Source organism: Camellia sinensis, chromosome 6, assembly GCF_055761805.1.
Source record: "Camellia sinensis isolate YWXY chromosome 6, ASM5576180v1, whole genome shotgun sequence".
NCBI lineage: Eukaryota > Viridiplantae > Streptophyta > Magnoliopsida > Ericales > Theaceae > Camellia > Camellia sinensis.
In genome coordinates, this window is record NC_138966.1 from 161,137,297 (window position 1) to 161,209,385 (window position 72,089).

Below are 72,089 nucleotides of genomic sequence, written 5' to 3' on the forward strand. Positions count from 1 at the left end.
GGCGAATGACAGCTCGCCACGTGTCCTCGGAATGGGAAGCGATTCAGTTTTAGTACGATTGAAGAGACATTTTGATCGGACAGATTGGTAGCACTGTGTGAATTTAGCTCGGTTGGAAGGCTAAAGTTTTTTAGCTTGGTTGGAAGACTAAAGCTGAAGTTTTTAGCTCGGCTGGTAAAAGATAATCCCTATCATGCTGCGTAGATGGAATTAAGGGGCAATTGAGAGGGTAATTTATGTGTAAATTGGGCCGAGCTGGGTAAAGGGCCATTCTGTGGGCCACAGTAAGGACTGAGTAAAAGGGCCTTGAAGTTAGCCCGGTCCAAAAGAGTCTTGTAGTTAGCTCGATCCAAGAGAGCCTTGCAGATAGCCCGGTCCGAAAGGGCTTGGTGGTTAGCTCGGTCACCACGGTCGGCGCGATGACAGTTAGCTCGGTCAAACCATCTTGAGCCGAGGTATTTTTGGCTTCTACTCAGGACCAAATACGTTATGGTTAGCACGGTCTATAGGCGAAGCCGAGATACATGTTACACATAAAGCGCCGGGATAAATGTAACATGAGTATTGTTAGCTTGGTTACATTGTCATTGTGCCATGGCAGTGCTAGCTCGGTCGTTTGGACATACCACTAAGCTAGGACCATCTCACTTGGTTTAAGCAGTGAGGAGGGTGTTGAAGGATAAGCATTATCTTTCAAGAGTGTGATTCCTAAGAGGACTCTGCATTGAGGAATAAGAGTCCTACTAGGATTGTGTCACGCAAAACCTATAAAAGCTCATAGCATCACCTATGGAGAGGTAACACAACTTTGATTCTTGAATACACAGAGCTTTTGTCTATTTGTCTATTTTGCTGACTTAGGCATCGGAGATGTATCCGGCACACACCCGCCGGCTAGCTCACGTTTGTGTTTTCAAGGAGTAAAGCGACGACGTTTGGAGGAGCGCGGACTTGATCAACAGGATTATACGAGAAGATTATTTCTTACTCGCACACGTGTCATGCCAACATGTCAACTACAACTCAAGTTGGTAGCTCGAGCTTCACATTGTTCTTCCAACTTTCCAACCATAAAAACAGAGCACTCGAACGTTTACCTTTGGAAGTAATAATAAAAGAAATCAGTAGTATAAAGCTCCACAGAAGTCCTGATATCTAAGCTGAAATAGCAGAACCATTCAGTGCAAATCATGTTGGTACTGAGATGCATGAAAAAATCTAAGAAGTGAAGTCATTATTCTCAAGTCTACACTACAAAAAATTAAAGTTTTAGGAACTAAAATTTAGGAATAAAATTATTGTTTAGGGACTAAATATTTTTTTTACAAAAAGTGTCCTTATTATATTTTTAACAACAAAAATTGGACATTAGTGATGCATTATTATCTTTTTGAGACCAAATTTTTTATCTCAAAAAATAAATCCTTACCAAATTTTTTGTCCATAAAAGTATATTTACTAGTGACACTTTTAAATTTTGTCGCTAAAAGCCTTATTTTTGACTTTTTGAACAACCTTTTAGCAACTATCTCCGTGACAATAAAAATTAATTGTTAAATGTCTTTTATAACAAAATTTTTATTTTTAAAGACCAAAAAATTTGATCTCTAAAACTCCTATATATTGTAGTGCTAAGAAATGATCATATATTCCATTTCAATCCACTTTTCAATCGACGAAACACTACATCAGAAGCTGTATTGGAATAGAATGACTATTCTTTAACATCTTTATTGAATGTCCATTACTTCACAATTAATGTTCCACCCATGTTATGCATAGATTGTATTTATAATTATTTGTATATCTATAAATTGTGATTGTTTAAATTTTTTTGGCACACAAAAAAAGGAATATAAAAGATGTAGATCTTCAATCAATTATTTATGTTTGCTTTTATTCAAAATTTAAAAATAATGTATGGGTAAAATTTATAACTAAATTAAGAAAAATTTTATTCCTAACGACATTTTTTTACTTCTATATAAATACTTAAAAAAAATAAACCTGAAAAAGGTAGTCAATATAAATATTATACATTAAGTAAAAAAATGTGATTAGCAATTATGCTTACATATATTTACTTTAGTTTTAATTTCAAAGTTAAAATATATATATTTTTTTTAAAAGCATTTTATTTAGCTAAATAGAATTTTCTTAGCAAAAGGAAAGTTATAAAATTTTGTTGCAAATTTTCAAATGTCTATTGTTAAACATTCTATTCTACTTCCTTGTTTATTTGCTTGCTTACTTTGAGAGTTTTGATATTTAATTTTTGCTCCACATTCATCATATTGTTTTATTTTATTTTTTTTCTTCTTGCTTGTTTTTCGCATGATACTTCTTTCATAGTGCATCTCCAAGTGTATTAGTGAAAATATCATAAATTTAAAATGCACAAAATTACAATATATAGAAGGAAAAAAAAAGGGTAAATTATTTATAAGTCCTATTTGAAAGACTTATACAAGATATGGTCCTATGCAAAAACTTATAACCCAATAGGCCTTGTGATTTTTTTGTGGACACATTTATCCCCAATCTTAATTAATTAATAACCTGATTAATGATAATACCATATATGGAAAATCCAATGTTACTATAGATTGTGATCATAATTATATGGTTATAAATTTAAAATTTAAAATAACCTCATTAATGGCAATACCATATATGAAAAATCCAATGTTATCATCGATTGTAATCATATATATATATATATAGTTGAAAATTTGAAATTAAAAACAACCTAATTAATGGCAATACCATATATGGGAAATTCATTGATTACCATAGATCGTGATCATATCTATATGGTAAGAAATTTAAGATTCAAATTTAACATATAACATCACAAACCCAACGTGACATTCCCAAACCCAACGTGACATCGTCATATACTTCTCATGCCAAACCTAACGTAAGTGTAACATGTAACTCCTAAACTCACCGTGACATTCCCATATGCTTCTCATCTCAAACCCAACGTGATATTCCTATACTCCACCGTTGAATTATGAATAATATAACCTCCTAAATCTAACATGTAACATTCTAACTTAACCCATGTATTGAACCACCATCACCCCCAACCCAACGTAACTTCAACATCAAGCGATGGGACTCAATCCACGTTTGAAAAATCTAGAAATCCCCTAGATGTTGATTTGTGATTATGTATCAATTTTAAGCAGAATATAACAATCCCAATCAAACAATCAAGACAAATAGACACAACAATTTTACCGTGAAAAAAACCACAATTGGACACCTCCAACTGTGATCAAAAAACCACGGGCAACAGCCACAAGAACAATCCACTAAGAAGATTTAAAGGAATTACACAGGTATACTCTCAATTACCTAGCGAATCCACAACGCCTAATTGAACCAACCTTTATGTGCCTCTTCCAACCCCATCTTCACCACGGAATTGTCTTTCTAATGAGCCACTCCGGATTCCACCAAAGCTTCAGGCTCGAATTCTTCAGAATCCACAACTGAAGAATAACTCTCTCTTTTGTGTATAACAAACAAACCTTTGATGTACTCTCTTTAAATCATGAGTTGAAGACTCAATAAAAACATCAAAGAAAACAAACAAAATATCCCCAGATATAAACCTTAAGAACCAAAAAGAAGATCTGGAGGACTTCAATCAATCCCTTAGTTTTGGGAGAAAACCAAGTATTTATAGAGAACCAAAAGTAATCCTAGATTGGGAAGAAACAAACTCCTTGAGAAATCCGGATTCTGAGGCTCGCTCGAGCGAAGCTTTTCTGGCTCGAGCGAGGAGTGTATTTTTCATGATTTCTACTAGTGCCTTGGCTCGAGCGAGGAATACACTCTTTCAGGTTTTTGTATGGACGCAATCCTTGGCTCGAACGCGCATTCCTTCGCTCGAGCGAGAATTCCTTGGCTCGAGCGAGCAACGACGGACATGCAATTTTGAATGCAATTTTACATTTTGCTTCGGCCGCGAGCTGACCGAGCAGCTCGACCCCCGTAATAATCAGCGAAGTGGCAATCTTGAAAGCATTAACATCACAAACTTCTCTGAAAGGCACAATTTGGGTTGGATTCGCATTTAATAAACTCATAGCCTCACTGAAATAAAAAAGAGCGAATAAAATTACAACTCAAAGGAGTTTTGTCAAACGGGATTGCCAAGAAATAAAACCTAACAATCTCCCCCTTTGGCAATGCCGTGACAAAACACACCTAACAAATAAAAATCCTAAACACCCCAACCCAATACAGCCAACAAAAGCCAACTTCTTTCTCAAGGTCATGATCTGCAAAACAGTTATTAGTGCCACAATCTCCAGAACAACTATTAGTCCCACAAGAGTATATGAAAAAGCAATAGACATATGACACGATTATCTTGAAACCTGAGATGGAAAACATGAATAGATGAAAACTAAGACTCATGAAAAACAACTCTCAAACAACAAAAGCAAGATCATAAACCACACAAGCAATGATATGACGATGTAAATAACATGAACATACAAGAAGGGCAAATAGTGCAAAGCAACATGCAAAACATATAGCCAATCTCCCTTACCAAACATATCAAAGTGTTCATGCTAAACTACTCTTGCAATGAGAAACCAAACTCCCTTACCAACCCAAATCAAGATGAACCAAACTCCCCCTCACTAAAAGCAACCACAAACACTGAAAACAGTGAACAAGAAGAAAACGACAAAAAATAATATGGTGGAGCAAGCAAGAAATTTCATATTTGTACCTTAAAACACACAAGACTATCCAAGAAGCACCATTACAAGAAAACACAATGTGCACAGTCTGTAGAAGATTCCTCATGAAAGAAAGTGATGCATTATGTGAAAAGCATAGATCCCATGATAAAAAGTGTGTGTGTGACTCTTGGAGTTCGACAAACACTAGATTCAATCCTAGTAGTGATATGAAAGTTGGACCTCCGACAAGAGAATCTTAAGCACTACAAAGGAAAGTCAAACCACTAGGAATCAAGGGGTATTTGGTGAGTAAAGGCGGAGGCTCTCCCTCAATCAATGAATCTTTTCTTTTTTTTTCTTTCTTTTGCACATTTTTTTTTTCTTTTGCATATTTTGTCTTCTTCTCTTTTTTTTTGCTTTTGCTTTTTCTTTTTCTTTTTCTTTTTCTTTTTCTTTTGCACAATCATTGGTGGCTGACACGTTCAAGAGTATGGAAACCGAACCAGAGAAGTATGGATATAATAAGGATGGCCTGGTTGGTGACTCTGAGGTAGCCTTTTCCTCATGGCTAGACTGCAAAGAATTAAGGGGAAAGCCGTGGAGATGCAAAAGGATGGTAGGTGGTTAAGAGACTCAACATCACCCAAGATATGCTAGTATAGGTCAATTCCTCTAGAAACGCAAAAGATTCAATGTCAGAAGTCCATAAAAAAGTAATCACTAAGGCGGAAGACTCCAAAATTTGCTAATCCAAGAGTGTGTACAGAATGAGACATACTAATCAAAAAACATACACTCCAAAATGAGTAATGACCACAGAAAGCACACACATATTAACATGTGATGGATATTCTTATCAAATCCAATATGCACCAAGGACCACTCAAAAATTTCAAGCTTGCAAAACCATACTAAGAAAATCTTTTTGGTTTTTTTTTTTTTCTAAAATAAAGCAAGACAAAAAAATGAACAAGCACACATTTTTTCATTAAAAACAAGACACAAAAAACCCAAAAGCTAAAACAAATAAACAAATTAACACAAGTCAAGTTTCCTCACCCAAATCTTTTTGATCTTAACAAAATTAGGTCTAGCGGTCTTGGTAAATGTCGTGGCATTGTGAACACCCTCATGAACCTTGGTATTCTGCCTGGACATGTAAGGTTGTCTCCTAATCCAAAAAGTATTCGAATTCCTACCCTTTTGAGACACTCTCCCATGCAACTTATAACAATAAGGGCGAATATGACCATGCATACCACAATGATGACAAATAAAAACAGGGTGTCCAGGGTGTACCTTCTTTTCTTTTACCTTACCAACTCTAGGAAGTTTGAGAAGTCCATCCTTATGTTGAATTTTTTGTTCTCCCTTTCCTTGAGTTCTTGTATCATGAGATGTTGAAGCACTCTGTTTTTGATCTTTCTTACCACTAAAGCCAATGCCACTCTTGTCACAACTCATTTGTTAAGACCCAATGATATCCTCCAAAGTCTTTGATCCTTTGTTCCAAAGACCAATGGTAGCCATAGCACACTTGAGTTCTTCCTCTTTCTTGATCATTAGTTCTTCCAAAGCAACTTGTGACATCTCGAGAGATTCAATCTTTTGCAGTAGCTCATTCCTCTCCGTCTCACAAGTCAACAGTTTTGCACAAAGAACTTGTCGATCATCAGCTACCTTGATGGCATCAATCCTGGCCTCGGAAATCTCCTCCTTAAGTTTGACATTCTCACTTTCACATGCTTTGAGTTTCTTTGTGAGTTTGTCATTCAATTTGAATAAGTTAAGAGACTCCTTATACAACTTTTCATAAGCTTGCTCAAGCTCTTCATGATCACTCTCCGAGGATTCATCATCAGTGATATTCTCAACTAACATCTTCAGAGAATCTGTTTGTCCTTCAGCTTCGGAAGTCGCCATGAAAGCAAGGAATTGTTTATGTCCCTCTTCGCCTTGCTCTTCATTGTCACTTTCATCTTCATCAGATTCAGATTCATCATCCCAAGTGATGGCAAGGGCTTTCTTCTTCTTCAAACGAGTGGGGCATTCTTGAGCAAAATGGCCAAATCCTTGGCATTCATAGCATTGGAGTCTTTCAGAGTTCCCTTGTATCTTTCCTTTCTCCTTCTTGGCTATAGAATTAATTTTGAATTTATCTTTGCCTTTAGATTTATGAGAATGAGTAGATTCCAAAAGATTAGGATTCTTTTTCAAAAAAGATTTTTTAAATTGTTTAACAAAAGCAGCCGTAATCTTGGAATCTATCTCATAGTCCTCATCAGAATCCTCTCCAACTTTATAAGCACTACTAAAAGCAATATCTTTTTGTTTCTTTTTGAAATTCCTATGTGCCTCATAAGTTTGGAGATTTCCAACCAACTGATCCAGCTTGAGGTTGTCAACATCTTGAGCCTCCTCAATAGCTGTAACTTTTGGTTGGAACCGATCGGGCAAGGATCTCAAAATTTTTCCCACAACTTTGGATTCTGGAATTTTTTCACCTAAATTGAAGCTGGAATTTACAATGTCACTCAACTTCGCATAAAATTCATCAAAGGTCTCACTATCTTTCATTGAAAGGTTTTCGAAACTAGATGTGAGCCTTTGAAGTTTTGAGCGTTTAACAGAAGGAGTGCCCTCATGAATAGTTTGTAAGATATCCCAAGCCTCTTTTGCGACTTCACAATTACAAATACAACTAAATTCTTCAGGTGTGACAGCGCAAAAGAGAGAATTGATGGCTTTACTATTCCAGCTACTATTTTGGTAATCAATTGTGTCCCACTTATCAATTGGTTTGGGGATTGTAACTCCATCGACGGTAATTGTTGGTTCAGTCCACCCATTCATGACGGATTGCCAAACTTTTTCATCAATAGATTTTAAAAAGGATCTCATCCGAGCTTTCCAAAAAGAATAATTGGATCCGTCAAGTAGGGGTGGTCGAACCATAGAATTTCCTTCACGAATTGTATCCATTATCACAAATCAAACAAGATCTCGTTCTAAAAGAAAAAAAAAATTTAAAAAAATAGAACGACCTGCTCTGATACCAATTGAAAAATCTAGAAATCCCCTAGATGTTGATTTGTGATTATGTATCAATTTTAAGCAGAATATAACAATCCCAATCAAGCAATCAAGACAAATAGACACAACGATTTTACCGTGAAAAAAACCACAATTGGACACCTCCAACTGTGATCAAAAAACCACGGGCAACAGCTACAAGAACAATCCACTAAGAAGATTTAAAGGAATTACACAGGTATACTCTCAATTACCTAGCGAATCCACAACGCCTAATTGAACCAACCTTTATGTGCCTCTTCCAACCCCATCTTCACCACGGAATTGTCTTTCTGATGAGCCACTCCGAATTCCACCAAAGCTTCAGGCTCGAATTCTTCAGAATCCACAACTGAAGAATAACTCTCTCTTTTGTGTATAACAAACAAACCTTTGATGTACTCTCTTTAAATCATGAGTTGAAGACTCAATAAAAACATCAAAGAAAACAAACAAAATATCCCCAAATATAAACCTTAAGAACCAAAAAGAAGATCTGGAGGACTTCAATCAATCCCTTAGTTTTGGGAGAAAACCAAGTATTTATAGAGAACCAAAAGTAATCCTAGATTGGGAAGAAAACAAACTCCTTGAGAAATCCGAATTCTGAGGCTCGCTCGAGCGAAGCTTTTCTGGCTCGAGCGACAGCTCCTTGGCTCGAGCGAGGAATACACTCTTTCAGGTTTTTGTATGGACGCAATCCTTGGCTCAAGCGCGCATTCCTTTGCTCGAGCGAGAATTCCTTGGCTCGAGCGAGCAACGACGGACATGCAATTTTGAATGCAATTTTACATTTTGCTTCGGCCGCGAGCTGACCGGGCAGCTCGACCCCCGTAATAATCAGCGAAGTGGCAATCTTGAAAGCATTAACATCACAAACTTCTCTGAACGGCACAATTCGGGTTGGATTCGCATTTAATAAACTCATAGCCTCACTGAAATAAAAAAGAGCGAATAAAATTACAACTCAAAGGAGTTTTGTCAAACGGGATTGCCAAGAAATAAAACCTAACAACGTTAAATTATAAACCCAAATCCCCAATAATTTTGCGTAACGTACTATGATATGTATGTAAACACTGATTAAAAAAAGACACAATACACATTCAAATACATATACAACCGAACAAACACACAAATGTCATCTACTACATAGTGTATGTGGATTAACGTTACATACTAAATGTAGCATGCATCGTAACACAATCATTTAGGTCCCAATGTACAATTGCCATCCTACAACATGGTTCACATTCGACATCTAATTAATAACCAAAACCAAATACCCCCAACCCAACCCTCGAACCCATACATACCACCCCACACATCAAACATATTAAAACGCATCAACCATCACAATGCCAAATACATACATTCAATCAGAACATTGGTCAAAGTGTACCTATTAATGAGTGTAATAGATTGTCAATGCCCTATTAAAGATGAACAATCCACACTTCAACAAATAACAACACAATTCAACCAAACAAAAAAAAAACATACATCTTCCTCTCAACCTTGGAGTCGAAATCTGTCAAAGGAATCAACACACAACCCTCAAATTTCATCATATCATTAACCATATCTACATCCATTTAAGCAACATTTTGAAAATGCACTAGAATCCCGCGATTAAGGCGAAAAAAAGTCGCACAATCGTTGTCCGTAGACTTGTCTTTCCTAAAAAATTTTCCAAACATGATATGATGAATGAGAAAATAAGATACAATATGGAAACAAATTAGGGGTATAATAGTACACTAATATCATTCATTTCCAACTCATAGGACCTTACGGAACACATATCTATTTAAATAAGACTTCAAACTCTGGAAGAATATTCATAGGACTTCACATTAAATAAGTCCTTCAAATAGGACTTATAACTAATTTCCCCAAAAAAAAAAAAAAAAGTAATTGCCCAAAACTAAAACTACTTTAAGAAAAAATAAAAACAAAAATGAAATTGTTTGAAATAGAAAATGATTTATTTATTAATTGATTAATTTTTAAAAATAAAATTTTAAAGAAAACAAAGAAAACTATATAAAAAAAAGTACAAAAACTAAACATATAATACAAAAAAATAAATTAATTATAAGATTTTCAAGAAGTGAGGCTCACAAATAAATTTTGTAAAATTTTGTCTATTCATATACTTTTTGTGTATGTTTTTTGTACTTCTAATCCTAAGAATGACATTGAAATAATTTGCATTTCTTGCATTAGGTCCATATAATAGTTTTAGCAAATAGATGTAATAAATTTCATAACATAAAACACAAACAAATTGTGAGACAAAATATCTATAAAAAAAAATGAAAGCAACGTTCAATGATGATGTAAAAGCACACTTAACGTTTTAATTGGAGAAATAACCAGATATATCGTCATAGAAAAGAAGACAATCTTTATTTTTATCACAACAATTACATAACTCAATATATAATTTTAATGTCTGTCACTCTTCCACACGTCCAATTCTCTATCAATATTAGAATGAATGCATGAACCAAAAAAAAGGAACATTTGAGAAGACAAAGAGATGTGGTTTGAGACATTTCAATTGTTGAATTCTATTAATTAATAGATATTAGGTTTCAATGGTCGGGTTTCTAATATTTGTTAGGCATTAAAGCTGAGTTCTTTGGTTTCATCTATATTTACTTGATAATTTGAGAGTGGATACGTGTCAAGCTTTTACATAAATACTTGGCACATTTTTTAGCATTATTAATGAAATGCACAGTATAATTATTTTTTCTTTTTTTTTTCCGCAATTGCAACCTATTATTTTTTTTAATAAGAATTTATATTTGTTTTAGATTTTTTTTAATATAATTTTTTTTTTTTACAGTGTAATTTTTTTTCGCAATTGTAATATGTTTTTTTTTAATAAGAATTTATATTTATTTTAGATATTATTATAGCGGAGCTAGAGGCCTCGAATTTGCCTTGACAACAACTTTTTTTTTTTTTTTTTTTGGTGGTTGTGTTAGTTAGTTAGTTATTTTTTTTAAGGGTGGTTTATGTGTAGGAATATATCAAAAAATTAGACATTCCACACCAGCTCATCATTTAAAATTATATGAAATTAACAAAATTTAACCACCTACGTAACTGATTAGTCAATTTTATCACTCAATCAGTCCAACCTAATTGACTGATCAATTAAGTTACTGGTTAAATTTTGTTAATTTCATATAATTTTGTACGATGAGTTGATGTGGAATGTTTAGTTTTTTGGCACACCCCTACACATAACCACCTTTAAAATAAAAAATAAAAAAAAACCAAACCAACATAGCCCAACAAATAAAATTAAATTAAATGAAGAAAAAAAAAACCAACATAGCCCAACAACTAGAAGAAAAAAAAATAACTAAGCCTATATGGTTTGATAAGATGAGTGAGTTGGGTTAGACTTCATCAAACTATACAGGCTGAGTTAGTGCAAGATGTCTAAGACACATAACCATCCTTGCAAAAAAAGAAAGAAAAAGAAAAGAGAAAAAAAAAAATTAAAAAAAAACCAAAAACACAGCAAAAAAAAATTGAATTTCGAGGCCTCGAGCATTAATCTTTTTTTAATATAGGATTTTTTTTTAAAAGATTTTAATGAAATGCACAATGTAATGTTTTTCTCTTTTTTTGCAATTGCAACCTATTAGTTTTGAATAAAAATTTATATTTGTTTTAGATATTTTTTAATATACAAATTATTTTTTACAGTGTAATTTTTTTTCTCTTTTTTTCCTCAATTGTAACCTATTATTTTTTTAATAAGAATTTACATTTGTTTGATATATTTTTTTAATATACAAATTATTTTTTTAGATTTTTTATAAAAATAATTTAACAATCTCATCACTAACCATAGTGTATGAAAGAAGTTGAAAATGATGCGGCAATAGGTATGGAGTAAGGGTGGGCGCGAGTCGGTTGCGGTCACAGAACCTGCAATCCGCCATCCGTTCTCCAAATTGGCGGATTGGAGAAAATCAATCCACATCCGTCCTCCTATCCGGCGGATGTAGGTTGAGCGGATTGGCGAATAGATGCGAATCGGTTTGGCGGTTTAAAATTTTACAAATTTTCAACATAATTCAACTTGTGTACTTCCTCAAAAAAAAAAAAAAAAGTATTACAATCAATAACTTTAAAAAAATATTATAATCATTACATGCCTCATTCAAAGAAAGAAAGTTTGAAATTTTAAAATATTACAATCACTGCATGCCTCATCCACATATTATAATCACAGCATGCCTCATCCACATAAAGTATTACAATCTGTGATTCTTAAAATATAAAAACATTTCAAACCACCAAAACCATGAATAGATCAGTAGTAGAGATTGTATACTTCTGTATTATTACATCTATATCTTTTTTTGAAATAAAAATTAACCAGCATATATCATTTTTTTATTTATTATTTTTAGAGTTAGATTTAAAAACTAAAAAATATAGATAAATAATACATTTATTTTTTTAATTCAAAAAATATATTCAAGTTGAAAACTCTTTTTCAACAGAACATATTCAATAGAATATTTAAACTTTTTTTTATTAAAAACACAAACAAAATATCTAAATAAATTGAAAATACAAAGTCTTACAAATTACTAGAGGTGCTCGCGGTTTAGCGGTTCGGTTGCAGCCAAAGGAACCTCAAATCCACCATCCGTCCAAAACTAGGCAGATTGGAAAAAAAATCAATCCATAATTATCCGCTCGTCATCACGCATCTGTTCAAAATGCGACGGATTGGTTCGGTTCGGTCAGTTTGGGTGGATCAGTATATCTACTGCTCAGCTCTAGTGTGGAAGAAGTCAAAACAACTCGTAGGTTGGGAGAAGTCAATAAATATTGAGGTTTTTTTTAAATAAAAAAATAAGAAAATTAAGATTGGGATATTGGGGTTCTCACAAGACTTGTGAGTTAGAAACTCTCTTTTCCTTAAAAATTAAAAAACTAAGATTGGGATATTAGAGTTTTTACAAGGCTTATGGGTTAGAAACCTTTTTTTCTTTATATTTGTTGTTGAATTCTATTAATTAATAGTTATTAAGTTTCAATGGTCGGGTTTCTGTTATTTGTTAGCTATCAAAGCTGAGTTCTTTGGTTTTATCTATATTTACTAATAATTTGATATTGGCTGCGTGTCAAGCCTTTACAGAAATACTTTGCACATTTTTTGAGCATTATTAATGAAATGTACAGTGTAATTTTTTTCTCTTTTTTTTTCCGCAATTGCAACCTGTTATTTTTTTTAATAAGAATTCATATTTGTTTTAGATTTTTTTAATATGCAAATTATTTTTTACACTGTAATCTTTTTTCTCTTTTTTTTCTTAATTGCAACATGTTATTTTTTAATAAGAATTTATATTTGTTTTAGATATTTTTTTAATATAGATTTTTTTTTTTTAAGATTTTAATGAAATGCACAGTGTATTTTTTTTTTTTGACAATTGCAACCTGTTATTTTTTAATAAAAATTTATATTTGTTTTAGATTTTTTTTAATATACAAATTATTTTTTACAGTATATTTTTTTTTTCTTTTTTTTTTTTGGCATTTACAACCTGTTATTTTTTTAATAAGATTTTATATTTATTTTAGATATTTTTTTTAGATTTTTTATAAAAATATTTTAACAATTCCATCACTAATAGTAATGCATGGGAGAAGTTGAAAATGGTGCAGCAATATGTATGGGAAAGTCAAAAAGAGTGAGTAACCCAAATCAGAGGCTAGAAGGGTCTGTTTCTTTCCATTTGCAAGTAGTACTTTCGAAAGGTTCTTTCTTTACTTGCATTTTGCAATCTTTGGTACATACATACATGGACAACTAGATGATTGAGTGTTCAAACTTCATTCTATTTCTCGTGGTTGTGCTGTTGTTTTTTTGTTGGTGTAGATGGAAGGAGGAAAATGGGAGGATTTGAATATGGATTGCTTGCTGAATGTGTTTGGGAGAGTTGGAATTGAATCACTGCTTTTAGTCATTCCCTTTGTGTGTAAGTCATGGCACAGAGCCACTCAGTCCTCCATGCTGGAAGCAACTTGATTTTTCTCAAATCCCACTTGATGATGTTGAGTTTCCATCAAGATTAATGGATGTATAAGAATTTAATGATAAGCTGGCTGTCAATGCTTTTATAAAGTTTGTAATTAAGCGCAGTGCTCGATCTGTTACTTTTCTATCAATTCCGGACTGTTGTACAGAAGAAGCATTTCTTTATGTTGCAGATGAGTAAGTGATCTACAAACTGTCACTTTGTTTTGTAAGAAAAATCAGTTTCTATTTTTTTCTTATGTTTAGGGAGGGATGACTTTTTGTTCAAGTTTTTGGTAACCTTTGCTCTGTTTTTTATTCACCAGGTGTCCTGACCTGAGGGTTTTGCTGCTGCCTCTTACACCAGATCATGATTATAGGCATCGTCATCAACCTTATGATTATTTGCTCAATATACCATATCTTATGACTAAGTGGAAAAATTTGGAGTTTTTAAGGCTTGGAGGATCCTTTCAAATGGAAGAAGTGCTTGCCCAAATCAACATTCACTGCAAAAACTTTATTGGATTGGATATTACAAAAGCTGATATTGGGGATTTTGAAGCATTAGCTATTGTCACCCTACTCCCAAACATAAAGCAATTGTATCCGAGGAATGCAACCATGGAAAAGGAGCACCTAGTGATGATTTTGAAGGACTGCAAAGAACTAGAGTATGTTGATGTTAGCAAGTGCATGGGCTTTGATGTATGATGATGAGATATTAAAGCTTGCTTCTCAAATCCCAGCATTCATTATTGGGGGTTTGATGTTTAATTATTATGATGTCTACATCCCTCCTTATCATTATGGTTATTATGATGACAACCCTATCATTGTGATTACTATGAAGTCCACGACTGCCTTTCTTATTGTTCCGATGGCTTCTATGATGGAAACTACTCTGACTAATTTTTTTTGTTTTAGAAACTCCTTGTCGTTTTGTTTTGTTTTACAGCTTTATTAATTTTAAATATCCACCACAGTTTGGCATGGTTTATTGTTATTGGATCTTATTAATTTTTTGTTTTCATTTACTAATGTATGCATCTCACCAGTTCTTTCTTTTTTATGTTTTATATTTTGTATCTTACAATTTTTGACTTGCAAACGGGATTTTGAAATCTTTGGGCCCGTTTGTTTTTGGTTAAGTAGATAGGAGGGGATTAGGATGGTGGATGTGTTATTTAATGTTGTGTTTATTTGTAAAGTTGGGGAGAGGATTAGGATGGTGAAGATGATATAGATGAAAGTTGGAGAGGGGATTGAGATGGAGGTTGGGGAGATGATATTAGAAAAATAGTGAGGAGATTAGAAATTTTTTTATTTTTTTTATTTGTTATATATTGGAAATTTTTTATAAATATTAATGTTTAATTTTTTATATTTTTTTATTTGTTTTATTATTTTATATGAAAATAATTTAACAATTCCTACACTAACAACTATCATCAAAACAAACACAATTTTACTTAATTTTCTCACTATTAATCCCCTCACTAACAATCCCCTCACTATTAATCCCCTCCATTCTACCTCTGAAAACAAACGGGCCTATGGCTTTTTTTTATGATGCTGTGAAATTATGATGCCCATTAACTGATTTCCATCACAGTTAAATGTTGATACCATTTTCCACAATTTTCCACTAAACTACTCAAAAAGAGGTTGACAAAACAGTACCAAAATGCCAAGCAAGTACCAGTAGGTAAAGGAGAATAAATAGATCTTTTGTGCTTCTTGTATTATCCCAGTCATGCCGACATGTCAAATTCAATTCAAACTGCCAATTGAAGCTGGTAGCTTGAGAATCACATTTGTTCTTTCAACTGTTACCATTAAAATGCAGTGACATTTTATGTAAGCATCCACCTTGATTGCATTTCCAACATTTAGCTTTCTAAGTAATAACAATAGAAATCAGCATAAAGATCTGCACAAGCCCTGTTATCTGAGCTGAAATAGCAGATCCATTCAGTGCAATTCATCTTGGCATTGAGATGTGTAACAATCTACAAAAAAGTGTTTGCACATGTGTTGAGCGTGTAGACCTATTCACATTTGCAATACAAAATAATAGGTCATCATCCGCAAAAAACTAATGGAAAATTCCTGGGTAGCACACTCAAGCCAATTTCTAGACGGTATACATATGGTCAAATTGTCAATAATTATTTGATTCTTAAGCAAAATAGATTAATTACTGTTGCTATTAAAAGCATAATAGATGAAATCAAAAGGCTGTCAAGCAATCTAGAGTAAATTACGATTAACTGTTTAAAACATAAGTGAAGAAAACAAAAAGCCTTTATATACCCAACGTTGGTTCATATTGGGAAACATGCTAGACCACTTACTATATCATCCATTACCTAACAATAAACCAGAGTTTTTAATACTGGAACTAGTTGACAATCACTAAACAGACATTAAACAACCCTTAGCCAGAGCAGTAACCTTCACCATGGCAGTAATCATGATCCAAGTCCTCATAATAATCATCTTCATAGGGACCATTGTCCATGTAATAACCATCATAGTGGCAGTAATCAATATCATTGTCCTCATAGTGGCAGAAATCAAGATCCACATTGTCCTCATAGTGGCAGTAATCAACATCATCAAACAAGCATGAACCCTTATGCTTGAATGTGCGGATATGAGCAGCAAACTTCAATATCTCATCATCACCCTCATTAAAACCTATGCAATCCCTAACATCCACATACTCGAGTTCTTTGCAGCCTTGCAAAATCATCACTAGGTTCTCCTTTTTCATGGATGCATACCTTAGGCTCAAATAATTTATGTTTGGGAGTAGGGTCACAATAGCTGATGCTTCATCTTTCCAAATATAGGCACTTACAACACTCAATCCAACAAAGTTGTTGCAGTGAATGCTGATTTCAGTAATGAATTCTTGCATTTGATTGCTGTTTCCAAGTCTTAAGAACTCCAAACTTTTCCAGTTGCTTATAAGCTTTGGGATCTTCAACATATGATCATGAGGCAGAGGCAACATCAAAGTCTTTAAGCCAGGACACCTGTTGAACAAAATCTGAGTTATCATATATTTAACATAAGGGAATGCTTGTCTGCAGTTGAAATTTTAACTGGACCAGACAGTTAAGGTTTCTTAACTCTTACCGGTAAGAAACAGTTAAGAAACCTTAACTATCTAATCCAGTTGAAAGTTCAACAAGAGACAAGCCAAATCCTTGATGTAAAGCCATTTTTCCTCTCCTTTCAATATATTTTGCAACCTAAATCTCATATCTAGATAGAAACAAATGACATGGTTCCAAATAATGATGCTTTTTTTTAGGATGCAACTTCTCTACAAAGTGAAACTGGAGTGTTCAATTGAGCCTGTGGAATTCAACATGGGTCCTACATTCAATCCATTCATTTTGTAAGTTTTTTTATGTAGATGGTTAAAACATCCCACTCAAAACCAATTGGCAATGTGTTGAGGGGCTTCTAGAGTATATTAACTAAGCTTGAGTGTCTTAGAGTAACACTCCATAGTGTAACACTCCCCCGCACATGCAACAAATGACAAATAGACTTGCCCGAAAATTTGACCCCCTAAAGACCACCCAAAACCAACTCCGATACCATGTTAAAACATCCACCTCAAAACCAAGTGTGAATAAGGTGACCAAGGGTTGGCCTAGTGAATGTCGTAAACCCTTTCCATGTGTGATATTTGGATTTAAGTTTTACCTGCTACATGCTGAAATTTTTCTCTTCCCTATTCCCTTCTGAAAATAATGGAAAAAAAAATTAAAATTACAATACCCAAGACCATGTAACATGGTATCAAAAAGCCGGAGTACTTGGGGATAGGTAGTGTGCATGTCTCTAGCGTGCACATGACAAGTGCTATTGATTTAGCACGTGTGAGGAAGGGTGTGAAAAGAAGTCTCAGTATATAAGTGTAAGGTACCCTCATGGCCTCGATAACCAAGACCATGTAACATAGATCATCGATGAAATAAATCAATCCGTATTAATCATAACCATTTAAACAGTTTACTTTGTAAATCATACTTAGAATGAACAAATTAAAATATTTACTACTAAAATCAAGCTAATATAGTTTGTGTAGTGAACTTACTCATCTGCAATGTAAATCAAAGCTTCCTCTGTACAACAGCCTGGAAGAGATATAAAAGTGGCAGATCTTTTGCTACGTTTGATTACATACTTGATGAATTCAGTAACAGCCCAGTTGTCCTTCAATTGATATTTATCAACCAATCTACTTGACTTGGAGCCATCATAATAAAACCATGGACCAATTGATATTTGAGAAAAATCAAGTTTATGCCAACTTTGACGACTGAGTGTGGCTTTGAACCATGATTTGCACACAAAGGGTATGTCTAAAAGAAGTGATTCAATTCCAACTCTCCCAAACACATTCACCAAGCAATCCATATTCAATTCCTCCCATTTTCCTTCTTCCATCTACACCAATGCTAAATAACAAAGCATTATTAACAAACACCGAAATTGAGAGCTATTATAACTGTGTTTGAATCATGAATTTAGAAATAAAAATGAACCTTTTACTTTGTAACAAAAACACTTGAGAGTGTAAACAAAATACAATTATGTCATTAACACACAAAGATTTCACAAAATAAAATATACAGATGAAAGAACATGATGAGTACACTTAAATTTATTCAATAAAAATATGATCACCATTATCATTATTGTATTAAAAATATGATATTAAAATATGATAAATAATCTAAATGCTTTGAAGAGAGAACCTTTAGGTATTCCTTCGAACCGAAGAGATAGAAACCCTTGTCAAGTCCGAGAGGGAGAGAAAGAGAACGTGTGCAACAGCAACACTGTAAGCAATCCGGGTAATAAACGCTCCTTTTACGAGATATTTTAAAATTATTTCTTTAATTTTATAAAAATTTTAGGATGAAATACCAATAAATCCCATAATATGGTCTTGTGAACAGTTTATTCTTTCTTTTTTTTCTTATAAATTCAAAGATTTCATTAAAGAAAAAATTACAAAAAGGACAATCACTTACATATTCGGGTTTAATTTTTTAGGGATAAAAGTGAGTTTTTTTAAATGTAAAATTATACATTTGAACAATATGTACTATAGAAGATTTAGATTTTTCCTTTTAGAACAAATTTCACATTACGAATAGAAATGTGACACTCCAATAACGTAACAATGGTGGTGTTTGGTGCAGCTTTTTTAAGCCAACTTATGGCTTCTGGCTTTTAAAAAGTTATTTTGGACTGTTTGGTTAAACTTATTTCAAACAGCTTCTGATTCTAACAACTTATTTTAAGTCAAAAAAGCTGATTCTGAGAAGCTGCTCACCCCTTGCTTCTGATTATCAGCTTCTGCTGTGGACATGTTAATTCACGGTTATACTCTTAGATTTTTTTATTTTTTATTTTTTTAAAAATAGAAAAAGACTCAAATGGACTATTAAATATTATTATTATTTTTTATGAAAAATGTAGATAAATATTGAATAATAAAAAATAAAAATTAATTGAAAAAGCTACTTCACAGCTTATTTAACAAACACTACTCAGCAACTTAAATCTATAATCCAACAGCTATACCAAACAGATTAACAGCTTCTGATTAAAGTCATAATCTATAATCTGTTAAGCTATAATCTATAATCTGTTTTAACAGCTACACCAAACACCACCAATCTAATGTATTATTCTAATGTAATACATTAAAAAACTCTTTTGTGTACTTTTCTCAAACGTAATAATATAACACTTCAAAAAAAAACTCATTAGTGTGTTTTTTTCCAAACGTAACAACAATTCAATGTAACACACAAAAAAAATTCTTATTATACTTTTTCTGAACATAACACTTCAATCTATGTAACCCCAAATGTAAAACTCCAATGTAACACACAAAAATATTAAAAATTTCCTTAATGTAATTTTTTCAAACATAACACTCATAATTTAAAATTATACATGTATTCAAAACTTACTAATGAATTTTGTACTCTTTTTGGATGGTTTAAAGAATCTCACATCCTTTTGGAATTGTTTTGAAAAATCTCATATTCTTTTTTTGGAGTGTTGCATTTGGAAAAAGTACACCAATGATTTTTTTTTTTTTTGGGTTACATTGTAGTATTACAATAAGAATTTTTTTGGAGAGTTATGTATGAAAAAAGTACACTAATTTTTTTTTTTTTAAGTATTACATTGAAATATTACGTTTAAGTGTTATATTAAAGTGTTAAGGTTTGAAATTATACATTTGCTCAAAGTTTAGTAAGGGGTTTTTGTATATGAGAGTGTGTTTGTTTTGAGGGATTATTCCATGGGATTTGACTATTAGTCCATCCGGACTTTGCTCCGGATTAATAGTCCCTCTAGACTATTAATCACTCATATGAGGGATTATTGTATCCTAGAGGAGGGCGTGGGATTATTTTCATAGGATTGGTACCCCATGGGACAAATGTGTGAAATATTCATTTTACTCTCATGCTATTACTTAATAAACAATTGAAAATGGTAAAATAGTCTTTTGAATATGTATAAATAATTTTTTTAGTGTTGTTAATTTAAAATTGTATATTAAATTATAAATATAAATTATAAATTATAATTTAAATTTAATTAAAAATGATAAATTAAAAATTATGGCCTTATAATTTTTTTAGTGCTGTTAAAAAATTAAATTTATATGTTAAATAAAATTATTTTTTTAGTGTTGTTAATTTAAAATTTATATTAAATAAAAAATATAAATTATAAATTTAATTTAATTGAAAATAATAAATTAAAAAATATGGCCTTATAAATTAAAAAATTTTAGTGTTGTTAAATTATAAATTATAAATTATAGATTACAAATTTAAAATTATATATTAAATAAAAATTATAAATTACAAGGGTAAAATAGTCTTTTGAACATTTATCCTTACCCAGTCCGTCTAACCAAATATTAAATTCACTAAAAATAATTCAATCCAGACATCTAATCCTATGACTAAACAAACAGAGGATACAAATCCAATTCAACCAAATAGTCCAGGGATAATGTATCCAAGGACTAACAATTCGATGGATTACAATCCCCCCTTATCCAATCCGTCCAAACAAACACACCCGAAATGTTTGAAGAATCCCACTTTGTTTTAAAATGTTTGAGGAATTTCATATTTCAAGTCATTTTGGTACTACTTTTAAAATGTTTTCTAAATGAAAAATATTTTCATATAAAAATTCATTCCAAATTTGATTACCATAGATTGTGTACATTACCTTTCCAGCACAAAAAAAGAAAAAAGAGAAGAAAATATAATACAACAAGGGTATAATTGTAAACCTAATTTTTAAATAATATATTAAATCTACCTTTCTAAAATCAATGGGACTAATTGGTTTATAAGAAAATACTTTGGACTAAATATATCTTTCTAAAATCAATGGGACTAATTGGTTTATAAGAAAATACTTTGGACTAAATAGATCATCATTTTTCAAAATGGGATTTATAAGTAAATTTTTCAAACTTTAACAAATGGGTACAACACTTATGTAAGTTTTTTTTTTTTTTGCATAACTCTAGCATTGCTCAAACAAAAATGACATAAAAATAAAAAAAAAAATTAAAGTTTTTATTATTTTATTGCCAAAACTAGGAAAAATAAAATTGAAAAAACAGATCCTTTTTATAAGGGTAAATTACAAATACACTCCCTGAGATTTGCTTAAAATACGAATTGCCCCCTGTGATTTGGAAAATTACAAATATCTCTCTGTCAAAATTTTTTATTTAACAGAATTAATTGAAAAAATAAAATTTCTAACTATTTACCTATACAATAATAAAATTATCTAAATTATTAATTAAAATAAAATTTTAACATTATTAAAAAATATTAATTAACTTGATGATTTATTAATAAAATGATCTATTTGTTATGAAATTAAAAACTTTAAGGGGTATAATGTAATTTTTAAAATCACATGGAGTAATTTATAATTTAAGTAAACCTCATAGGGTGTGTTTGTAATTTACCCTTTTTCTTAATGATACCATACTGTTTACCCCCCCCCCCCAAATGCTATTTGTTATCAAATTTATTTCACTATTTTATTTTATCTTTCATGTGTATTTATGTAAAAAAAAATCATTTATATTATATGACAAACTATATTTAAAAGAATAATGACATATAAAAAAAAAACAATTGAATATAATTTTGTATAAAATTATGTGATTTTTTATGATATGCTCATTTATAATCAAAAGACCTATTTTGTCCTCATAATTAGATAAATGTTATTGACACACTATTTTGAATAAATTTTTTTTTTGTAAATTAATTTTAAAATAATGGAACTTACTACGCCACATGAAAAGGTCAAAAGTTCTGATAAAATATTATGATAATATATACCAAGTCTCTTACCAAAAGTATCACAACATATCAATTTTGAGCAATATTACACCTAAGTACATTTTTTAGTTTCTATTTTGGCCTTATTTGGTTTGTGTGTTGAGATGTTATTTCAAATTTTGTTTGAAGAGAGTTTACAAAATTTGAAAATTTATTTGATTGTATATTTTCAAAATAATATTGGAGTTTGGAATGATTTGATATTTTTTTTTTGTAGTTGAATAGATAGATATAAGAGAAAAAGTAGTTGAGAAGAAGAAAGAATAGAGAAAAAGTGATTAATTGATGTGTAATAAAGAGAAAAGTGATTTTGAAATTTAAAAAAAAAAAAAAAAATTTAACCAACCATATTTTTGAAAAATTTTTTTCACTAAAAACATGTTTTGAGAGCTCAACCAAACATGTTTATGTTTTGTCTCCGGTCCACTGTGTGGACAAGATCAAGGGGTGGTGCTCACAAGAGGTACTATTTTGATTATTCAATTTGTGTTATTTTATGTTCCTAGTGTGCACATTATCTATAAAATGAAGAAAAAAAAAATCAAATTGATCTAATAATTATAGGCATGTATTTTTATTTTATTTTATTTTTTTTTATGAATGATCTACATGAAACTCAAAAAGATTAATGAAATAAATAATCAAAATAGAATCATCAACGCTAGGTGTGGTGGCAAAGAGGCAACAGTGGTGAGCCAGAAGAGGTGTTGGTGAAGAGGTTTGGTTGAATTCATCATAGTAGTATGAAGCTTTTGGTTCAAAGCTATGGGCATTTTGATGGCTGAGAAAGATTATGACACCTTCAAAATTCATCCACCACCATCTTTTTCCCAGCGATTGTGTTACTCTCACCTTTGTTAGTAAGATCGGTCCGTTGAACTTCAGCTAAAACAATATTTGGAAATAACAAAATGTATACAACTTACCCACATTGCATATATATATCGATATATTGTTGTTCATCACACACACACACACAAAGTAAAAGGGTTTTAACTTTTAACCCATATTGCAGCTACAGCTGCAATTCTTAACTGAAACTCATCAAAACAATTAGATCATCACCATTCTCTCTTTCTCATACATCAATTGTATCCAATAGAAAGAAATCCCAAAATCGTAACACCAAAAGCCTGCAACATATTGTCTTATGAATTGAGAATGGTTTGCCACTGCGTTTTTACAGATAGAATATGCCCTAAAATTTCTGTAAGCTACAAAATAAATGAAATTATCTTACATTACAGTCATAATAACGAATGCTCTTTCAATCCTACATATGATCTGGTATTTGGGATATAATTTCCACGTCAATTTCAAAAAAAAAAAAAATTCAACAAGTGTGTGATTAACAAACCCACTAAAGCACCCACAAAGAGGGTGAGAAAACAAAAACAAAAAACAAAATGCCAAGCACCTGTAAGTAAACAAGATTAGAAAGATCATTGGCGCTTCTTTTATAATCCTTGGCTTGCCGACATGTAAAATACAACTCAAGCTGGTAGCTCAAGCTTCACGTTGTTCTTCCAGCTGCCAACCAAAAAAAATGGAGTCAGTGACATTTCACGCAGAGATCTGCCAGTGATTGCATTTGAAATATACTCAAACGTTTACCTTTGGAAGTAATAATAAAAGAAATCAGCGTAAAGCAATGTCTGCACAAGCCCTGATATCCAAGCTGCAATAGAACCATTCAATACAAAACATGTTGGTATTGAGAAGCATGACGAAAACCACAAAAATGTGATTGCACATGTGTTTTGAGAGAGAGAGAGAGAGAGAGAGATGTACTTATCCAGTGGACATAATGTGGCTCAGTGAAGTAGCGGTAGATCCAATTTAAAATATACAATGCTCGGTATGCGCTGTAGTAAGGAAAGTAGAAGAATATAAACATCTATCTCACATTCTAAAAAGAGTAACATGACAAAGATTTACTGCAATAAATATAATATGAATTTATATAAGGTGGTAGGTAGGTCCATATAAGTGACAATCCAAAGCAATTGACATATGTACCAAAATTTTCAATTGTCAGTTTCAAACTGCTTCTAGAAAATTGTAAAAACTGGGTATATGCTTGGGTGACTGCTGGCCCAATCATGGCATGATTTAGAAATCTACTCTAAATTATCAAACTAAAAGAAACGAAGATAAATGGCAACCCCATGCCAGATATACCTACTAACGAAAAATGAGAATTATTTGCGATGAACAATATCAATCTGCAGTACATAAGCAGAAATTGAGTGTAATTACAAGATTATTGAGCCGCAAAATAATTGTAATACATAATCTTCACATCAGGCTTAACTGAAATCAGATGCTCGAGAATAATTTGAATCGCATGCACACAGATTTTACTGTGGCTAGTTGTGATCACCAGCTTTAAAACTAATATCCCAGCAAGACCAACAGAGTGAGTGAATGGATGGGGAGGACCATGATATAAATGCAGAAACAAAGGTTCAGTTTCCAAATCCAATATATCGTATGACTTCCTGCTCCTAAGGCCACACCCATTTGTTTGCATAACAATGTCCAAAAAATCACAATCCACATGACATACATATTTGGATTTTGAAATTAGATTTCAATACACACATCCATACCAATGCACCTGACACGTGTACCAGAGTCCATGTAACATGCCCAAAGCCTCATCATATGTTCACTATACAATCCTCAGTCTACCACTACCCTTAGCTCCATGAATTTGCAACCCAACATATGTTTCCACAAGCAATCCTTCTCAACAGATACTTCCAACCATTATCTGAGAAGTGTTTGATACACTAAAGCTAGGAATTTAATCCCATCCACCAACTTTTTATGCAATTTAAATGGAATCCAATAATAAGATGATATTCACTCAGTTGATCCATAGTCTACTACTCTTACCTCCACATAGAACCCAACACATTGTTCCACAAACAACTCTTCTCAAGAAAACCTTCATGATCTTTGGCTATGAAGAGCTCAATCCAAAGCTATGGATTCAACAGCACCCACCAACTTCCTCAGGCAACTAAATGGATAACGCTTGATTTATTTCTTGTTTCCCAACACACAACCACGTAAACAGAAAAAATAAATATAAATAAACAAGAAACAAGAAGTGGAGAAACAGGGAAAAAAGGATCCCCAAAACTCCTACGATCTCATGCCAATGAAGTTTGGCAATCTAAAAAGTTTAAAGGACAGTGCCATAGAAGACTGCCGTTTAGGTCAAATACAACGGCCCCGAATAATCTACTACAGTGGACTCTCTTTTTTATTAGTATGGAAAAGTCATCATAATATGAAAATTTTATGTCTCATCTAGAGGTTGAAGAATCATTTCATGAGCTCCACATTCTTAACCTGCTACCAGAGGTTTGATCGTTTTCATTAAAAAAAGCAACAAGGGAAGCCAAAAAGTCCAATGCAAACTGCCCCAAGGAGGAGGTAGCTTGTAGGGATATCCAGATGTTCAGAGTATGATTGGCCTACAACTTTAAAACCAATGCTTCAAAAAGTAGAAGAGGGACTAGGGCATAAATTGGAAACTAGAAAGCCATTAATATTGCATTTAACTCACAGGTGAGAAAAATATGAGAAACAGGGTCAAAAGATTAACCCTCAAATACAGTTGGGAAATTCTAAAATTTGCAACTCTTCTGGACTGTCTAATTAAAACATGAACAGGACGGGACGGGTGGTGACTTGGTGGTGACTTGGGGGGTGTGGTGCTCGAGATGGGTGGGTCATTCTCATGTTTGCGGGTTATGGAAAGGGATTTGGTTGGGTCAGGAAGCGTTTTGGTGGCGTGTGAGGTTCAAAATTGGTTTGGGGGATAGATTTCGATTTTGGCGGGATAGGTGGTGTGGTGACTTGTCTTTAGAGTTTCGTTTTCCTTTGATATTTGCTATTGCTGCGAATTCTGAGGTGTTGGTTAGTGCTATGAGGGTTGGGGAGGGGCAGTTAAGGGTGTGGAACGTGCAGTTGCGTCGTCATGTCCAAGACTGGGAGCTAGATCAATTAGTGGACCTCCCCGATTTTTTATATGGTTTACATCTTGGACAGATAGATAATGATGCCTTGGTTTGGGATTGTCCTAGGGCCAAGGGTATTTTCACGGTGTCTTCGTTCTATGGGGCGCTTGTTGAGGATAAGTGTGTTATTGATGGCACCTTTGTTTATCCGTGGAAGAGTGTTTGGGTGCCAGGCACGCCATCCAACGTTGCCTTCTTTGTGTGGACGGCGAGTTTGGATCGTATCTTGACTATTGATAATTTGATTTATCGTGGGCATATTTTGGTGAATTGGTGTTGCTTGTGCGGTCAGGCTGCGGAATCGGTTGACCATCTACGTATTCATTGTTCGGTCTCTTCTCGTCTTTGGATGCTTGTGGTGGCAATGTTTGGGATGGTTTGGGTTCAACTAGGTTCTTTGTTTGCAGTTTTGTAGAGTTGGGTCAGGGGGAGGGTGGGGAAGAGGCGTCGAAAGGCTTGGATTCTTGCCTTGCACTGTTTACTTTGGTTGATTTGGCTGGAGCGAAACAGGCGGGTGTTTCATGGGGTGGCTCATTCCATCACTTGGTTAGAGAGGCGCCTTCTTACTGTTCTGTATAGTTGGGTGATTGGATTAGTGGATCCAGATGTATTGACTTTTACAGATTTTGTGGAGAATTTGATTTGTTAGTTTCGATGGGCTCTTGAAGCCGTTTTTGTATTCTTTGCGTCTTCTTGATACTTTTTAATAAAGTTTGGTTATTTATCAAAAAAAAAAAAAAAAAACATGAACAAGCCAAGTTGACTAAAACATGGTCTACTTTCATAGAAAACAATTTTACTAATGCTCTTAGTTATCTGAGGCGGCTTCACCCAGGAAATTGTCAGCTAAATCTTGTCTACTTTGACAACACAAAATAAATAAGCAATTCAACCACTGTTGCTAGTTCTAATAATTGTTCCTGCGTATTTATTCCTAACGATTTTAACAGCCAAAACATAAGAATGGGGGATAATATTACCCAAGGAGAAAAACATATTGCCCGGTCAAGTTGTCAATATTTCTCGTCCTTTGCAACAAGACCAGCTGAGGAAGTATGGCAACAGCTTCTAAATATAAGGAAAATGCCCACATCACCTGCTCAATCAAATGGAGTAGAAGATATGGTAGGGAAAAAAAGAAAAAAAGAAGAAAAAGATCATGAATTTATGAGTAACACAATTCATATGAATTTAAAAAATAAAATAAAATCAATATGGCACTCAGCATTGATGGAATAATAAAAAACGAACCATAACAATATTTAAATGGAATGGCATGCATACCTCTTTGAAAGTGAATTTCTCATGCATGACTAGAGCCAAAAGCAAACAAGGCAGCACAAGAAAATAATGGCGAAAGGTGTCTTGGTCTTTATCGTATGATCTGCGGACAATCTTGTGGTGCCTTATGTACCAGACAATTGAGAAAGAGCTCCCCAAGAATATTAACTTCATGACAGTATTGTAAAGTGAGATATAATCTGTAAATATATCCAAGTAGCGAGTTGCAAAGACAGTAGCATAGAGCTCTTGAGTCTTCAGTGAAACACCTGCATACAACAAAGGAAGTTCAAATCAAAATTACAAAAAAATGTTAAGAGAAATAAGAAGATTTTGCTATGCCATGGTTTCATAGAAGCTATACATTCTCAGACAAAAATTAAGAGAAAAGGGTTCAGATTTCTAGCTAGATACAAATTATATTAAACTTGACATTCTGTTTGCTCTAGTTTTATATTTCATTTGGAGACCATGAAATCTGTAATTTGGGTCAATGCAAAGTAATTAAATTCAAAACCCCATCAAAATATGGTGCAAAAAAACTGGGTTCAGCTGAAATGAATCCTTTTTCCATTGTTTCAATCCATCGGGGACCATATCTTCTAATAAATGATAAAGCACCATGAATTTCTCCGTGCCTTAAAACCAACAAAAAAAAAATTTCCTCTTCTATGAAGTCTCCTACTTGAACCAAAATAAGTAATTACACATGGAGAAACCACCAATACTTATATCATAAAATTAAGCTTCCCGTAACTTCAGAGGATATGAAGTTTTAATGTCTCAGCCTCCTCAACATCCACATTTCAGCTCCAATTTTGTTCACAACTTGGAAGAGTCAATCACTTGTCCCAATACACACCCAAAAGACATTCAGTTATTACAAAACCTAACCTAATGACCTCGCAATATTAACCTCAAAAATGCTACTCACCTAAATTCATTACAAAGAAATAAACAAACAAATAAGGGGAAACAACTTATAAGCTCACCCCCACTTCTCTACATTAATATCTCAACTTCTTTCCATCAAACCCATCTCCCATTTGAGCTATAAACTACTTTACAAGTCAGCTAAAGACTACTCAACAACCCCATCTCCAAAACCCCACAAAAATTATCAATAAATTCTAAAAACCCCCTTTTTAAACCCCTCAAATCAACAAATAAAACAAAATTAACCATAATTCAATAACATGAAAATGTAGAAATATATACAGAAAATAACATATGAATCTATAATGGGTGGGAAAATTGGGAAAGGAGACAAACCAGCGCAGGATTTAATGGTGTGGATCTTGAGAAGCAAAACGAGGACACTTGCGAGATGGGTCATGTCACCTACTAATCTGAATATATTCATCTTTTTTGATCAACAGGAGACTCAAACCCAACGGAGATCTGCCCTGAAATTTTTCCCACCAGATCTCCGATTGATCCTACGAACAAAACAAACAAAATTTATCCTCTATTTTCTCTTTTCTTTTCTTTTTTTTTTCAGGGCAAATTGCATTTGCACCGACTTTTTTGATATTTGAAAAATTTGTAATTAGCCCCCCTAGTATTTGCATAATTACACAAATTCTTCTCTACTAACAAATCTTAACATGGGTTTAAATTTACTTTTTTTTACCTTTGTATATTTGTATCAGATTATTTTGGATAAATTACACTAGTCTGTTTTGAGTTTCATTTTAATATAATTACACTAATTTCCTTTTAATCATAATTTTTATAACACTTTTAATTTTATTTTCATCCATAATTGCTGACTTGAATAGATAAACAAAATAATATTATTATCTATTTTATACTAAATGTATATTTTACTCTTATTTATCTTTATATTTACAAACCATTGAATTATTTTCTAGTCAATTTACCATAATAAAAAGAAAATTAGTATAAATATATAAAATTTATTGTATATTCTCTTAACTTCAAAGATGGTTATGATAATTTATCTAATTATCTTTTAACTTTGAATCTTTTATAATTTCTATTGCTCTTCCTTTATTCTCTCCATTTCACATTTCATGCTCTTAGCTACACCATAACACCCTCACCCGCACGTTACCATCTATTTTTTATCAACACACTTTCACCATCTATTATTATATAGAGCATCTCAATGTCCACCCTATTTTCCCTTTCTAACACCATACAACACAATTACTAACACTCCCAATAGGGTGAAAAAAATAAAATTGAAAATATTATTCACTAATATTAAAAAATTTTACCTCTTTTGTTTTGTTTTGTTTTGTTTTTTTTTTCTATTTTTGAAATACTTTTCACCTCAACATAATTACCAAGCAATGTCTTAGAGCCACTTGTTATCAGTTGCTTCTCCTTCTTCTATAGAACTCACATTTAAAATATAAAAATACACATATATATGAAAATATTAATAAGTAAATAAAATACTTAAATTTTTATCTAAAAATCTCATTATGTCAATTTTATCTTTCATGTCTTTAACCTTAAGTAAAACACCACCTCATGTCCCGTCAAATGAAATCATAACTTACATGAAATGACAAAAAGATGTGTGTGTCAATTTTCGACCACACTGCCAATCAAGCACTCAGCTGGAAAACACTGGCAGAATAGACTAAGCCTGAGCGACCTGCAACAGAAAGAAGAGATCCCGGCGGTGGCTAATCCACCCGGGGCACTCCGACGATCAAGTCAATTATCTCTCAAAGATATCAGAAGTGCTCAACTCACTATTCAGAATACCAATTACATACCTTAGACCTATGGGGATACCTCTCTTTTATAGCAAACTCAATCTTAGTCCTAATAGAAGCCTAGCTCTAATGGACTTAGGATTACTGCTAATCTTGGACTCCTAGTAAGATTAGGATAAACCCTCTAAGAGTCTTATCTTTACACAAACTAAAGTCTCAAATTCTGGTATTGCCGCAGAATATCTCGACAGTGCCCCAAATATCTCGGCAAACATGATCTGCCCACGTAGCACTTTGGCTAACAACCTCGGCCACATGGACTACCCAAAAAATATGTCCCCACAACTGTCTCCTAGGTTCTATTACCTCGACAAACTGAGGTGATGGAACCTATATTATCTCTTTCATCTAGCACGTCAGCTAAGCTCGCTTCATCATTTATTGCCGAAGTCAGAACTCGTCGGCTCAATATGACTCAGACCTACAATCTGCTTTTATCAAGGCTTTGGAACCAACGACCAAATTCGTTCAAGTTTCTCAGCCGAAACTGTCCTTCTAGCCGAGGTATTTGTTTCATTAAATCAAGAACTTCAAGAGTTTCTTCATGCGTATGAGCTAGCACGTACAATTTTTCAACCGTTTCTGCCACGCATCTTTCCTCTACTGAGTCTTGTCTGATACGCGTCATTAAGTCGCCTTATATCTGCGTATTTGATCGAAATCTCTTCACTCTCTCCGTCTTTTCACTTCTGCATCTTCGTTTTTGTTTAAACTTTCTCTTTCAAATCCTCTATTGCTGCTTTTGCGAAGCTTTCTGCAACCAGTTTCACTCTCTCCTCTGGCGAGGCTTCTGCTGCACTTCCTTACTTACGGCCACCGTCTGATCCCGGCAAACTTTACTTCGGCTTCATTGCTTTTCTCGTTCATGTTGATCATTTAACTTGTACCTTGAATTTCACCATGTACTAAACATGTACTGTCTTTGTACCTTGTATTTTCTCAAACAATTTATTCTTCAATGTCAGGCCGAAGTGCCTTCTTTCCTTATCTGAATGCATTTTTTAACTTCTTCTTTCAAGTATTTTGAATGTTTGCACTCTTCTTAATGCCTTGTATGATTCCATACTTAGAATACAATTTGCATGTCTTCAACATACACTTTAACTATGTAATCTCCTCAGGTTAACATACTTCGGACAAAACTTCCGACCTTGCTTATCTCGGTCTCGATTTAACACTTGAAAATATTGTAACAAGTATTTTCACAAGTGTTGCTTTTACTTCTTAAGACTTCTGTCTTCCATTATCTTTCAAGTCATTGTAACATAGTCACCTCAGCACGTGTATAGATACTTCTATAACCTTGGTTTTAACTTCAACTTGTAAATTTTCTCAAAATTTCAACAAGTGTTAAATCAATCAACAAGTGTTAAGCATGATCTCGGTTTAACTTCAACTTGTAAATTTTCTCAGAATTTCAACAAGTGTTAAACATGATCTCGGTTTAACTTCAATTTGTAAATTCTTTCAGAATTTCAACAAGTGTTAAACATCATCTCGGTTTAACTTCAACTTGTAAACTTTTTACAAGTTTCAACAAGTGTTAAACATCATCTCGGTTTAACTTCAACTTGTAAATTCTCTCAGAATTTCAACAAGTGTTAAACATGATCTCGGCTTAACTTCAACTTATAAATTCTCTCAGAATTTCAACAAGTGTTAAATCGATCTGGGCTTGAAAATTTCAACTCCCAAGCATCATTCTCCAGCCTTCTATATGGCTTCCACCTACTCCTTTGGGGAAAAAAGTTTTTAACTTAGGCTGTGCTTTTCTCTTCTTAGATTTAATCATCTGGGCCGAGATCTTGCCTTCTGGAATCTGGGATCTGCTTACTTTAGACTAAGCTCTTCTTTTCTCGGACCTAATCACCTAGGCCGAGATCGTGTCTTCTGGGATTCTCCATGGCCGACCTCCCGCAAAGGCCGGCAGGAATGTCCCTTGGTCTCGTCGTGCTAAGGGACTGCAGGAACTATGTTCTGCCCCCCTTTTTGGGCATCTTTCTTGGCCGCTGGAATCGGCGTATCTTGTAAAGGGAACGGTGGCTGCATGACGTTGTTTTGCATCATGAAATTGATGACTGATTGTAGGTCTGCCAATTTATTCGCCATCTCTTTCACCTCTTTGTCCCTCCGCAGGCATCTATCTTTTCATACCTGGAGGTCGTTCTCATTGTAATACCCGCTTCGATCCGATTTCTTTGGTATGTCGTCCTTCTGGCCGACGTCTTTCTTTCCGTGATTTTGGTCTCGAGTCTCCTCGTTGCAACCATCTTCCTCCATGTTAGGGGCAACGTGATTACCTTTCCCAACAGGGATTTCGTCCCCAACCTTATCATTCTGTCCATCGTTGGCCATCTATTCTTCTTTCTTTCCCACAGACGACACCAAATTGTGTGTATCAATTTCCGACCACACTGCCAATCAAGCACTCAGCTAGAGAACACTGGCAGAATAGACTAAGCCCAAGCGACCTGCAACAGAAAGAAGAGATCCCGGCAGTGGCTCGTCCACCCGGGGGCACTCCGACGATCAAGTCAGTTATCTCTCAAAGATATCAGAAGTGCTTAACTCACTATTTAGAATACCAATTGCATACCTTAGACCCATGGGGGTGCCTCTCTTTTATAGCAAACTCAATCCTAGTCCTAATAGAAGCCTAACTCTAATGGATTTAAGATTACTGCTAATCTTGGATTCCCAATAAGATTAGGATAGATCCTCTAAGAGTCTTATCTTTACCCAAACTAAAGTCTTCTTCCATTCTAGGACTCTTGTCCCTTATCCGCTTTATCTCAGATTCCGGTATTGTCGCAGAATACCTCGGCAATGCCCCAAATATCTCGGCAAACATGATCTGCCCATATAGCACCTCGGCTAACAACCTCGGCCACGTAGACTACCCAAAAAATATGTCCCCACAGAAGACATGAACTTTTAACAATCGAAAAGTCTAGGAATACAAAGGACGAAACATAGATTGGAGCACAGAAATTGTGTATCAAATCATCTGCTTGGACGTTCGGCCAGACAATCGTCGGAATGACCAATCAAATCTTATCAACCGCGACTGTCATGGTGTCGAAAGTGACTATTATGGTGTCTCCCGGTCATTTGGGCAGATAATCGGTGAATAGTTTTTGTGTTTGGTTTGTTGGAACAATCTTCTGTGTAAATAAAATAACTTGAAATAAATTCAAACAAAATAAATAAATAACATACCAGATTTATTTATCGAAACGAATTAAAATTAAGACCAAGTCGAGTGTGTGACACTCTGTCCTTAAGACAGATTCGCCCCGCTACGGTGCTTACGGTTGAGTGGCGTCTATCTCCCAGGATACAATGATCTTCACAAATTGTAGTAGCACTCCAAACAATTTGTTCGGCGAATCAAACCTGTGTTCTAACTCTTTGAATTTTATTCTAACTCTAATATGAAGAATAATGCAAATGTTATAAATTCTGGACAGCAAATGCAAAATAAACAGACTGAATTTTCGGATGTCTCTTTTTTTTTTTTCAAAATTGCTGGAATATAATCTATATATAGGCAACAAAGAGACAGATTGAATAGTCCGAATCGGTACAAACAATGGCCAACAGGTGCCACATGTTTTGAATTCAACTGATTCGAATTTATTCAAAAAAGAATCCGTTGGAGACAAAGTCAAAGCAACTGTAGGGAAATAATGTAATAAACTATTTGAATAGATAAAACAATTTTCCAAATTGTTTACCGTTGGTGGAACTGTCCCAACCTGTTACAACTTTAATATATAAACTATTTTGAATATATATATATATATCAAACTATTGAATATATATATATTAAACAAATTGAATAGTTTAATAAATAAAATAAGAGGTACAAATTTTAGGAAACCACTTAGGAACCCAAAATTTAGAATTTAAATTAAATTCCCACAATAATTTTTTATTAAAAAATTCAAATGAATTTTATCTAAAAATTAATGTTAAACCCGAAAACGACGTCAACTTCTCATTCACTCATAAATGGTTTTTGACGTTCCGTCTTCACCGTGTGACTTACCACACGGCAAAGAACACGTCACCTCTTCGGACCCACCCCAAAAGACGTTCGGGGCCCACTCAAATTTGAGCTAATAAAAAATATGTCTATATTAAACCATTTTTCCAACAATCCCCCACATGAATGGAATTTGACGGAGAGAAAATGCAACAACATGATCTAATCAGAGAGTTAAAAAATTGGTAATACTCTGCAAAGGATAGGTAGCTTTTGGCATTGAACCTTCCCTTGTGAGACATTATCGGATTTACTAGCTAAACAGTGAACATGATGTCTTGAACTGTTCAGCCGTTTGAATAAACCAAGACAATAGAACTCACACAGTATATTCCCAGACACAGTTTAGTTCTCACTATTGTGTTCATTTTGGCCCTGAACAACCTGGTCCTCATGAGTGCTCTAAAGACTTGTAGTCCTTCACAAATCTTATAGAACCGACCCAGTTCACACTCACATAGGTGATTCTTATGAAGAGTATCCTGCCATACTCCACTAGGTTTAACTAGATATAAGAATCATTAAAAGTATTACTTAACCTAAATCGCTGCAGACATCACTTATTTCATCATAGAAATGGGTAGGAGTTGGACTCCACAGTGATCCTTCTGAGTCAATCACAACTCGGTTGTCCCTTTGAACCTAGATCTTGGGATCTCCAGTCAACTAGGTTGGGTTGCCGTTGTGGTAACTCTTATTTCATAGACTTAAGTCCCATTCCCCTCGATGAATTCTCAACTAACTCTCTTGCTAACCCTTTGGTTAGTGGATCCGCTATGTTGTCTTTAGAGTTAACATATTCTATGGAAATAATTCCATTAGAAAGTAGTTGTCTTACGGTGTTATGTCGACAACGAATGTGTCATGACTTACCGTTATACATATGACTCTGTGCTCTACCTATAGCTGATTGACTATCACAATGTATGTATATAGCAGGCATCGATTTTGGCCAAATTGGAATATCTTCAATGAAGTGGCGAAGCCATTCTGCCTCTTCTCCTGCTTTGTCTAAAGCTATGAATTCAGATTCCATAGTAGACCTAGCAATACAAGTCTGTTTGGAAGATTTCCAAGATACAGCCGCCCCACCAAGAGTAAAGACATACCCACTGGTGGACTTCGAGTCTCTAGTATCCGATATCCAATTTGCATCACAGTATCCTTCAAGTACTGCTGGATATCTAGTATAGTTAAGCCCAATGTTACGAGTAAATCGGAGATATCTTAGAACCCTTATAATTGCTTTCCAGTGTTCTACTCCCGAGTTACTCGTATATCTACTTAATTTACTTACTGCATAAGCTATATCTGGTCGAGTGCAGTTCATCAAGTACATTAAGCTTCCAATAATTTGGCATACTCTAATTGAGAAATACTTTCCTGTACATTCTTAGAAAGATACAAATTAGCATCTACAGGAGTTTTAGCAAGATGATCATCATCTTTGCTGAATTTGTCAAGTATTTTCTCAATGTAATGAGATTGTGACAAAGCATATCCTTCTGATGTTTTGGTAATTTTCATACCAAGAATTACATCAGCAATGCCCATGTCCTTCATGTCAAAATGTTTATTCAACATTTTCTTAGTAATTTTAATCATATCATTATTACAACCAATGATGAGTGTATCATCTACATAAAGACATACAATAACATAACCTTTGTCTGTGTTTTTAATGTAAACACATTTGTCACACTCATTAATTTTAAATCCATTTGACATCATTGCCTTGTCAAATTTCTCATCTCATTGCTTTGGCGCTTGTTTTAAACCATATAATGATTTAACCAATTTACACACTTTCTTTTCTTTCCCTGGAACAGAAAACCCTTCTAGTTGTTCCATGTAAATTTCTTCATTTAACTCACCATTTAAGAAAGCGGTTTTAACATCCATTTGATGAATTTCTAGATTGTATAGAGATGCAATGGCAATTAGCATTCTAATGGATGTTATTCTAGTAACCGGTCAGTACGTGTCAAAGTAATCAAGACCTTCTTTTTGTCTAAATCCTTTGACTACAAGTCTTGCCTTGTATTTGTCAATTGATCCATGCACTTTCATTTTCCTTTTGAAAATCCACTTATATCCAAGAGGTTTACAACCTGGTGGTAAGTCCACTAATTCCCAAGTGTGATTTTGCAAGATGGATTCAACTTCATTGTTGACAGCTTCTTTCCATAAAGGAGCTTCAAGACTGGACATAGCCTCTTTAAAAGTTAAAGGCTCATTTTCTACCATATATGTTAGAAAATCTAGACCAAAAGATTTTGAGGTTCTAGCACGTTTACTACGCCTAGATTCCTCTTCTTCATTTTGATCTAACTCTTGTTCTTGATCATGTTCTTGATCATTACTAGTAATAGCATCAAAAGATCTTTTCTTATTACTAGTCTCTTGTCCAATCTTATTCGGAAACACATGTTCAAAGAAAGATGCATTCCGAGATTCAATAATAGCATTTACATGCATTTCGGAATGTTCTGATTTATGAATCAAAAACCGATATGCACTACTATTCTTGGCATAACCAATGAAAATGCAATCAATGGTCTTAGGACCTATCTTAGTCTTTTAAGGACTAGGAATAGCCACTTTAGCCAAACACCCCCACACTTTTAAGTATTTGTAAGATGGTACTCTTCCATGCCACAATTCGTAAGGTGTTTGATTCACTTTCTTTCGGGGTACTTTATTAAGTATATAATTAGCAGAAAGTATTGCTTCCCCCCACAAGTTTTGAGGTAATTCAGAACTTATTAGCATGGCATTCATCATTTCTTTTAAAATCCTATTTTTCCTTTCAGCAATTCCATTTTGCTTAGGTGAGTAAGAAGCGGTGGTTTGATGAATTATTCCATGTTCTTTACAAAATTCACCAAAAGGTGATTCATATTCACCACCTCTATCACTTCTAAGTTTCTTGATTTTCTTACCAAGTTGATTTTCAATTTCATTCATATATTGAATGAAAATTTCCAAAGCTTCATCCTTGATTCGCATTAAATAAACATAGCTATATCTAGTATAGTCATCTATAAAAGTGATAAAATACTTTTTCTCACCTTTAGTTTGAATTGATTTAAAATTACAAATGTCACTATGAATTAATTCAAGTGGTTCGTACTTCTTTCAATTGAATGAAAAGGAGTTTTAGATAATTTTGCCTCAACGCAAATTTCACATTTATGATTTAAATCAATGTTAAATTTAGGTAAACATTCCATATTAATTAATCTACGCAAAGATCCATAATTAACATGTCCTAGTCTACCATGCCATAAATTTGAAGACTCAAGCAAGTAAGAAGAAGATGTAGTATTATTAATAACTGAGGGTACAACGGTCATTACATTTAACTTGAAAAGGCCATCAGACATGTAACCTTTTCCTACATACATCCCATTCTTAGTAAGTACAAATTTATCACTCTCAAATACTAGCCTAAACCCATTCTTACTCAACAAAGATCCGGAAATAAGATTCTTGCGAATGTCTGGTACATGTAACACATTGTTGAGAGTGAGTTCCTTTCCAGATGTCATCTTGAGTATACTCTTTCCTTGTCCTTCAACTTTGGAAGTTGAGGAGTTCCCATAAAAAGTTGTTCACCATTGTCCACTGAAGAATAAGATGTGAACATCTTTTTGTCGGCACAAATATGGCGAGTAGCACCAGTGTCCACCCACCATTCTTTAGGATTTCCGGCAAGATTTACCTCGAAAACAACTGCAGAAAGATTGATGTCATCGACACCATTGGAAATATTGTCCACTTCAGTCATGTGGGCTTGAGCAGGCTTCTTGCTTGTTCTTCTTTTGTTTTTGCCTTTGCTACGGCAATCTTTGGCCCGATGTCCCTCTTTATCACAGATGTAACATTTGCCATTAAACGTGTACTTTTTATTTCCCCCCCCCCTTTAGAGCCTTGTGATGAACTTTCTCCAGAAGACTTTCGTTTCTTGGTTTTTGAAGCATGTTCCACCACATTTGCCTTAGACTCCATAGGAAGCTTACCAGCCCGCTTTTCAGAATTGCGGTTGTCCTCTTCAATCCTCAAACGCACAATTAACTCGTCCATAGAAATTTCTTTGTGCTTGTGTTTAAGGTAGTTCTTGAATTCCTTCCAGCTTTTTGGTAATTTTTCAATTAAGGCTGCAACTTGAAAGGATTCACTAAGAGACATACCTTCTGCGTGAATGTCATGCAGAATGAGTTGGAAATCTTGAGCTTGGCTGATCACAGTTTTTGAATCAACCATTACAAAATCCAAGAATCTGCCAACCACAAATTTCTTTGAGCCGGCATCTTCCGTTTTGTACTTTTTCTCCAACGATTCCCAAAGTTCCTTTGCTGTCTTGATTGGACTGTAGACGTTGTATAATGTGTTGTCAAGTCCGTTCAAGACGTAATTTCGACAAAGGAAATTGGCATGTTTCCAGGCATCAACCGCAGCAACCACTTGCTGGTCGGTTTCATCCTCTTTCAGGATAGGAGCATCTTCAAGGAGGAAACGAGCCAGGCTCAGAGTTGTAAGATAGAACAACATTTTCTGTTGCCATCTTTTAAAGTCAGTTCCTAAGAACTTGTCTGGCTTTTCATCGTGATTTATTGGTACTGTTACAACAGAAGAGGGGGTTGGCGTCATTGCAGCCACCATAGTAGTACTTGTTTGGGCATTTGTTTCAGTAGCCATCAATTCTAATATATAAAGCAAAATTATAATTAGAATTTATACTACACAGAAAATTAAACCAAATTCACAAAATTAAATTCTGTAAAAATAAAAGAAACAAGAATATAACTTTTATTTTTCAATTAATTTAAAAATAAAATAAAATTTTATTTAAACAAATTAATTCCACACAGAAAATTAAATTCTGTAGAATAAAAGAAATAAAAACTATAACTTTTATTTTTCAATTAATTTGGAAATAAAATAAAATTTTATTTAACCAAAATAATTCCACACAAGAAATTAAATTCTGTAAAAATAAAAGAAATAAAAACTATAACTTTTATTTTTCAATTAATTTGGAAATAAAATAAAATTTTATTTAACCAAATTAATTCCACACAAGAAAATTAATTTCAGTAACACTTCAATAATTAAAATACTGAAACAGAATTTTAATTAATGAAAACTCATAAAATAATTTCTAAAACCCAAAATTAATTTTTGAAAAAATTCCACAAAAATATATTCTGAATTGTTAATGACACCAGTATCGTTTACTAGTTGTTGTCAAAGAAAAGAGACAGTATATTACTACTATCTGTCAAATAGCATATAATCACTATTTGTTTTTCAAACCAGAATATTATTTTGTAAATCCACAGAAAATAATTTTCTTCCGAAATTATTTACGAAGAATGAAAAAGGAAAACAAACGAAAAATTCTGTAAACAGAATAATTCGAATCTGTCTTAAGATTGTTGGAACAATCTTCTGTGTAAATAAAATAACTTGAAATAAATTCAAACAAAATAAATAAATAACATACCAGATTTATTTATCGAAACGAATTAAAATTAAGACCAAGTCGAGTGTGTGACACTCTGTCCTTAAGACAGATTCGCCCCGCTATGGTGCTTACGGTTGAGTGGCGTCTATCTCCCAGGATACAATGATCTTCACAAATTGTAGTAGTACTCCAAACAATTTGTTCGGCGAATCAAACCTGTGTTCTAACTCTTTGAATTTTATTCTAACTCTAATATGAAGAATAATGCAAATGTTATAAATTCTGGACAGCAAATGCAAAATAAACAGACTGAATTTTCGGATGTCTCTTTTTTTTTTTTCAAAATTGCTGGAATATAATCTATATATAGGCAACAAAGAGACAGATTGAATAGTCCGAATCGGTACAAACAATGGTCAACAGGTGCCACATGTTTTGAATTCAACTGATTCGAATTTATTCAAAAAAGAATCCGTTGGAGACAAAGTCAAAGCAACTGTAGGGAAATAATATAATAAACTATTTGAATAGATAAAACAATTTTTCAAATTGTTTACCGTTGGTGGAACTGTCCCAACCTGTTACAACTTTAATATATAAACTATTTTGAATATATATATATCAAACTATTGAATATATATATATTAAACAAATTGAATAGTTCAATAAATAAATTAAGAGGTACAAATTTTAAGAAACCACTTAGTAACCCAAAATTTAGAATTTAAATTAAATTCCCACAATAATTTTTTATTAAAAAATTCAAATGAATTTTATCTAAAAATTAATGTTAAACCCAAAAACGACGTCAACTTCTCATTCACTCATAAATGGTTTTTGACGTTCCGTCTTCACCGTGTGACTTGCCACGCGGCAAGGAACACGTCACCTCTTCGGACCCACCCCAAAAGACGTTCGGGGCCCACTCAAATTTGAGCTAATAAAAAATGTGCCTATATTAAACCATTTTTCTAACATGGTTTTTGTGTTCCATCCTCTGAGTGCATAGCATTATTGTTTAACAATTTCATTTTATTTTACTTTTTAGAATGCCTTTAGACAAAAGAAAAATAGTGTATTTTTAGAGATAATTTTTGGAGTGTATTTAGAAGCACTGTGTTTTTTATGAGAAATTATTTCCTACCATTTTGACATTAACACCCTATATAGTTCATGAAAATGTTAATGAGTTAAACAAAAAGGCAAAAATATCTAAAATACCCTGGCCCTTTGTCCAGTAGGATTAATGGTAAGATTAATATCTAAAAAGGCGAATATGTTAATAGTAAGATTTATTAATACCTAAAAAGGCGAATATGTTAATAGTAAGATTAATGACATGCAAGAAGAAAGAAGCTCGACACGTATGCCTGAATGATGTTTAAATTAGCTTTTTTAAAAGAATGTTCAATGGCTTACGGAGGTTGTTAATAGGATTATTGATTGCGATAGGCTTGCTTGATCAATTTAGATTACAATCCATTGATTGTCGTGGTTGTATCAATTGTTGTGTTAAATTTAGAGACGGAAATGTTTAGTTGTATATTATTTTATGAGTTCTCTGTATTTTGGTCATTAATCTTTGTACTCAATCATTTTTCCGACTCGATCTAGCCAAGTTAACTTGCTTTCTAGGCTTGATTTTGGTCCATTTTTTTTTATGGAAGTCATTGTTATATACTAGTGACAAGTTATTTTCTCCTTGAAACTCTTTAGCAACAAACAACTATTTTTTTTTAGATCTTTTTTTTTTTTCCTGCAACTAAAGATTTCATCACCATAAATGAATTTTTCAACAAGTGGCATTACGAATATAGAAGACATGATTAATTTGTAGAAAAATTTATCTATAAATCCCATATTGAGGAATGGTGATCCATTTAGTCTTAAAGATTTTCTTATAGACCAATTACTCTCATTGATTTTAGAAAGGTAGATTTAGTATATTATTTAAAAATTAAATTTATGGTTCTACCTTTATTTCTATTATGTTCGTTTTCTTTTTTTCTTTTGTGCAAGAAAGGTAAGGTACACAATATATAAGAATCAAATTTGGAATGAATTTTTATATAAAAATCATCTTTATTTGGAAAACATTTTAAAACAAAAATGACTTAAAATATGAGATTTTTCAAACATTCCAAAATGATGTGGGATTTTTCAAACATTTCAAAATGAGTACAAAAACTACTTGGTAAGTTTTGGCCAAATGTATAGTTTCAAACTGTAATATTCCAATGTAACACTCAAACGTAACCAAAAAAAAAAAATAGTATAATACCCTAATGTAACACATAAAAAAACTCCTTACTTTCCCAAACGTAACACTCCAAAAAAATCCTTAGTGTAACACTCTAATGTAACACACACAAAAATTCTTTATTGTAACACACAAAAAAAATCTTTAGTGTATTTTTCCCACATGTAACATTCTAATATAATACTCTAAAAAAACTCCTTAGTATAACACTCTAATGTAACACACAAAAAAACTTCTTAGTATACTTTTGCCAAATGTAACACTCTAATATAATATTCTAAAAAAAAAAAATCCTTAGTGTAACACTCTAATGTAACGCACAAAACTTTTTTATTGTAACACATAAAAAAATTCCTTAGTGTATTTTTCTCACATGTAACACTCTAATATAATACTTCAAAAAAAACTCCTTAGTGTAACACTTTAATATAACATACAAAAAAAATTTTTAATGTACTTTTGCCAAATGTAACACTCTAATATAATATTCTAAAAAGAATTCCTTAGTGTAGCACTCTAATGTAACACACAAAAACTCCTTAGTGTAACATTCTAATGTAACACACAAAAAAACCTCATTGGTGTATTTTTTTTTCGAACGTAACACATCAATATAACACTCTAAAAAAATTCCTTAGTGCAACACTTTAATATAACACAAAAAAAAAAAACTCTTCAGTGTACTTTTTCCAAACGTAGCACTCCAATCCCAAACCAAACCAAGCCTTAAGTCCTATCAAATGGGGCTGGCTACATGAATATTTCTTCTCCACGCGGCCCTATCAAAGGTCATTTCGTTAGTCAAATTAAGTAAATCCATATCTCTATTTACAATGCTAACCAACATTAATCTTAGCCTACCCCGTTTCCTAACACTTCCATCTACCGTTATAGCATCGCATCTCTTCACTACTGCCTCTGTTGGTCTCCGTTGAATATGACCAAACCATCTCAATCGATTCTCTCTCAACTTATCTTCTATCGGTGCTACTCATATCCATTCCCAAATACAGTCATTCCTAATTCTATCTTGTCTAGTCTTACCACGCATCCACCTTAGCATTCTCATCTCAGCCACACTCATCTTATCTATATGTTGTTTCTTAGTTGCCCAACATTTTTTCCTATACAACATCGCTGGTCTGATAGTTGTTCTATAGAACTTACCTCTAAGTCTAGTGGGTATTCGTTTATCGCACAGTACCCCAAACGCACTTCTCACTTACACCATCCCGCCTTAATCTTATAGGCCACATCCGCATCAATCTCCCCCGCTGTTGTAATAATCGACCCTAAATAATGAAAATATTCACTCTTAGGCAATTCTTGGTTCTCAATCTTCACTTCTCCTCTGCTTTAATTGTTACTGTTACTAAATTTACACTCCATATACTCTGCCTTAGTTCTGCTTATCCGGAATCCTTTAGATTCAAGAGCTTTTCTCCAAATCTCCAACTTTGTATTAACTCCTTTTCTAGTCTCATCCACTAGCACTATATCATCTACAAAAAGTATACACCATGGCATGCCATCCTGGATATTCCTAGTTAACTCATCCATAACTAAAGTAAAAAGATAAGGACTTAAGGTAGATCATTGGTGTAACCCTACAGTAATAGTAAATTCATTTGTCTCTCCAGCAGGCGATCTAATAGTGGTCACCACCCCTTGATACATGTCCCTAATCACATCAATGTAACCTTTTGTCACCCCTTTCTTCGCTAACACCCACCATATTATATCCCGAGGCATTCTATCATATGCTTTCTCAAGGTCGATAATTACCATATAAATGTCTCTTTTCTTTTCTCTATATTTTTCTATTACTCTCCTCAAAAGATAGATTGCTTCCATTGTTGACCTGCCAGGCACAAACCCAAATTAATTCTCTGACACCTCTATTATATCTCGCAATCGGCATTCTATTATCCTCTCCCACACTTTCATTATATGACACATTAGCTTGATTATTCTATAGTTGTTACAATTCTGGACATCTCCTTTATTCTTATAGATTGGCACTAAAATACTCTTCTTCCACTCATCTGGCATGTTCCTAGTCAACAAAATTTTGCTAAACAACCTAGTCAACCAAGCAACCCCCTTTTTACCCAAACACTTCCAAGCTTCAATAGGGATATCATCTGGTCTTAACACCTTATTTGATTTCATCTTCTTAAATGCAATCTCTACTTCAAAATTCCTAATCTTGCGATAGAACCTATAGTCTTGGTTTATCGTACTGGCCATTTCTTCCCCTATTGTCATACATCCATGTTCCTCATTTAATAGTTTCTCAAAATAGTTCTTTCATCTTTCCTTAATCTCTTCATCCCTCACAAATACCTTAGAATCCTCACTCTTGATGCACTTAACTTGATTAAAATCTCTTGTTTTCCTCTCCCGTATCTTAGTAAGTTTGTATATCCTCTTCTCTCCCTCCTTACTATCTAGTTTAGTGTATAGGTCATCATAAGCTTTCAACTTAGCCTCTCTCACTACTTTTTTGACCTCCTTATTAGCTAATCTATAGATCTTAAGGTTTTCCTCAGTTCTATCATTTTGTCATTTGTTAAAGCACTCTTTTTTTTTTTTTTGCCTTAACTACTGCTTGGACCTCTTCCCTCCACCACTAAGTTTCTCTAGATCTAGTCTCATTCCTTTCGACTCTCCAAGCACTTCTCTTGAGATTCTCCTCATACAATTAGTCATCGAGTTCCACATAGTGTTAACATTATCTTCCAAGTCCCAAGTACCTTCCTTATCCATTTTATTCCTAAATATTCTCTAATTTATCCCCTTTTAGGTCCCACTATCTCGTCTTACGACACCCACCTTCCTTCTTAGCTTGGTATTGCCCTCCAAAACATCAATCTAGTACCAAAATCCTATGTTGAGAGGTCAGGCTCTCTCCAGGAATCACCTTACAATCATTGCATTTTAGGCAATTCCCTTTTCTCACTAAGAAGTAATCTATTTGGCTCTTAACTGACTCACTTTTAAAAGTTATCAAATGCTTATCCCTTTTCTTATACATAGTATTGGCTACCACCAGGTCAGAAGCCAACGCAAAATCTAAGATACTCTCTGTAGCCTCATTTTTGTCACCAAAACCGTATCCGCCATGCACCCTTTCATAGCCTAGTTTATCTATGCCTACATGGCTATTAAAATCTCCACCTATAACTAGGTTCTCTCCTACGGGTATCTTCTGTAAGATCTCATCCATTTGCTCCCAAAAATCCCTCTTAGTCTGATTATCTAATCCTACTTGAGGGGCGTATGCACTAATAACGTTCACTATATTCCCTCCAATAATTAGTTTAACTAATATAATCCTATCCCATTTCCTAATGACCGCCACTACATTCTCCACAAGACCTTTGGCAATTAAGATTCCTACCCCATTCTTGCGTCTATCTTTACCACTATAATACAGTTTAAAATCGGTATCCTCAATTTCCCTAGTTTTCTCACCCGTCCACTTAGTTTCTTATACGCAAGCTATACTAACTCTCCTCCTAATCATAACATCTACCAACTCCATCGTCTTACCAGTCAAGGTTCCTATATTCCAAGTGGCTACCCTAAACCTATAGTCTTGGACTAGCTTCTTTACCCGTGCTTGTCCAGAAAAAACATGGGAACCTTTGCCCATTTTTCACCGCACCTAGGCGTCGATGCGGTGCTCCTTGCTCACTTTTCGAAACACTCAGAGGCAGGCGCAATGCGTCACTTGAGGGGAATGACCTAGTATTTAAATGATTCAAAGTAGGATTCATTGTCATAAGGGATCCAAGCGACTTTTTTACGTGTTGGCTGTCGGCTACTTAACACACAACCCTCCTCCTTAACCTGAGCTTAGGACCGGTGGAGTTGTTAACAACCGCAGTGGAGTTAAATGTAGCACTCCAATGTAAAAAAAAAATAAAAATCTTAGTGTACTTTTTCTAAACGCAACACTCTAATGTAACATTAAAAAAAAAAGAATGTGAGATTCTTTAAAGCATTCCAAAAGAAGTACAAATATTCATTTAGTAAGTTTTGAACAAATGTATAATTTCAAACTGTGAGTGTTACATTTGGAAAAAGTACACTAAAGAGTTTTTTTTAAGTGTTTTTGTGTGTTACATTGGATTATGTTACATTGGAGTATTATGTTTGATATTACACTAATTGGAGTGTCACGTTTACATTGGAGCGTTACGTTTGGTAAAAATACACCCGACAAGTTTTTTTTTAGCGTTACATTGTTACGCTTAAAAAAAATACACCAATGAGTTTTTAGTGTGTTAAATTAAAGTGTTACGTTATTAGAGTGTTACATTAGAGTGTTAGGGTTTTGTTCACAATGAGATTTGTTCTAGAATGAAAGAAAATCCAAAACTTCTATATTGCAAATTGACCAAGTTTGGGAAAAATACTCCAATGTAATACACCCGACAAGTTTACATTGGAGTGTCATGTTTACATTGGAGCGTTACGTTTGGGAAAAATACACCCGACAAGTTTTTTTTGAGTGTTACATTGTTACGTTTAAAAAAAAATACACCAATGAGTTTTTCAGTGTGTTAAATTGAAGCGTTACGTTATTAGAGTGTTACATTAGAGTGTTAGGGTTTTGTTCATAATGAGATTTGTTCTAGAATGAAGGAAAATCCAAAACTTCTATATTGCAAATTGACCAAGTATGTAATTTTATATTTTGAGAAACCCACTTTTATCCCTAAAAAATTAAACCCAAACATGTAAGTAATTACCTTTTTATGTAATTTTTACTTTAATAGGACTTTTGGGTTCATAAGAAAAAATGAAAGATTAAACAGTTCATAAGATCATATGTTGAGATTTATTGGTGCTTCACCCTTTTTATTTTCCAAATGAATATAAAAGAAAATTAAATAGTTAGAATTACTTTTAATTTTATGTTACTAATTCTTCTTCTAATTTAACTATTATTTTTAATATCAAAATGAGCATTTATTTTACTATTTTATAATTTAATATTGTTAGGTTTTTATTCTTGGCAATCCCGTTTGACAAAACTCATTTTAGTTGTACTTTTATTCGCTTTTTTATTTCAGTGATGCTATGGGTACTTATATGCGAATCCAACTCGAATTGCGCCTTGTTGAGAAGTTTCAAAAGATAATTCTTTCATGTTTGTCACTTCACTAACTATGTCGGGGATTGAGCTGCCCAGTCAGCTCGTGGGGGTCGAGGGGGCAACGCCCAGGCGGGTCGAGAGACAGCGCCCCCAAAGCAAAATGCAAAAATGCATTTGAAGTTGCTTGTCCGCTCGGGTGGCCATTTGTGCGCTCGAGCAGAGAATTTTTGGTTCCAGAAGTTTGATCGCCTACAAAAGTACAAGGAGTTGCATTTTTTCACTCGAGCGGAATTTCCTGCGCTTGAGCGTCAGTTCGCTCGAGCGGCCAATCTTGCGCTCGAGCGGAGATCGCGGAACAGATTGCTATAAATATGTGTTTCAGTCAGATTTTAGGGTTACGGCTTCCAGATCTTCTTCTGGGATATTAGAGTTTATATCCGGGGCTATGTTGCTTAGTTTATTTGATGTTTAATTGAGTATTCAACTCATGGTTTAAGAAGTATACATTAAAGGATTGCTTGTTTATTCAATACAAAAGAGAGTGTTGTTCTTCGGTGGATTCCGTGGAATTTGGGTTTGAAACTTTTGTGGATATTCCAAAGTGGCTCATCGTCATGATTCGACATCGGCGTTGTGGATTCAACGTTGGGCAAAACAATTCCGAGATGAAGACAGGGTTGGAAAAGGCACATAGGGGTCGGTTCAATTCAGGCATGGATTCGTTAGGTAATGGAGAGTACACTTGTGTAATTCCTTTATGTCTTTTTAGTGGATTATTTTGTGACTTTTACCCGTAATTTTTTTTTATCACAATTGGAGGCGTTCCAATTGTAATTTTTCCACGTTAAATCGTTGTATTAATTTGTCTTTGATTATTTGATTGGAATTGTTTTTCACTCGTTAAAATTGGTACATAATCACAAATTAATATCTATGAGATTTCTAGGTCTTTTAAATATGTATCAGATAAAATTGTTATATGATAATTACACTTGTATAATTCGATAAAATTGAAATTATTAAATACACAAATAATTTAACTAAAATTAATATATATATATATATACAAGTATTCAAATTATAACTTTATAGAACGATAGTGTTAATATTATGAAAATAAATAATTAAAATTATACTTTAATTTTAATTTTAAATTAAAATTAAAAATATTATTTTATAACACATATCGTACCATCAAATATTTTATTTTTTTGTAGAAACAGTACGTGTCAACTGCTAATTAGTATATATAAGAAGACTAAATGAGTACATTAATAAAAGACAATGAGATTAACCTGGCTTTGACCTCAAACTTATACCTCAATACTGATCGGTCAAAAGATGCATTTTATGCTAACATTAAATTAATTCAATGCGACTTTCAATACAATTTGCACATTATTTTCTCATCAACCAAGACCTACCGTTTTGTAACCTTTATGATTCTTGTCACGAGTATTTGATACATTTTTTAATAACAAGGAATCTCCAAAGACAGGTAAATTACATGTATTGATTAAATTTAACAGAGATCAATAAGAGTCGAAAGTAAAACGTGTGAATTTTACAGCTAACCTAGAGTTCATCTCCTTAATATGGACGACTTTACCATGACGTGGAAAAATTCTTTACTTCATGCTCCCAATTATTAAAGGCTTCAATTTTTAAAAAGCCTATATGGCCTTATTTAGTGCAATTTATTAGAACGGTTTATAGGATATTTTAAAATTAATTACATTAAGACCACTTTAACTATTAAAAAATATTGTCTTCTTCTCTTCATTCATAAATAAGTATATTTTGACCACATCAATTATATAAATCGTACAAATAGTCTTTTTGGATGGGAATAAAAGGAGGATAAAATTAATGTATTTTTTTATAGTTGTGGATATTAAAATGAACGAGTTTATGGTAAATCAGGTCTTTTAATTTATGAGACAAAAATAACTTAAACAAATTGATTATCTAGAAATAAAAAGAAGGGTGTTTCTAATTTCTATTGTCTTATAATTAATTTTTAATTAAAAAAAAGTTACACTAAACAGCCTATAGTTAAGATTCTCATATAATTTTTACATTTTTTTAGAAGGGGTCAGACCAAATGAGAAAAACAAGGTCCTTTACTAATGAAGATCTTTTTATTTTTTTTAATTTTTTTGAAAATTTATGTGTTATATTTAAGACTCTATCAACGTGTTGAAAATTGAACTAAACTGGCCAATTTGATCCGTCGACCGGTCTAAGGTCCGGACTGAATGTACCATCTTAACCGTTCTCATTTGAAAAGTGATCCCTTTAAGCTAAACCAGTGAAATTCACTATTAAACTGATAAACCGGACGAATCAGCGGTTTGCTATGTATGGACTCTAGACCTGTACAATTTCTGTATCTTCTCTGGAAAAGAAGGTCTCTTATCCAAAATGAACGGCGGGAAAAAGCCAATAGAAAGGAGGGTTTTTTTTTTTTTTTTTTTTTTTTTTTTTTTTTTTTTATATATATATATCAAAAAATTACAGTTATGTTCACTTTTACCATTACAATCCTCTTTATTGAGATTAAAAAGAAAAAAGAAAGCTAAGATGCTAAAATTCATGCAAACTCTCCAACTTCGTGCAATTTAAATTTTGAATCTTTTTAAATATATAAGATGTTATGGATTTTTATTTAATTTCAAAACATTTTAAAGTTACTAGATGATGATAGTTTGAATAATATTATCTTAGATCTTGATCTGAAAAATAGTAATTTTTTATGCTATTAATGGAGTAAAATTTGTTTTTAGAATTGAAAGCATTAAAAAAAATTAAATAGAAGAAAAAACACTGAAATTGATGAGGTGGTAATTCCAACGGAAGATAGGTCGGACTAATCTACGCTTCTAACGACTTTGCCAGTCTTGAAGCCCACAGGAGGTGCCTGCAAAAAAGTCCAAAGGGGGAGGTAATCCCCCGGCGAACCCTTCGACGATCGAATTAGAATTAGATTGACTGTATAGAGAGAGAAGAAAGGAACGAAGAACTGACCTCTAATGCGTCTTGGAAATTTCCTTATATCCTTTGTTCATCATTTCTTTGTCCATTCCTGTTACCCAAAAAGCAACCTAAGATGGGAGTGAATTAGGTTTCTACAAATTAAAATTAATAATACTCCAATAAAATTAACTACTAGTATAACAAATTATTAACAAGTACAATGATAAACTTAGCAGTAAATCATCAAGCAAAATAACAATGAAGTATAACTAACATACAAGATAAATCAAATGATTAACACATGAATATTAGATAGCTATAACAGTAGTAGGAAAGTAAAGAGATTAGGGAAGATGAGACAAACAGATTTATAGTGGTTCGACTTTAACCAATCCTACATCTACTCCTGAAGTTTCACTTGAAATTTTCCACTATCTTCTAGCATCACAGGGGTGCTAGCAAACTCACAAATATTGAGCAATCTTCCATAGATTTTACACAGACTTTACAAGCCCAAACCCTTACAAATCTTAGGTGATTCATAATCACTCTCAAGATTTTAAGAGCACAGTGTTTGCAACACTTTTACAAGATAAAATGGTATTTTTGCTTTAAAAAAAAAACTTATAATAAATATCTCTCCCAGATGGATATACAAAATGAAACTCTGATTTTTCTATAAATCTCACACAGGAAAGATAGGCTTAAAGCTATACGTCTCAGTGTAAAATTTTTGAAAGAGGATGTAAACAAAAATTGAAGAACATTTCTCACAGAATTTTTCAGAGAATAGATGTGAGTGATTATAAATCAAAGAATATTTTCTGATTTTTTGTCACTTGTTTACATTAGAGACTTTGGAATATATAATGAAACTTATAGCCGTTTATAACCGTTGTATTCATTTGAATTTATAGCCATTGTATTCATTTGAATTTATAGCCGTTGTACTCCATCATTACTAATTTGAATATCTTCCACTTGAACCTTTTGAACTGCTGTTGTGCTGGGTTGTTTGAACTTCTGTTTTGAGCTATTTGAACTCCTGATTTAATCAAATATTAAATACATTCTAACAACATTTAGGATAACGTTTAGGTGAAAAATAATTGGACAAAATAAATTTTGATTATATTTTTCTCTTTCAAATAAATTAAAACATAATTAAATAAATCATCAAAATAAATTTTGGATTTAAAACATAATTAAATAAATCATCAAAATAAATTTTGGATTCTATTTTTATTTTTCAAATAAATTAAAATATAATTAAATAAATCATCAAAATAAATTTTGCATTCTACTTTTCTCTTTCAAATAAATTAAAACATAATTAAATAAATCATCAAAATAAATAAGTCTAACAATCTCCCACTTTTTGATGATGGCACACAATGATGTTTTAATATGATTTGGGAGTAAGAAAAGCTCCCCCTCAAGTCATACTCCCTGAATTCATTTCTAAATACATAGATTAGCACATGTGTAATAAATAAGCTTTAATTAGAGACATGATATGAAACTAAGATATCAAATTATAAATACATAAAATCAGATTAGTTTGAAAATAATACCATAATTTAAAAATAATACCATAATATATAATATCATAACATCATAAGTTTTCTGCCCCTGTGACATTATCAAAAGGAAATCATGGGTTAGAATCTAAAGGAGGAGGAGGAAAATGATAGGGATAAATGGCATCAAAAAATAGATAATCAAAACATATATATATATATATGCATACAAATACAACTCTCCCGCGTCTCTCTTTTTTTTCGCAAAACGCGGTTGCCACGCGGCCTGGCTTTTGTTTCATTGGCCGACAAAAGCAGCTTTCCTCGATTGCCGCTCGTCTCGGCTAGATCTCCTTCCGTGTCTTCTTCTCTTTAGCCTCTTCTCTTCAGCTTTCTTCTTAATCACACTCGTCTGCTTCTTCTTATTCACCTCACTCTCTTCTATCTCTTCTTCATCACTTTCTTCGATCTTCTTCTTCCTTGAGAGACGGAGCAGAGCAGAAAGGCTGCCAAAAATGACCCTCCTTTCGATTACATCTCTCTCTTCTACTACATGGCCTCGTCCCGTCCCCTTACTCTCTTTCCAGACCTGAATGATCCCGTAAGCGCTACTGGGTCGAGTGCCCCGACTCCTACTCTTCCCAACCTTCCTATGATGTCGATTGACCAAATAATGGCAGCTTAATCAGACATTGAATCCAATCATTTCACACTGACGTCCTATATAGAAACGGTGACTACAGTCACAAAATTGGCTCACCGACTGCAGAACAGGACAAGTGAGCTCCATCAGGTCAACGCCCAACTCTCTCTGCTCCAACGCATGTACAAGGATGCGCGAGTAGAAATAGGTGCACTGAAAGCCGAAAATAAAGAGCTTAAATGGAAGACCACCTCAATGGCCCAATTTGAAGCAACGTCGTTCTTTGCCTTTAATAGTTAGCGGGGAGTCGTCACTCGCGACGAAAGCATGGGGACAGGGTCTGCAAGGGCCTCCCAAGGTGATAAAAAGAAGAAGAGAGCGGTGGAAGAGGGGTGTAAGTAAGATCGGCGTATAGCCGTAAAAAAAATGAAGGGTATTTTTTTTTAATGTAAATATTTGTATTTTGATTTATTTTTGTTTTTATATTTAAGTACTGAAAAATGAATTAAAAAGAAGAGAAAAATAAGAAAATTAAGTCCAAACAAAAAATAATAAGGAGAAAAAATAAAAATAAAAGAAATTAAGCCTAATAGCAAAATAAAATAATACCAGCAGAAATTAAACTTAATGGGACATTGGTGTTGCTGGAATGGTAATGCAAAAAAAATACCATGAGGGTTTAAAAAAATCAATGTATGCAAAGTTAATTTTACCTAAAGATGCAGAACCCAAAAAAAATTACACAATTGAGAATAGTAAATTGTTAAGAAGAATAAATTTATAAAGGACTTGAGAGCATTCAGCTAATATAAATATTTCCATATCAATGTAGCATCATAAATACCATGGGTGCAATAAGGAGAAGTTCCAAAGGTTAAGAATGAGACACACATGCTGTTATAGCAAGATAATATGGCAACAATGAATTAATGAGTTTATCCATTATGAAGAATTCATGCTATTTCAATCTATTTTCAAGTAAGAGCTAAGAAGATACCAAATTGTTAAAAATATATGTGAAGGAGTTGAGCATGATTTAACAATCAATTTGAGCATAATCTAACAATTAATTTCTGGCAAGAGCATACAGATTTTGTACAAGATAATTAAATATATATATATATATGTGAGGTGCAAGCTCATAAGTGTGATATTAAAAATAGAGTAGAATTTGAGGGGATTTTTTTTTTTTTAAAAAAAAAAACTAATCAAGTTTAAATTCTTCCCCTTGTTTCATTTGACAACATCAATAGGAGATATGAACAATGAAAGCTCATAATTGAAATGTTCTCCTCAATAATTTTAAATTGGATGCCAAATGTTACCAATAAGAATGCCAAAATGATACCAACATGCAATCTACCAAAGATACCAATATGCAATCTAGAATATTTAACAATCAAAGCTCAAGCATTATGTAGAATACCAAATATTGCTCATAGTAGGTTAAACTCAATATAATCTCATGGAGCTAATGTAAATCCAAAAAATGAAGCTTGTTCAAGGTATAGTAATCCATATGCCAAAAAAAATCATGAATTTCAATATATAGCACACATTTTAAGCATAGACATAATTTTTAGGCAAGAGCATCATCAAAGAGTATACATTGCAAATCATACGAAGCATAATCAATCTTTTTCATATCAAAGTAATAACAGTATTAGTTCAAAGGATATAAGATAGAATTTTTACCTCAAAAGCTTAAGAGAGTGTAGGAGGCATACTTTTGGTTAATAAGTTAGAAGCTTTTCAATCTTTAATTTTCTTTCATGAGGAGTTCTTCTCAAAAGGGTTTAATAAGTATGTTAGCAAAATGATTTCTCCCCTTAAGTTGGTGTTACCCTTTGCTAATATGATTTTGTGTAAATATAGCATTCATAAAACAATCACTATTACTTAATAAAAATACAGCACAAATCACTTCTTATCACAAACTCAAAAGGTGAAAAATAATTCAATGATCAAACAAAAGTTTGGAATGCTATTTTTTAGAATTTTCAAGTTGTAGCACATAGTATAATATGCATAAGAAAATAGTGCTATGCTCTTTATTTTATTAAGAAATGATGCAACAATCTCATTTAATCACATAATGTTATCAATAAGCATTTTCATCAATTCAATCCACATACTCAAGTGTGATAAAACATTTTACTTAATGTAGAACACAACATGAATGTTATAAACAATTAATTCAACAATTTATCAATCAAAAGCATTTCATGAGATGTATGCCAATATAATCCATATTCAAAAGATATTCAATAGAATAAATGCAATCTCTCTAGAAACGTATCATACTTCTTTTCATTTAGACATTGTTGATGGATCATAATCAAGGAATTTCACAACTCATTCAAATATTCCAATGTAAAGCATATAAGCATGAAATTTTCATATTGAGCATATTCTTGCAATCACAAATGTAGAATTCAAAATATAAATAGTATACATCTCAAAAACATGCTATGACATCAAAATTGATTCTACAAAAATATAACTCAAAAATGAATTAATATATTAGTATGAAGTCATATATAAGATGTGAAAAGTATGCTCACAAAAAAATTTATCACTTTTCATCTCTTTTTCATAGCAATGGATGACATGATATAAAATGTTAATGAATACATGAATCATTCATATTTTAATAGGCATTCATCAAAATAATATAATTCTCATTTTTGAGTTCAATGAATGTTTGAAAGAAACTAGCAGAACATGATTTGGCAAACTTAGTACAATTAGGTTACGTGGAAGCAATGATTAGACACAACCTATTGTACACAAATCACACTTTAAAGAATATAAAACTTTAAGCTTAAAGGTGTGTTAGGAGTTATACCTTCATTTACCTCTTTGGAATCTTCACCGATACATTATCTCTATTATTCATCTTGGTGACTTTCATTTCATCATTCTTCTTCTTGTAGGAGCTGATTTTGCTTTTTAGATTGAACACTTTTGTTGTGCATTTCCTCTCGAAGTCCTTGGTGTTCTTTGAGATTTCATCTACAAAATATCTTGATTTCTTTCTTGGGTCTATGGGGATTAATCTCATAAAAGGTTTAGGAGGATCAAAACCAATGCCTACTTTGTCAAAAACACATCTTTTATTTCCTAGAAGCTTGTTGAGGTTTTCTGTTCCTTTTACAAAATTTTCAAGAGTTTTGTTTAAATCCTCAACATTGTTTTTAAAAATGTTTTTCTCATTTGTAATAGACGTAAAGTCATTTTTCAAAGAAATATTTTCCATTTTTAAAACACCTACATCATTTGAAAGAGAAGTAACTAATTTCTTTAATTTATAATTCTTAACACAAACATTTCTAAATATGTCATGTAACTCATTGAAAGCACTTTCAAGTTCTATATAATTAAAAATTACCTCATCTTGAGTGGATTCTTCTTCTCCAAAAGCCATGAGACACAGGTTGGCTACTCTATCATTTTCTCCCCAAATGGCTTCCTTTTTGCTGCCATCCATCATAGAAAGTTCATGAGCCATGAGTGAGCATAGGAGTTTTTCAATGCCTAATTTTGTTAGGTCTTTTGCTTCTTGGATAGCTGTAACCTTAACTTCCTATTCATTTGGCAAAAACCTTAGTATTTTTCTTACAAGCTCACCATTAGTATAAGATTTATCAAGAGATTTTAGAGCATTAATAATATTGGTAAATTTATAAAACATCTCAGAAATAGATTCAAATAACTCCATAGTAAAGAGTTCATAATCATGAATAAGCATGTCAATCCGAGACTCTTTTATTTGGCTAGTTCCTTCATAGGTGACTTCAAGTTTATCCCAAATCTCTTTAGCAGTAATATACCAAAAAATTCTATTGTACTCAAGCTTGGCTTTAGCATTAGCTTGAAGGAGTTTATAATCACACTCATCAAATTCATCCTCAAGTTTAGGCACACTGATATGGTCTACTACCTTGGCAGAGATTTTAGGACCTTTAGTGATAATAAGCCACAAGGCATAATTGGTAGCTTGAAAATACAAAGTCATTTGTTCTTTCCAATGAATGTAATTACTACCATCAAAGAGAGGTGGCCTACTGGTAGCTTATCCTGCAGCAGAGTAAGTAGAATACATAGTTGCTATGGATCAAAAACTCAAGATTGTTAAACCTAAACAAGAGCCCTAGGCTATGATATCATTGTTACCCAAAAAGCAACCTAAGAGGGGGGTGAATTAGGTTTCTACAAATTAAAATTAATAATACCCCAATAAAATTAACTGCTAGTACAACAAATTATTAACAAACACAATGATAAACTTAGCAGTAAATGATCAAGCAAATTAACAATGAAGTATACCTAACATACAGGGTAAATCAAATGATTAACACATGAATATTAGATAGCTATAGCAGTAGCAGGAAAGTAAAGAGATTAGGGAAGAGGAGACAAACAGATTTATAATGGTTCGGCTTCAACCAAGCCTACATCCACTCCTCAAGCTTCACTTGAGATTTTTCACTATCTTCTAACTTCACAAGGGTGCTAGCAACCTCATAAATATGGAGCAATCCTCCATAGATTTTACACAGACTTCACAAACCCAAACCCTTGCAAATCTTAGGTGATTTACAATCACTCTCAAGATTTCAAGAACACAGTGTTTGCAACACTTTTACAAGATGAAATGGTATTTTTGCTTTCAAAGAAAGTTTACAATAAATATCTCTCCCAGATGGATATACAAAATGAAACTCTGATTTTTCTGTAAACCTCACACAGGAAAGATATGCTTAAAGCTATACTTCTTAGTATATAATTTTTGAAAGAGGATGTAAACAAAAATTGAAGAACACTTCTCAGAGAATTTTTCAGAGAATAGATGTGAGTGATTATAGATCAAAGAATATTTTCTAATTTTTTGTCACTTGTTTAAATTAGAGACTTTGGTATATATAATGAAACTTGTAGCCGTTTATAGCTGTTGTATTCATTTGAATTTATAACCGTTTATAGCCGTTGTACTCCATTATTATTAATTTGAATATCTTCTACTCCATCATCACTAATTTGAATAACTTCCACTTGAACCTTTTGAACTGCTGCTGTCCTGGGCTATTTGAACCTCTGTTTTGAGCTATTTGAACTCCTGATTTAATTAAATATTAAATACATTCTAACAACATTTAGGATAAAGGTTTAGGTAAGAAATAATGAGACAAAATAATTTCTGATTATATTTTTCTCTTTCAAATAAATTAAAACATAATTAAATAAATCATCAAAATAAATTTTGGATTCTATTTTTCTTTTTCAAATAAATTAAAATATAATTAAATAAATCATCAAAATAAATTTTGGATTCTATTTTTCTCTTTCAAATAAATTAAAACATAATTAAATAAATCATCAAAATAAATAAGTCTAACAACTCAAAACTGTTATGTTGGCTGAAAGTCCATATTCTAGATTGCATCGTTCGTGGTGAGTCTGTATATTCCGACGTGAAGGGGTTATTGTATTTGATGCTATAAGAGCCTCATTAATGGCAGATATATGGGTGCAATAACTTTGCAAGTTCTTTGTTTGCTTATGTGGTTAGACCTCTACTTGACAGGTGCTTTAATGCTATTGATCCTGGTCCATCATTGATTTCTCAAGATTACTAGGCCTTGATATCTGGTCCGTGGGCCCCTGAGTCGTGGGCCGGACCCTTTTGTGGACCCACCAGTATCAGTAGACCCCATTCTCGAGTGCAGCTTTAGTCCAACGAAAGGAATAAGTAAGGAGCTAATTGGGAAGAGGGCCGACCGTGAAGGGGGGGTTGAGCAGGATGACCCATCTTGAGAAGGACCGACAGCTAAGGGGGAGCCAAGCGGGATGACCGAACTTAAAGAGGGCTGACCGCGAAGGGGGCCGAGCGGGATGACCAATCTTGAGAATGGTAGACCGCGAAGGGGGCCGAGCGAGATGACTGATCTTGAGGAGGGCCGACTGCGAAGGGGGCTGAGCGGGATGACCGATCTTGAGTAGGGCAGACCACAAAGGGAGCCGAGCGGGATGACCGATCATGAGGAGAGCCGACCGCAAAGGTGGCCGAAAAGGCTGACCAATCGTGAGGAGGGCCAACTGCGAAGGTGGCCGAACTGCATGACTAATCGTGAGGAGGGCCGACTGTAAAGGGAGCTGAGCGGGATGACCGATCGTAAGGAGAGGCAGTGACGGTGCACGGGGCTCGAGAAGCTATGAAGCACGTGATGATGTGAAGTGAAACAGATAGGGGAGAGAAAATGGGAGGGATGAGTTGATGGACGAATCGTGGCCGTACACATGGGGTAATCGTGGGCAGTGGTGAGGGAAATGATGCGTTAGTAGAAAGCGAAGGGTTAGTATAGGACGTGAAAAAGGCAGGGGTTTAACTTGGGGAAATTTTCAAACTGACGAATTTTAACCGCGATCCTTGGAAAATAGGTAAACCTTAGGCCTTTAGGGTAATGCGCTTTACTTACCTAATTGTGAAAAATCATCATATTTCAGACTTAAGCTCATTCGTCGCAATGGACTCTCCCCTCTTGCAAATCGCAGATTTCCTAGAGCCCGCAACCGAAGCGATTGTCAAAAATGTGGTAGAGATAGCCCAAGAAAAAGCAACAGCTGTGGGGTTAGAATCGTTAAGAGAGGATAATGCGGTGGAGTTAACGGAGCAATATAGGACGGGAAGAGGTGTGGAGCGGCCGATGGGATCCGTGTCAACGACAATGATGGCAGCGGTCCAGTCCATTACCCAAGTGGTGCCCGACCATTAGCACACGAAGGCTGACAAGTCTATGTTAATGGGAGAAGATCTGGAGGAGATTCAGAGTAGGTATTAGATTCTGGAAGAGGTGGAGTTGAGAGTGCCGACAACGAAAGAGAGGGCGTCAGATGCACGGCCGATGGAGTTTATGTTGTACGAAGAGACGTTGCATGGGGACCTGAGGTTGCCCCTCCCGCAGTTAGTTATGGATGTGCTAAACCAGCTAGAGGTGGCCCCAGAACAATTGATGTCGAATGCGTGGAAGATAATATTCTCCTGCGCGATTGCGTGGCCACGGGCGACTGAGGGCGGAAGTAATGACTGTGGATGAATTTTTTTCATTCTACAAAGCCTTAGGCCAGCAGGAGACCTGGATGACGCTACAAGCGGTGGTGAGGTTGCCCTCGTCGGTGAAGGGTTAGAGGCTGAGATGATTTTATGTGTCGGCAAATGGCGGGAGGGGGGTGCGCATGAGTTGGAAGGTTCCCACAAAGTCGCTGGAACCGAAGTTAGGGGCGGCGGTGGCGGAGAGTAGGGTGAAACAGGTGAAAGAGTGAAGAGAAAAAGAAGGACTGAAGTGGCACGATCTTGTCTAACCTTCGACCTTCTTTACTTTGAGCCTGGGGCTGAAGCCAAACGAAAGAGACCTTGCGCCAGAAGAGGTAGAAATGAGGAGGAGGGCGCAGGAAGCGGAGGACAAACGTGCGTTCACGAAGGCCGACAAATAAAAAGAGCAATAATTAGACCCAAAGCCTAAGTTGGTCTGAAGAGGCCTGTCCGACCCCGACCAAAACCCTTGGGCGAGAAAAACTTAACCAACTTCGTGTCGTTGTGAGCGCCAATGGGCCCGCTGAAAGAGAGAAATGATAAAGAAGTGAAGCTGGTATTGAAGAGAAAGAAGGAGAGAGTGATCGCAAAGGGTGGAAAAGAAGAGCCCATGGTAAAGATGATAAAAGAAGGAGTGGCAGAGAGGTCCCCAAAGGCAAGGGAAGAAGAGAGCAAGGTTAGGGAGAATGAGGTAGTGGATGACTAAGAAGGATTGTCGGAGGGTGATCAGGTGACTGACCTACCCCCCAAGGTTGTGCCCTGCAAAGAAGTGTCGCCAAGGTAGGAGGTGGGTGTAAGGCGATCGGGCGGAGCAGATGGGGGTGTCGCGTTGAATACCTCCATGCACCATATTTGTGCAGTGGTTGACTGCCTAAGAGGTGATGAGGGCGAAGCGAAGGTGGCCGCAGACTGTTTGTTGGGGGCTGTGGAAGATGCAGTGGTGCGGAGTATGGTGCGATTTACAGAGGTCAACCTCCTTAGAGGATTCTGCTCAACGCAAATGGAAGCGGCGACCCTGGCTACAGCCCTTCTAGGCAAGGCAGTGGAAGCGAATGTGGAAGCGAAACTGTTGAAGACCGAACTAGAAGAGGCAAGGGCGCAAGTCCAAAACTTAAAGGGGGAGATAGTTGGTTGGAGAAAAGCGGCACAGAGTGCCTGTGCAAAAGGTCTGGCCTACGCTCAGAGAGCCAAAAAGATGGAGGTGTTTACGGTGGTATAGGGTTATTTGACTGAGCATGCCAGGATGAGTCAGGGTGAGGTTGCTTCCGAGCTGTCAGCCGCCAAGTCTGAGCTAGAAATGGTACGCTACAGGGTGATCACCAGAGTTTGAGCTAGCAAGTGAGCAAAAGAGGACTGAAGAGGCTTAGCAAGCCTGTGCTACGGCTAATGAGAGGTTAAATGAGGTCCTTGTGAACAATGAGGAGCTACGTGACTCGGTCGTGAAAGATAAGGAGGATGCGGACGTACGTATCGCTGATTTGGAGAGAGCCTTGGAAGAAGAGAAGGCCAAGACAGCAGAGTTGGCTAAAAGGATGGAATCTGAGAAGGCTGCCTATCCAGATCTGGGTACGGCAGTAGTGGAGCAGTTTAAGTTATCCTCAGAGTTCCAAATGGATGTGGATGCAGTGGTGGCGAGGAGCTTGGCCAGAGAGGGGGATGGTGGGACTAGACCATCGAATGTCGCTGCGGAGTTGATGGAGGGGGAAACCAAAGAAGAGATAATTCGACAATTTTAGCAGTTGGATTATTACAAACATAAGATAAGCGTGTATTGGGATATTGGCTAGACAAGTTTTAAGTATAAGGCGGAGGACCTACCCAAACCCCGCTGGATGAGGGTGTCGAAGAAGAAGACTTGGTATCCAGCAAGGACGAGGAAATGGGAGCCTAGGCCTGAGGGTTGTTCATGTCGTATCTTTTTATTATTATATTTTTGTTGTTTTTTCTTTTTTGTTTTTTCTGTTTTGGTGTAGAGATATAATTTATGTAATGAGATGTATGGTTTTGCAAGATGTTAATAAATAAAAATTAGAATATCTTTTGTGGGTGTTGTGTTTGTATTGTGTGAGGATGATTAATGCCTTAAATTGTTGAAAAATATGGAAATGGCCTCGGGTAAAACTGGATAAATAATTTAACTTGGGTAAAAATGGCCTTGGATAGAAATGAACTTAGATTTAACTAAGTATTGGAAATTTTGGCTAGCATATTTGAATGAACATGTGAATAGGACCAAGGATTGTACGGTTTAACTTAGTCTGAATGAGCTTTTCAAGGTCAGTCTGACTGAGACTTTGGAGGGCTTAGTCTGGCAGAGCTATGGTAAACTCAGTTTGGCTGAGCTCTTCATGCTTAGTCGAGCCAAGCTCATCAGGCTTAGTCTAGCTGAGGCTATGTTTAACTCAGTTTGGCTGAGGCTCTAGAAGGCTCAATCTGGTTGAGGCCATGTTTAACTTAGTCTGACTGAGTTCTTCATGCTCAGTCTAGCTGAGGCTCTGGAGGGCTCAGTCTGGCTGAGGGTATGTTTAACTCAGTTTGGCTGAGTTCTTAATGCTCAGTCGGGCCGAGCTCATTAGGCTAAGGCTGGTTGAGGCTATGTTTAACTCAATCTGGTTGAGTTCTTCATGCTCAGTCTGACTGAGGCTCTGGAATGCTCAGTTTGGCTGAGGCCATGTTTAACTCAATCTAGTTAAGTTCTTTATGCTCAGTCTGGCTGAGGCTCTAGAAGGCTCAGTTTGGCTGAGGCCATGTTTAACTCAGTGAATTTCGTTTAATCTTGGATTAAGGCACGACACAGATAATGGGAATATTGAATTGTTGTCATAGTCCTGCGATCATAAATACATGCATGGCATGGTAAGAGCCAAAATGGACAAATGTCCTGACCACCAAAATGAAACATACAACAATGTAAATCAAACAAAAAGTAGGGAGTGCCGTTTTACTGAAAATAGCGTTTCAAATGTTCGGCATTTCATGGATGGGGAAAGACTCTGCCTTCCATGTCTTGGAGACGGTATGTACCTGGGCAAGGTATTGCTTTGATGATGTAAGGGCCTTCCCACTTAGCTACTAGCTTGCCCTCAGTTGGGTTTTTGGTGGCGACTGTGAATGCCTTCGCTTGGACTTTGCGATTATAATGTTCCCTTACTTTTTGTTGATATAAGGCCAGTCGGACAGCGACCGTTTCTCGTAATTCCTCGATGAGGTCTAGGTCGGCTCTTCGAAGATCTTCGTTCAAGTTTGGATTGGGGTGGATGATTCTGGGCATTAGTAGGCCGACTTCCACAGGGATGACCGCTTCGACACCGTATGTTATGCGAAATGAGGTCTTCTAGTTGGAGTCCGAGCGGTCGTCCAATAGGTTCAGAGGACGTTGGGCAATTCCTCTGCCTAGAGGCCCTTGGCGACCGCCAGCTTGGTCTTGATGATTTGTAGTAGGAAGCGGTTGGTAACCTCCACCTAGCCGTTGGCTTGAGGATGGCCTGGGGAGGAAAAATAGGTCTTGATGTTAAGTTCTACACAAAATTCCCTGAATTTGGCATTGTCGAATTGTTTGCCATTGTTGAAAATGATGGCTTAGGGAATCCCAAAATGACACACAATGGATTGCCAAATGAACTTAGTAGTATTCCGCTCAATAATCTTAGCAAGAGGTTCCACTTCGACCCATTTGGTGAAGTAATCGATGGCCACGACGGCAAACTTTACTTGACCCCTGCCGGTCGGCAAGGAATCCACTAGATCAATTCCCCACTTAGCGAAGGGACAAGGGCTGCTGAGCATGATCAACTCTGTTGAAGGGGCGTGAGGGATGTTAGCGAAGCGTTGGCATTTGTCGTATTTCATCACAAAATCAGCGGCGTCTTGACTGAGTGTGGGCCAAAAGTAACTTGTTCGGAGAATTTTATGAGCCAGAGATTGTCCACCAGAGTGATTCCCACAAACTCCCTCATGTATTTCTCTCATTACATAAGTTGCTTGGTCATTATTAAGACATCTGAGATATGGTCGTGAGAATCCCCTTTTATACGGGGTGCCACTGATAATGACGTAATTCGACAACCAAGTCCTGACTTTGGCGGTCTCGAGTTTATCTGCTGGGTGTGTTCCCTGCTCAAGGAATGCGCTCCTGGGCCTATGGGATGGGCTCGTCTTAGAGCAGGTGAATTGCTCGTCGATCTGGTGAGACTACTGGATGGGTCAGGTACTCAACCCAGATGCCACAGCAAAGGTTTGATTGGTCGGCTGAGGCTAACTGTGCCATTTCGTTTACTTGGGAGTTTTCTGACCTGGGGCTATGTCGGATACGAAAACTATTAAAGAGGCGAGTCAGAGGAAGAGCAATGTCCCTGTATGATCGCATGGCTTCTTCCTTGGCATCAAACTCATCCATTATCTAGCCGACTACTAACCGAGAGTCGCCAAATACTTGGAGATGGTTGACTCCGATATCTTTAGCTAGTCGGAGACCTACTATGAGAGCATCATATTCAACTTGGTTGTTACTTGTTGTAAATAGGAATCGGAGGGCGCATTTGAAGTATTCTCCTTCTGGGGTGGTAAGGATTAAACAGGCTCTGTTGCCCTTTTTGCGGGATAAATCGTCGACACAAAAAGTCCAAGAATAGGGGTTTTCCTCCTTAATAGGGCCGAGAGCTAGTGGAGGGGATGCGTGCGGGGAAAGATTTGTGAATTCCAAGATAAAGTCGGCGACAACCTAGCCTTTGATGGCTGTTCGTGGTCAGTAAAAGATGTCGTACTGTCTTAGTTCAGCAGATCACTGCATGAGCCTGCTTGATGATTTTGGTTGTGGTATGATCTTTTTCAAAGGCTGGTCGGTGAGAATCACTACGGAATGAGCTTGGAAATAGGGTTGGAGGCGTCTAGAGGCGATGACCAGGACGAGAGCCATTTTTTCTAATAGAGGGTAGTTCTGTTCGGCTCCCCTGAGTACGCGGCTAATGTAATACAATGGGTGCTATACTGATGTGTCTTCCCTAATGAGGGCAACACTAACAGCGGTGTAGAACACAACTAAGTAGAGGAAGAGGGTTTCGCCTAACAGTGTTTGAGAGAGAATATGGGGGTTGGCCATGCACTATTTGAGTTGCTGGAAGGCCTCCTCAAACTCTGCATTCCATTCGAAGGCCTGCCGGAGGACTTTGAAGAATGGAAGGCATTTGTTAGTCGCTCGCGAGATGAAACGGTTGAAGACGATAACTCTACCTGTATGTCGCTGAACCTTCTTAACTGTCTTGGGAGACTGCATTTCTATCAGGGCCTTGATCTTTTATGGTTGGCCTCAATGCCTCTTTGGCTGACCATGAACCCCAAAAACTTTTTCGGATTCAGTTTTATCTGGTACTTGCACCAGGTTTGGAAAATCTCGCGTAGGTTGGCCAAGTGGTCGGAGGAGAGTTTGCTTTTGACGAGCATGTCGTCGACGTATACTTCCATGTTCCGACCTATCTGGTGTTGGAAGACGGCGTTAACCAGGCGTTGCTAAGTGGCGCCAGCATTCTTCAAACCAAACGGCATGACACGGTAGTGATAAGTCCCCTTAATAGTGATAAAAGTGGTGTGCTCCTAGTCGGCTGCATACATTAAGATTTGATTATAGTTAGAGAAAGCATCTATGAAACTAAGCATCTGATGTCCCGCAGTTGCATTGACCAAGAGATCTATCCGGAGAAGGGGGTAGCTGTCTTTTGGGCAGGCTCGGTTGAGGTCGGAATAGTCGACGTAGAGTCGCCATTTGCTGTTGTTTTTACGAACAAAGGCTACGTTGGACAACCATCTGGATAATCCACATTTTCTGATGAACTGTGCCTTTAGCAGCTTGTCAACCTCAGTGACGATGAGGCTGTTACATTTTGGATGAAAAATGCATTGCTTTTGGTGGAATGGTCGGAATTGGGGTTCAATGCTGAGACGATAGGTAATAAAAAAAGAATCGATACCTGGCATATCTAAATGGATCCAAGCAAAGACATCATTGTACTTGGCTAAGAGAGCTGTGAGATCAGCCTTGGCCTGAGAGGACAGCTGGCTGCCAATCTTAGTCGTCTTCGTTGAATCGGTGGGATCAATAGGCACTTCGACAAGTTCCTCCATTGGTTCCCCTCTAATTAACTCTTCCTCATCTCTAACATCGAGGTTTTCAATGATCATACCTTCTTTCATTTTGGCTTCCTTTAATGAGGCGACATAGCACTCCCAAGCTACCGTCTGTTCACCCCTCACAGTGCCGACCTCGTGGTTAGTGGGAAACTTCATGGCCAGATTGTACGTGGAGGTTACGTTATTAAGGGCGGTGCGCCCTAATATAATGTTGTAAGCAGAAGGACAGTCGATGACGAGGAAAGTAAGGAGTTTGGTGGACTATCGTTGATACTCTCCGATGGTGATAGGGAGGTCGATGGAGCCCATGGATGTGACCCAATTGCTGGTGAAACCTACCAGAGGGATTTGTAAAGGGGACAACTTCTCTTCCCCGACTTTTAGTTGGTGGTAGGCATTGAGGAATATGGTGTCTGAAGAGCTGCCGTTGTTGACCAGAACTCTCCTGATTTTGTAGTTTGATAAGAGAGCTGAGATGACCAGGGGGTCGTCATGAGGATAACGAACACCTGTACAGTCCACCGCCGTAAAGGTGACCGACTTCGACCATTGCTTGGGTTGCTTGTAGGGTCGGTCCACCGTGGCTACTTCTTTATTGAATCCTTATTGAATTTTTCGGAGCTCAACTCCCTGTACCGATCGCGACGGTCCGCCACACGCGAGAGTGCCGGCAATGACCTTTATTTCACCTAGCAGGGGGGGAGGGTCACCTTGAAGTTGGGGTTGGTGCTGAGGCTGGTCATTATTCCGCTCGGGTTGTGCTGGTCATCGAGGGGGATTGTGTTGGCGGTTATTGGTTAGGGGGCCAATTCTAGGCCTCTACGGGGGTCGGGCTACTGTGAATCGGCTGAGGCGTCCTGTAGACGTCCCTGAACGTCCCGGGAGGGAATCCCGCTCTGTTCATTTAGGCTCACTACAGTTTAGGACTCAAATTGTCACGGTTCTTAACCTGATCTCACAATGTGCGATGTGAGATTGATAAATCACCAAAGAGTCCAAATCCGGCAAATCATTTTGAAAAATAGATTTTTAGAAAGAAGTGCCAAACATGGATTGCTTTTCCAGATACAGAGTCGCCACCGAAATGTTTTATTTTGAGAAATTTAGGAAACCCTGACTCGTTGCCTAAGGCCACGTGTCCGTCATCACCAAAGTTGCCTCGGCTCGGGAACTTGGGTACGATTGGGGAAGGTCACTTCGTGAGTACCCCCGCTCGCCCGATCAAAGATCGGCCTCTACTAACCGTGATATCTAGCTTTGAAAACATTATGCGTTCTTATTCCGGTTATTAGCCTAGATTTATTATGTGATGCGCATAGCATACATGTATAGACTGGATCGTCTGAATTGGAGCAAAACATTTCATGTTTGTTTTGAAAACGGTTTGCTACTCGCAAGTAGGCTAAAATATGGATTTGCCACTCTCAAGTGGGCTTTAAAACTCACAGTCAATGCATTATTCTAATTCTGATAATCCAACCTTCACCCACAGGCATTCAGGCTGTTATATCATATAAGCATATAGCCTCATGGTAAGCATGCTGTCATGGCAACACTCACACTCATGTAAGGATGCTAAAGCGTAAATGCTTATCGAGTACTCCAAGCCAAAGAAAGAAGCTAATTAGAGATCATGCATGAGCCCTAACTATGCTGAAATGTCTAATGCAACACATGCAAAAATGCAACTACAATAGGCTCGGTTATTCCAACCATGGCATATGGAATGCAACAGATAACATGTATTCAACTCGGAATTGAAATACAATGCAGTTAGTATGATGCGCCGAGCCCGGTGCATGCAGGACAGATGAATGGATGCAAACATGCGAGCATAAGTATGCTAATTGAAACATGCCCTAATCTAACCATCATAAGCTAGTAAATAAAAGGAAGAAAGATGTGGGGTTAGAAGATATACACACACTCACGCACACTTATTACACAATTGCCCTTGCTCGGAGGGTCTGAAAGAATAATACAAATTTAATTAACTAACAAGCTAATTAAATATTACACAACCACTTAACTAATTAACAAATTAACTAGTCAACTAAAGCAGTAAAGAGGCCGCCGCAGCTCCGCCTCGGAATGCTTGGATGATGCATGCTCGATTCGCCTCGCTCGAAAACCCGTCGCCATGCCACTGTTGCCTCTGTTTACACTGTTCTGCACCTCTGAGAACCATGAAAACATTTGTGATGCGTCTGAAACACTCCCTGCACACTTTGGGATGCCACCGGCCAAGATAGAACATTACCGGCCAAGGAAATATGGCCATCGGCCAAAGATTGGATCACCGGCTTGACATTGATGGTCGGTCGGCAGTAAAAGTGGCCGGGCGGCTATTTCTTCCTGCAGAATACTGGTTTTGCTGCAACAGAGGACAGACAATGCATGGCATAAGATTTTCAAGACAATGTGTGCATAGCCACCCTCCCTATCATGCTAGGATTTCAAGGGAGTATGGCCCTCGGTACTTGGGCCACCAATCACGCATTTCGACACATGATGGCCAAAGGTACCAAGTTTGCAAATCAATGTACATGCATGCAACAAAACAAATGGATGCTTCACGCCCTATCATGTTGAGATCAAGGGCGTCGGCGACCGAGGAGTGAGACATGTTTCGTCACTTTAAGTACGAACACATCTCATTCCTCATGTTTGGTTTGACACCCCAAACCAAACAAAAATGTGATGCATGTATGGCAAATGCAATGCAAAAACATGTAATTTATGCAATGCAACATGAGCGATGCAACGTATGCAACTAATGTAATGAAACATGAGTATGCCAAATACCGTGCAATGCAACCTATCATGCAAACAACATGGCAATATGATAAGTATACAACACTACAATGCAACCTAAATAAGCAACTATGCAAAGTGATAGGCATGCAACAATGCATTAACTACAAGGATGCAATAATCATACAATGTTGTCACGACCCAAACCCGGCCCTATGGGTTTAGCACCGTAACCGGCCAGTAATCTGAGATTACCGAAGGCCTGCAGAACAGTAGTACAGTAAAACAGAGTACAGGGCCTGGCGGAAGCCAATACAGTAAATAAATAATGTCCATTGAGCTGTGACAGTCTGTATACCAAAAAGATTTTTCATGCATTCGTATATTCACAACAGTACAGGCTATACAAGCAGTTACAGACATTCAGTACAGGGATCTAATCCCTTGGTAACAGTACAGTACAGTGGATAACAGTCTATACAGTAATACAAAACAGTAACAGGGACCAGCAGGGGAAAAGACACCCTAAGCCATAGCATGGCGAACTCGGAACCTCGCAGTGAGGCACGGTGGTTGGCTTGACAAAACTGGAATAACCCTGACGCCTCTAGCTTTGGTCCGGTGCCTGTACACCTACATATATATATGAGCAGTGAGCTAAAGCCCAGTGAATAACGTAAAGTGTAAAGGGGTTTAGAATGAATGTCCTTGCAGTAATAAAAACAGTTCATTTCAATCAGTATTTCAGTTGCTCAGTACAGTAAACAGTCATATGTGGTACATCCATTAGCATATCAGTAACAGTAGGTCTTAAAAGACCGAACAGTAATGATGGCCATCAGTCAGTAAACAGTGGTGGCTCCACGAGGGAACCGACAGAGATCTCTGTAACAGTAACAGTAAACAGTAGGTGCTAAGGATGCCACAGTGCAGTTCAGAAATAAATGACATACATTCATTCAGTAATACCAGTTCAGTAAACAGTTCAGTTCAGTATTCAAAAGACAATCAGTTGAACATATCTTTACACAATTGTTACTCACAGAGTTCTGGGCTACAGTAGGCTAGAGCGTCTCCTCGAAATGCCAACCCTATACAGTTAACAGATTGAACACACTCTAAGTTTCACAGATGGGAAAGGTAATAATTAAATCCCTAAATTTGCCTCGGTGTGTTCTATATCTATATCCTCATTAAGATGTCTTAAACTAGGCCTAAGAATGCCTAGAATGGGATGAGGATGCAAAGATGTACATTTAAAAGCATTTTCAGAAAAACAGAGTCCCGCTCGAGCGCAGGTTTACCCGCTCGAGCGGTCATGCAACAAAGGTACACGCTCGAGCGTCAACTTTCCCGCTCGAGCGTACTGTAAAAGTACTGGATGGGTGAAATCTCCGCTCGATGCCCGCTCGAGCTTGAGACATGACTCCGCTTGAGCGCCCAATCCTCCGCTCGAGCGGAATGTAAAACAGTGCAGAGATACTGGATGCTCGAATTCCACGCTCGAGCGGCACTTCCCCCGCTCGAGCGGAAGTGCAGAATCTGGGAATTCCAGATTGCACCTCCAAGCTCCAACTCACATTCAAATGCATCAAAACCAATCCTCTTGGGCCCATTTTCTGGAAAACATTTATAAACACATAGAGTATCATAGTTCAAAGCTCAATTTTGAGAAATCAAGGCCCAAGGGTGCTTAATTCAAACTCAATTTCAAACCACTTTTCAAGAACAAGATGAACATGCAACATGCATGAATTCAAATCATTTTGAAGCTCCAACTAGATGCTATAAGGAGCCAATCCATTTCAAAACATGATGAAATCATGGACTTAAACATAATTATGAACATGCATGTAACCTTTTGCCATGAAAACAACTCAAACATCTACAATTCAAACATGCATGCAAAGATTGAGCTTCAATTCAACAACAATGGACCAAAACATGACTTAGTTCTACAATGAAGCATGAACCATGCAAGAACTAGCTCAATGACATCAATAAGAAGATGAGTTTCCTACCTTAGTCTTGTATTCAAGGTTTAGGAGCTCAAATATGAAATCTACACTTCAATTCTCCAAGTTGTCCAAGCCAAACTCTCAAGAACTACACAAACTCTCACTCTCTCCCTCTCTAAGGTCGGCTAGAACAAGAGATATGGACTGATGAAATGTTTTGATCAAGTGTAATGAACTCAAAGGTGTATAAGCTAGTGGTCCACTAAGGCTACTTTGGTAATTAAGTCAAACTTCAGCAATTAACTCATTTTAATCTAATTTAATCATACCTAATCAGTTTTCAGATAAAAATACTATAAAATCACCTTAATTATGATGATCATAAAACACCAATCGGTTTCTAATTCGGCCGCCGATAAGGCCTTCAATGAGCATTTTAAACACAAGACATGAACAGATCAAACAAACAGTCAACAGATAAAATGCAATTCAAACAGATGTATTCGTCCAATTCAGTTTCAATTTCGGTCAGTCAGTTCGGTACTTTTAATCAGTCCAATTATCAGTCATAATCAATTCAGTTTAACGGTAATCGATGGTTATCGGTAATCAACCAGTCATTAATCGGTAAACAGTATGAGGGTTGTTACAAATGTAATGAGCATGCAACAATATAAAAATGCATTATCCATGGTCTTACACTATGGATGGACAGACCTCAGCCTTGTCCATAACAGTGGCCAATAATGATGTAACAAAAACACGAATGACACATACAAGCATGCATGCACCAAGGCCCATCACCTAAGGCATAAAAGAGGCAATTCTAAGCATACTTAAAAGAGACAAACATGGGCGTTTTACAAATATGCTGAGCTCGGAAATCATGATAGATGGGGTGCCAAATCCAAACACACAAGTGGAACATAGCATGCAAAGGGGCCCAAAGCTTGAGACCAACCAGAGGGTTCAAACCATAGCCACATCAAACGAACCCCAAAAAGCCAAGAAGACTTAGGAAAGTCCTAGGGGAGGCCAAAATAGGGCTGGAACATGCATGGAACATGGCCAAAACATGCTAAGAAATAGGCACCAAAAGCAAAGACATTCAAGACTACAAAGAGAGCACTCCATTACAACTATCACAACCAAGCAAGGCATGGACTAATCAATACAAAACAGAATTACAACATGCCAAATAAGCCCCCAAAACCTACCTAAATAGCATCTAAATGGCCTAAGACTAAAGGCATACACAATGACCCAAACATGGAGAACAAAACAACAACCCTTCAAAGCATTGAGAGGATGGCAAATGCAAGTATATAAGCATGAAACATGGACTGAAATGGCATGATAAGTGATTTCAAATCACCGAAATAACCCAAGTAATGCATACTAAAGACTCACACACCCGAAGCCAACAAGCTAGAATGCAAAGAGGCTATACAAAGCTTGAAAAGCATGACCAAATCAACACCCAACAGAGCTTAAACGTGATGAAACATGACTAAAAGCTTCATGAAGTCAAGCTAAAACATGCAAGCATGGCGGGCTAAATGCATGGTGCATGTTATGATAATAGAGGAGATTACAAAGCAAGTGTATGATACATGCAATGGACTATTAATCCGACCAAAAACAGAGGTATAATATGACCAAATAACACCAAAAACCCTCTGAAATGGAACCAAAATTGACTAAGCATGCATGCTACCCTTATGAGCCAAAAACACAAGCAAATGAAACACAAAGGGAGAGGGGTGTCCCTCCCCTATAC

The 72,089-nt window shown here is 35.4% G+C and overlaps 2 protein-coding genes across 2 annotated transcripts; both read right to left on the bottom strand.

The window, feature by feature from the left end:
• Positions 1 to 16,075: 16,075 nt before the first annotated feature.
• On the bottom strand, positions 16,076 to 18,691 carry LOC114317167 (F-box/LRR-repeat protein At3g48880). The gene is made up of 3 exons (XM_028263867.2): positions 18,630 to 18,691; positions 17,966 to 18,318; positions 16,076 to 16,889 (listed from the first exon to the last, which is right to left on the bottom strand). The coding sequence occupies exons 2-3, from the start codon at positions 18,316 to 18,318 to the stop codon at positions 16,286 to 16,288; spliced, it is 957 nt and encodes a 318-aa protein (XP_028119668.2). The 5' UTR covers positions 18,630 to 18,691; the 3' UTR covers positions 16,076 to 16,285.
• Positions 18,692 to 23,409: 4,718 nt separating this feature from the next.
• LOC114317176 (ER lumen protein-retaining receptor) lies at positions 23,410 to 29,108 on the bottom strand. The gene is made up of 6 exons (XM_028263872.2): positions 28,877 to 29,108; positions 27,608 to 27,873; positions 27,304 to 27,419; positions 24,081 to 24,154; positions 23,904 to 23,967; positions 23,410 to 23,819 (listed from the first exon to the last, which is right to left on the bottom strand). Exons 1-6 carry the CDS (start codon positions 28,965 to 28,967, stop codon positions 23,783 to 23,785), a joined length of 648 nt encoding a protein of 215 aa, XP_028119673.2. The 5' UTR covers positions 28,968 to 29,108; the 3' UTR covers positions 23,410 to 23,782.
• Positions 29,109 to 72,089: the final 42,981 nt, after the last annotated feature.

Coding starts and splice junctions, on each gene's coding strand:
- LOC114317167 (XM_028263867.2), bottom strand. CDS start 18,318: ATGGAAGAAGGAAAATGGGAGGAATTGAATATGGATTGCTTGGTGAAT. Junction 16,890..17,965: donor TTGATTTACATTGCAGATGA/GTAAGTTCACTA, acceptor TTTGTTCAACAG/GTGTCCTGGCTTAAAGACTT.
- LOC114317176 (XM_028263872.2), bottom strand. CDS start 28,967: ATGAATATATTCAGATTAGTAGGTGACATGACCCATCTCGCAAGTGTC. Junction 23,968..24,080: donor ACATTATGTCCACTGGATAA/GTACATCTCTCT, acceptor GTTCTATTGCAG/CTTGGATATCAGGGCTTGTG. Junction 23,820..23,903: donor TTTTATTATTACTTCCAAAG/GTAAACGTTTGA, acceptor TTTGGTTGGCAG/CTGGAAGAACAACGTGAAGC.